The following is a 72,089-nucleotide window of genomic DNA, read 5'->3' on the forward strand; positions in this document are numbered from 1 at the left end:
AATACTAATATTATTCTTATTCCTAAAAAGAAGAATGTTAGTAATATGGGTGACTTAAGGCCAATTTCCTTATGTAATGTTTTGTATAAAATCATATCAAAAGTCTTGGCTAAAAGGTTGAAAATTGTGCTTCCACATATAATCTCTGAGAATCAATCAGCGTTCATTCCTGGCCGGTTAATCTCTGACAACATTATGGTTTCCTATGAAGTAATGCACTACTTCAAAAGAAAGCGTAAGGGGCAAACTGGCTATATGGCTTTGAAACTCGATCTAAGTAAAGCTTACGATCGTATTGAGTGGGGCTTCTTAATGGCTATGATGAGTAAAATGGGGTTTCATAACCGTTTCATTGAGTTGATTTTTCACACGATCTCTACGGTGGAATACAAGATAGTACATGGGGGTCATGAAATTGGTCCTATCGTTCCAAGTAGGGGCATTCGACAAGGGGATTCTCTATCTCCCTATTTGTTCCTTATTTGTGCGGAGGGCTTTTCATCATTGCTAAGAAGGGCCGAAAGGAGTGGTCATATTCGGGGTTGTAAGGTTGCTAATGGTGCGCCAACAATATCTCATATGCTTTTTGCTGACGATAGTTACGTCTATTGTCGAGCAACTGAGAATGAGGCTGATAATGTACTTCGTATATTAGACATGTTTGAGGTAGCTTCGGGACAACAAGTTAATCGTGCAAAATCATCCATCTTCTTTAGTGCCAACACTCCTTCCGATCTTCGAGATAGACTTTGTACTAGACTGGGAATGGTGCCTGCTAGCAATGATAGTTTTTACTTGGGTTTGCCTTGTATACTGGGAAGAAGCAAGAAAGCTATTCAGAATTTCCTTCAAGAAAAAATGGAAAAACGAATCCTGAGTTGGGAAGGTAGATTCTTGTCTAAAGCTGGGCGTGAAATCCTAATCAAAACGGTAGCACAAGCAATTCCGTCTTATGCTATGTCGGTGTTCCTCTTACCAGTTGAAACATGTACCTTGCTTGAGAAGTTAATGTCCAAGTTTTGGTGGGGTAATTCTTCCCAACAGTCGCGTGGTATAACTTGGATGAAGTGGAGCCGTTTGAGTCGTCACAAGAGCATTGGAGGCCTTGGTTTTCGCAACCTTCGGGATTACAATCTGTCACTTCTTGGAAAACAAGCATGGCGGCTGTTACAGGGGGCTGATACTCTGGTCAATCGAGTGTATAAGGCTCGTTACTATCCTCATGACTCAATGTTAAATGCTTCTCTTGGTGCCAACCCGAGTTACATATGGCGTAGCATACATGAGTCTCAGAGTTTAATACTTGATGGTGCAAAAATCAGAGTGGGAGTGGGAGATATTGAGGTGCTGAATCTTCCATGGTTAGGTGATGACATTAACCCTTTTGTTACATCTTCTCACCCAGCTCTTGATCAAAGCAAGGTGCGGCAATTAATGAGTCCAAATGGTCAGTGTTGGGATGTTGAGTTGGTGAGTGATCTGTTTAATCATAGAGATGCTTCTGTTATTATGAATACTCCTATTAATGTTGGAAGGAGTGATAATTATTATTGGAAACATGAGCACTCAGGATTTTACACAGTGAAGAGCGCATACAAAGTTATTCAACTTAATAAAGGAAATTGGGGTCATGAAATGGAGGACTTAGTGTGGAAAAAGCTTTGGAAAATTAAGATTCCACCTAAAGTTCTGCACTTTATGTGGAAGGCTCTCACTCAATGCTTACCTACTCGAATGCAGCTCCAAAAGAAGCATGTGGATGTCCCTGCTTCTTGCATTTTCTGTCACACGAGTGTTGAGTCCATCAGCCATGTTCTACTCGAGTGCCAATTTGCTCAAAGTTGCTGGAATCGGGCTGCTGTGAGCACTGCTGCTACTGCTGTCGGATTCGACTTTTCACTTTGGTTCGAATCCCTGCTGCATAGAGGACGGGCAGGAATGATTGAGGAAGGTTCAATGGTCGCTTGGTCCATTTGGAAAGCTAGAAACGAGTTACTTTGGAAGAACAAGAGCCGTACTGCTGTTGAAGTTGTTTCTCATGCGCGTTCAGTCCTTGACCAATGGAGTTATGCTCAGTCTAATCGGTTTGAACCCTTGTTGGTGCCCGAAAATCAACATCACAAGGAGGAGCATTGGTCTAAACCTGAAGCAAATAAAATCAAGGTGAATGTGGATGGTGCAATTTTTCAAAGTATTGGATCGTATGGAGTTGGAATTGTAGCTCGAAATAGCAATGGTCACTTGATCGAAGCTACTACTACTCTAAGGTTAGGGAATGTTCAATCGACCACTATTGAAGCTTTTGGGATCAAGGAAGCGTTGAGCTGGATCAAGGACAAAGACTGGTCTAATGTGGTTGTTGAAACCGATTCCCTTGTGTCAGTCCAAGCACTTTCTAGCTTAGTTTTTATGCCTTCTGTTTTTTGTTTGTTAATTTCCGATTGTAAACGTTTGTTAAATTGTTTGTGTGATGTGTCTGTTACTTTTGTGTCGCGATCTGCTAACAAAACCGCTCATTGTCTTGCTCGCGGTTCTTGTTATTGGTCTGATTGCATCTTTAATGTCATCAATATCCCTAGTGCTGTACATTCTTCTATAATGGCCGATTTGGCTATTATAAGTTAATGAAGTTCACCTTCTATTCAAAAAAAAAAAAACAATAGTAAAACAACTAAAAAACAGTCGTGAAACAACAGTGAAACAGTACACAATACACAATATAAAACTTATACAGTATTTTTGAAAAAAAAACACAGTATTTTTAAAAAAAATTCCACCCAACAGTAAAAAAAATTACACCCGATTAGCCCCTTAGAAATGTTCTTACAATTATTAACATAATGATTAATCTCCCATATAATATTGATACTTTTTAGAGCATTGATCACCACTTTAAAATCGTTCCCAAGAATAATGAAACAATTATCATTAATTATTGCGTTCAACATAGCAGATTCGTAGGCTACAACCTCCAACGAGGGGGTCCTTAAAACTCAATTTTTTAGTAGCCACCCAAAAAATTTTAGATTGATCATTCATAGCAGTTGCAATCGTCATTGAAGGTAGACCCACCGCCACATCACAATTAACTTTTCGACAGTCTATTAGGAGGGGGATTCCATCCATCAGGTTGAGGATGGATTTGTCGAGGTAGAATAATAGACTCATATTCTACAAAAGTAAACATGATATATCAATGAGAAGTAAAATCAATATTATGGTTATCACGTACCTTTTCATTCCTTGCCTTCCAAATAAAATACACCATAATGGATGCAAAAATAAAAACCTCCCTTACATTGATGCCTCGCTTGTAAAGACTCCACGGGAATTTCAGCCATTCCTAATACTTGCCCCACTTTCCTGAACTAGGATAAGTCCCCAAGGAGAAGATCTCCAAATGTAGGAGGCCAGCAAAGTTACAATACAAAAAAAGATGTTCCATACTTACCTTGACTACCACACATAGGACAAATTAAGTCCTCAAACCCAAGTCTTTTGACAACGATTTTCCTCACAAGAAGTGCATTTGATAAGATACACCACCAATCTTGAATCTTAGAATTCCATAACTTATTCCAAAGCGTTGGGGCCACCTCACAACTCCCTAATCTTTCCAAAGCTTGAGTGAGATAAGTGGATTTTATAAGGAGTTTACCACTTGGATCTTTCACCCACATCCACCCATCACTACCTATGCCTGAAATCCTTCTAAGTTTCGAAATTTGAGCAGTAGTATCATCATCATAGAGTTATTTTAGTTTTTGGATGTCCCACTCACTATTTGTGCCAAGCAAATCACCCATAGTTTCGTACCCCTCCCTTGGCTCACCACACGGAGGAGGACAGAAGTTACCACCATAAGGAATTCAAGGATCCTTCCAAAAGTTTACGGAGTTCCCTGATCCTATGGTTCTACATGCCCCCTTCCAAAGGATGTCTTTTGCTTTAACAACACTCTTCCAAAAACACAAATCTGTGTTTCGATAATTACAATCCCAGAAAGATTATCTTTTTAGATATTTATTCCTCAACACCAACGAATTTCAATAACACTCTTTGGTCTTTCCTATTGTATGATAAAGTCTATTTTCACAAGGTCCATGGTGATACCATCTTGAGAAATTACATGCCCTAAGAATTTGACCTCAGTCATCTAGAAGTCACACTTCTCTTTCTTAGCATATAATTGATGATCCCTGAAGGTCTATAATACTATTGTCAAGTGCGAACATAATCCTAATGTGTCTTAGAATACACTAAGATATCATCAATGAATACCACCACAAGCTTATCCAAGTAAAGTCTAAAGATTCTTTTCATAAGATCCATAAATACAGCTAGTTCATTCGTTAGTTCAAATGGCATCACCAAAAACTCAAAGTGTTCATAGCATGTCTTGAAAGTAGCCTTAGGGATATTTTCTTCCCTAATCCTATGTTGATGGTAGCCTGACCTCAAGTCAATCTTTAAAAGAACTTTCAACCACCAAGTTGATCAAATAATTCATCAATCCTCGACAAAGGATACTTATTTTTAATTGCTATCTAATTCAACTTTCTATAATCGACAGAAAGTGATAAAGTTCCATCAGCTTTCTTAGCAAACAAGACTGAAGCTCCCCATGGAGAAGTACTATGTCTAATGTAACTCTTATCAATTAACTCTCCTATTTGCTTTCTTAATTCGGCCAACTCTGCAAGGGCCATGCGATATGGCGCAATAATAACTGGTTGAGCTTTGGAAATCAAATCAATGCAAAATTCAATCTCCCTATAAGGTGGTAGCCCTAGTAAATGTTGGAATTTATTTTACCAGGATCTTAGATCTACTCACAAGTATGTTTATTAACATCCTAAATAAGAACTTTCTAAAACGATGAAATAAACACATATAAAGTTTAAGAAACCTTACATTGGGTGCAGCGGAATTAAATGACTCCTTCCGTTCAGATCTCTAACCCTTGTATCCTTTCTGTCGCAGAGTATTATCAAGATCTGAACCTGGATCTCTTTCTCTGAATCCTTGATGCTGAAACTCCTTTGCTGATGATCTTTCTTCACGATCTTCCTCACTATGATTGAGGTATTGCTTGCTGTGTGTGGGCACTACTCTAATCACTAGGGTAAGTTCTAAATATGAAGGAATAAGAGAGAGAGAGAGAGTGGCGGCCAAGGAAGAGAGAGAAGGGTCAGGTTTTTCTGATTCAGAAGTGTAATTTTCCTGAAGCCTTCACTATCTATTTATAGCATTCCACTAGGGTTAGGTTTGAATTATTTGGCATTAAAATAATGAAAATATCAGTTTTAATTACCTACAAAAGTGGCCGGCCATGGCTTGGTGGATTTGGGCCTTGCTTTTTGTAATTTTGCAATTTTAACACTTTTGTATCTGATTTTCTCAAAAATGCCAATTTTCTAATTCAACCATTTAAATGCCAATTATAACTATTTAATAACTATAAATAATTATTAAATAATATTGTCATTTATCATATTTATTAATTGAACCATACAAAGTATCATAATTAACAAATATGCCCCTATTAACTCTTTCTTTACAATTTCGCCCTTACTTAGTGAAAATTTCACAAATAGACATAGTCTAATTTGTGAATTATAATTGATTAATCAAAACCAATTACATGAGTCTTACAAACAATATTATCTCAACTAGTGCGGGGACCATGGGTCTATATAACCGAGCTTTCAATAAGTAGATCAAGAATTTAGCACTAAAATTCACTAACTTATTAATTCTTCGTTGAATCCACGCATAGAACTTAGAATTGTACTCTCAGTATATAGAATGCTCTATATGTTCCACCATATAGACGCATCATTAGTTATCCATTGTTATAACCCTAATGTGATCAATGATCCTCTATATGAATGATCTACACTGTAAAGGGATTAGATTACCATAACACCCTACTATGTATTTTATCCTTAAAACACTTGACCCCGTATAAATGATATTTCAGCTTATGTGAAATGAGTACTCCACCATTTATGTTCGTTTGGTCAAGCTCGAAGGAGATCATCCTTTGCTTACTATTCGCCAGATAGAAGCTATAGATTCCATGTTTATGCTAGCGCTCCCACTCAATTGCACTACCGTGTTCTCAAAATGTACGTATCACCCTGACCTAAAAGTAGGCTTAACTAACAAATCAAAGAACACGAATAGCCTTTCAAGATTGAGCCTAATCATAACAGGATTAAGAACATTTGATCTAGGATCAACTAGGCGATATTGACTTGAATAGATTTTACGGTAAGTTTAATTAAATCTAAGTCAAAGTTCAATATCGGTCCCTTCCGATGCATACTCCATGCATCCAACCTGAGCTTTACTTTAACCAATGTTCTGGAAAGAACATAATATTTCTCCAAATACAAGTAAACTCTTGTTGTAGATTATCATATCAGTAAAACTCTGTGTCTGATAAATCTAGGAAACTTTATTCACATAGTCATGTTTACAATGTGATGACAGCACAATAAACATGATCAAGTATGTGAAAAGGGTTTAAGATGAATTTATGAATCAAATAGACAAGCAATTGATAAAGTGAACCAAAACATACACAAATGAATGAAAAATACTTCTATTTCTTTATTGATGTTGAATAAAATAGATTACATTGAAATGGAGTTTTATTTAGGGCATAAAACCTAACAGTAAATACTCTGGAATACATCTGAAAAACCACTTACCACTGATATTTGAGGGAGCTGGTCTAAATTCCTAAGCCCATCCTCAATCACAAACATATTCGTATAGCACTCTAACTTTCTCTTTCTACCTAAGCACGCCCTTAACATAGGATTTTGTCTCACTACACTCATGTTAGCTCGATAAGTACAATAAAATTAAAATAGTCACTCTCTTGTATGAATAATATACAATAGCTTGATATTCAGACAACCAATCCATACCAAGAATCACATCAAACTGCCTTACAGGCAACACTTATAAGTTACTTGACAACTTATGTCCCACAAACACAATACAAATTGACCTACATATGGTAGATATCTCACCATGTCCTTTCATAGGTTCACTCAACTACTGTAAAGCAGGACTAGAAGTTTCCCAACACAAATCTAACATATTAGCAAACATCAATGATATAAATGAATGTGATGCACTAGTATCAAATAATACATGAGCCCAAGAGTGTGAGATAAGAACCATACCATTAAACTCCTTGGTCTGCACTACCCTGTATATCATCAACCTAAATAGCATAGGCTTGAACAGATGATTTTGCTTTTGCTTTTCTCTTTCCTTGACTATGATGACTTGTACTTGCACCAGAACCTCCACTTTGGTTGTACCCTCTCTGACTCTCACTAGGAGCAAGAGTTTAGAAATCTTGCGGTACCCCATGTTAAATCTTGAATCTTGTGACTCGAACTAATGTTGATATTGAGACTGCTGGCCTGATTGAGGTGTGAAACTATAGGAGGAAGACTGAAATTGGTTGTTCTTGAGCTATCCAAAAGTCACACTTCTCTTTCGAAAATTTGATTCATTATCTAATATTATTATATTATTCATCATTTTTTATCATGATGAATTTGATTATTTTTTTTAGTTTAGTAATTTTTTTTTTTGAAAATTTCATTTATATTTTATAACGAAAAAAGTTATTAATGTGTTGAATTATATAAATAAAGTGGATGATACTTATCCTAATGCTTGCTTGGATGGCTTAAAATTAGGATTCTACTAACAATTCTAGTCAGTACTATTGCTGTACTATTGCTCATGCAGAAATGAACTTTGCAAAATTGAAGTTGAATATAATCTTATCTCGATCAATTATGTCACAAAATAAATTAAGTGACTTTGCTATGTTATTTATTGAAAATGGTTTGATGAGATTATACAGTTTGCATTAAAAAAAATGCATGACGTAAGTTACATTACATTTATATGATTAATTTACGTGGAACTTTATTTTAAAGAAAACAAAAAATTAAAAATATGTCTATTAGTTATACAAACAAAAGTTAATTAATTTTACTGTACGTAGTGAAGAGATTAGATCAAGATTAATATTATATTAGCGTATATATGCACGTTAATTAAATACAAAAAAACACGTGGGTTGTCAGGTATATACACATATAAACGAGACATGTTTTAACTTACTATCATCAGCAGTTGGAATAATAATTCACAAGTTATCATGATCATTAATAATTAGTTATGCTCAAATTAAATAATAATAATAATTAAAAAACAGTTTCATAAATATATAATAATAATAATAATTAAGAATAATTAAAGTTTCGTATCATTGAGCCACTGCTTTTGTATATCGATCGATCGACCACTCTCATGATCAAGTTGTGTTCTGAGAGTTGTTGGATTTAATTTTCCACCGCCATTGACAGCCGAAACTAGCTCAGTAGACCCACCAAAATATGGTTAATGGTGGTCCCTTAAGTTATATGTTCTTGGATTGAGTCCATGCATGATTGGAATAACAACTTTATATATATACATACGCAAATCATTGATCAACGATCACATTATTCATTTCCAAAGATTTGTTTATATATAAACCATTATAGAATGTATATATATATTTATATATATATATATTGTTTATGTGGCGTAAAGTTCGGCCACGTATCTTTCCAAAATAAATAAATAAAAGGAAAGCTATATATTCATATGTAATTAGTCTTGATGATTTCCAAAGAAAATGATTTTTTCTATTTTAGGTTAAAATTACACTAAATAAATATTTATATCATTTTAATAAAAATAAATATTTATACTATTTACTAATTACAAAAATAATATTCATAAAATTTCTTTATTACAAAAATACTACGGAGAGACTTTTAGGCTTTTAGTTGTCTAAAGATAATTTACATGTTAAACAAATGAAAAAAAATATATGGATTATCTTTGTCTTGTCTTTTGACATGTTGGAAAGTTTGATTTTCTTGTGATTGTATTCCCATTCGTAGTGTTTTTTGGTTCTCTTGACATGGCTTCCAGTAGTGTTCCAAATGATTCCCTGGAGGATCAATATGCTCAACTAAATTTGGAGGAGGAGGAGGGTGGACTGTTGATTACGGGGGATGATGAGGAGGATCAATTGGATTTTGATGATAGGTGGTGCTTGGTGGGCAAGTTTTTAACGGGTCGAACAATCGATTTTGATGCCATGAGACATATGATGGCTTCACTTTGGCAACCCGGAAAAGGTGTGTATATCAAAGAATTGGATACTAATAGATATATTTTCCAATTTTATCATGAGCTTGATGTTCAGACGGTAGTGGACGGTAGTCCTTGGACATTTAATAGAATTCCTCTTGTGTTCCATCGGTTAAAGAAAGGTGACGATCCAAGGAGTGTGCATCTCCATAAGCTTGATATGTGGGTGCAAATTCATGACTTAAGATCTGGCTTTATGATGGACAAAGTGGTTCGTAGTGCTGGTGCGTATGTTGGGGCTTTCGTTAAGTCGGACCCGAGAAATTTCAATGGTATTTGGAGGGAATTTCTTCGAGTTCGGTCTACTATTGATATTGAAAAACCGCTGAAACGTCGAATGAAGCTTAGTAAGGAAAATGGTGAGTCACTACTACAAAACTAGCTTTTCCCAACAGTTTATAACTGTCTTTTATACTATTTCCCAACGGTTCCTAAAACCGTTGGCTATGTGGGTGTCATAAAAATGCGAAACTTTAAAAGACGGTTTATAACTGTTGGAAAAAATTACTTTAAATGACGGTTTACAACTGTCGAAAAAAATCACTTTAAATGACTGTTTATAAGTGTTGGCAAAAGTATTATATAGATTAAATTGAATTATTTTTAATTTTTTTTTTGAATATCAAATATATATAATAGTATTATTTTTTATAAAAAAAATATTAATTAAAATAAATAAAATTAATTTATTTTTAGATTCATATATAATAATTCATTAAAATTATATTAAATTAAAGATTATTACACTTATAATATGAAAAAAATTTCATATTTCACAAAATACATATGATACAAATCTGAAAAAAAAAAAAAAAAAAGTAAGATAAGAAATTTGTTGTTGTAGAAAGTTAAGCAGGAAAAACGCCTAAGTTGCAAGATTGTGACTTCTGGGCAGCAAAAAATCACACTTGCTGCTGATTCTTCAAACCAAAAAATTTCCATGAAACCATCATAATCAACTTTACTCTAGCCCAATAGTTTAGATGAACTTCTCAGTAATAATCAACAAACCAAAGTATTATAAGATGAGGGAACAAATTCTTTTGTTAAGTAATTTGTTGTCATTGTGCTAAGAACGACACCCCACAAAGATTCACATCCTTATACCCTTTTACCTATACCAAAAATATACCCATATCGTCGAGAAGGAGAGGGAGCTCGGACGACGACTAGCCATAGCCGAAGACGACGACTCAACTACACCCGTCGAGATTCAGGGATTTTGTTATCGGAGACAACTCGTCCGAGAACATGAAAGAGAGAGAAGTCGACCCCGGCGATAACCCGATCCAACCCTCACTGTGCAAAGCCTGGCATCGTCTCCTCCATCGCCCCCTGCGACCAAGAGAGAGAAGTCGACGTCGTCTCCTCAACCGCCCCCTGAAGTCTTCGTCTCCTCCACCGCCCCCTGCGACCAAGAGAGAGAAGCTTTGAGAGCTTTGTGATGAGAGAAGGGGAAGAGATTTGGTAATAGGATGTGGTAATGTTAGGTGCGGCTGAGAGAAAATATATGGTAGGGTTAGATTATGTTAGGGTTTTTTAGTGTTTAAATGGAAAAAAAAAATTATTTAATAAAAATAGAAAATATATAATGCTAAAATTTGATGTATAAAAATTCTTTTTCATTATTTTTTAAATATGAAACTTTTTTTTAGTATTTTATTTTAATAAATATAATTTTTTTTTTAGGGGAGTTCTATTTTTTTAGGGGAGTTCTATTACTTTTAATATTTTTTTAAACAAAATTTCTCACATTATTTAATGTTAATTTCAATATACTTATTTTGATTTTTTTTTTCATATTTTTTTCTAAATCATGTATGGGGAGTTTTATTTGCACCCCATAAAATGATAAATACACCCCAATATTAAAAAATAAATAAACTTAAATAATTTTTAAAAATTACTCTTAATATTTTTTTCAAAACTTGTCCTCACATTATTTTATGTTAATTTCAATACTTATTTTGATTTTATTTTCATAATTTTTTCTAACTCATGTATATATACTTTTTATTTTTTTCTAAAAAAATTTCGTATAATTTTTTATTTTAATTTTTTTGTCATAGAATTTAAAATATAATTTATTTTTGTTTGATAGGTATATTTTTTAAGAATATGAATGGGAAGAAAAAAGTTTAAAAAACTTACTACAATTAAAGATATAAATTTCATAGAAAATAAAAATTATTAAAATGGGGTGTCTTTAGATATTTTTGGGGTGTAAATAAAATTTCCCATCATGTATATGTATTTTATTTTTATTTTTTGTATGAAAATTTTATATAATTTTTTTGTCATAATATTTAAAATATAATTTCTTTTTGTTTGATAGATATATTTTTTAAGAATATAAATTGGATGAAAAAAGTTAAAGAACTTAGTACAATTAAAAATATAAATTTTATATAAAATAAAACTTATTAAAATAGGGTGTCTTTAGAAATTTTTAAGTGTAGTAAAATTTCCCTTTCTTTTATTAAGAAAAAAAAAGTACAATTTTTTTTTTTAAAAATATGAAACATTTTTTAGTGTTTTCTTTTATTAAATACAAATTTTTTTTAGTAATTTTTTTTTTAATCTGAAACTTTTTTTAGTGTTTTCTTTTATTAAATACAAATATTTTTTAGTAAACAATTTTTTTTTTATTTTAAATCTGAAACTATTTTTTATACTTAAAAGAATATTTCTCAACAATTTATAACTGCTGGGAATACTAAGTATACACAACGGTTGTAAACCGTGGGGTATACTTAGTATTCCCAACAGTTATAAACTGTTGGCATTCATTTACTATTGCCCACGGTTCTCCACCGTTGGCATTAGTTTTTCCCAACGGTTTTTTTACTTCGGTTCTAAACTGTTGGGAAAACTCTCCCCTTACCTTTTCCAACGGTTTTCATAACTGACCCCCTTATTAACTGTTGGGAAAAGCCAATTTTGTAGTAGTGAGTGGATTTGGGCGAATTTCAAATATGAACACCTCCCAACCTTTTGTTTTATCTGTGGTATCATTGGTCATTCCGAGTGTGCTTGCCTGAAACGGTTTGACAAGCCGATTGATGAAATTGTCAAGCCATATGGAATCGGGTTGAGGGCTGTTATGAAGAAAAAGAATTATCTTATTGGGGCTCAATGGCTCCGTACTGGAAGAGAGGAAGAGCAAGCCATGGACGGCGGTGGTCCAAGCTTTGCCAAGGCTGACGGTGGTGCACTGAATATGCCTAAAATCGTGGAGGTTGATCGAGCAAATCAAGGTATGATGGACTCAATCGGATCTTTAGGAAAGAATATTCAGAATGTAAATGCTGGGACTGTGTATAAGGAAAGAATAGCTGGAAGTGGGGATATGATTATGGGTGAAACTAATATGGAAAGTCAACTACAACATGATGCCGTGTGTGTGATTGACAGTAAAAAAAGAAGAATGGAAATAACAGAAGGGAAGGCTACGTGTGATGTGGAGGATGCTGAGGTGGCATCGGTTGAGGAGTTTCCAGTGGGGTCAAAAAATGTGTTAAAGGTGGGCCTTGGTTTCCAAGCCCACCAATCATTATGAGTATAATAGCTTGGAATTGCCATGGGCTTGGGAACCCATGGGCTTTTCAATTCACAAAGGATCTTGTGATCCAAAAGAAGCCCAAGTTTGTTTTCTTATGTGAAACATTATCAAGGAAAGTTGTTGTTGAGAAGTTAAGAGTTGCTGTTGGTTTTGATGGTGCTTTTTCGGTTGATGTTCAAGGAAAAAGTGGGGGAGTTGCGTTACTTTGGAGGAATGAGGAAGAGGTTCAGCTATTGGGTTATGGGCATAATTATGTTGATGTTGCGATTACTGATGACTTCAGTAGAAGGTGGAGATTGACGGGGCTCTATGGAGAACCTAATAGAAGTCTTCGTAAGCGCACATGGGATCTTATTCGGATGTTGAAGGCCAAGTCTAACCTGCCGTGGTGTATAGTTGGTGACCTTAATAATGTCACTTCGCAATCAGACAAACGTGGAGGTAATCCTTATCCAAACTGGTTAATTGATGGCTTTTGTGACACTTTAATTGAGTGTGAGTTAGTTGACATGGATTTATTTGGTTATCCCTTTACTTGGGAACGTGGGAGAGGTAGTTCGGAGTGGGTAGAAGTGCGAATTGATAGAGCTCTTGTGAGCCAAACGTGGCTTGACTTATTTCCTTCAGGGAAACTGTGGAATCTTGAGGCTACAACTTCTGACCATTGTCCTCTTAATTTGGTTCTTTCTCATTCAGTTGGGGCTGTCAAAGTTAGAGTTTTTCGATTTGAGAATTCTTGGCTTAAAGAGCCTCTTTGTTTTAAGATTATTGAGGATGTTTGGAGTAGCAATTCGGGTAGTCATGTGTTGGATAAAATAAAATTCTGTAGTGAGGCTTTGCTTATTTGGGGAAAAACTATTCTGGCAATTTTCAGGAAAGGTTGAATAAGTGCAAGGCTGAGATGAAAAAATGGAAGAGGGGCCGTGATCCTTTGGCGGTGCAACAATTCAAAGCGGCTGAGCTTGAGTTCAATAATGTCCTACTTCAAAAGGAGGTTTTTTGGAAGCAAAGAAGTAAACAACTTTGGTTGAGAGAAGGTGATCAGAATTCAAAATACTTCCATGCTATGGCTTCTTCTCGTAGAAGAAATAATCTTATTGATAAGCTTCGGAACGTTGATGGTGGTTGGGTAACTTGGGAGGATGGTCTTCCAAACTTGATGACTACTTATTTTGGGCAGCTTTTTACTCCGGGTTTGGTGGAAGTTCAAGAGGTTGTGGGTACGGTGTCAGGTGTTGTGTCGCAAGCTCAGAACACTATGTTGCTTGAGCCGATTTCTGATGAGGAGATAAGGAGAGCGTTGTTTCAGATGCATCCTGATAAGTCCCCGGGACCGGATGGTATGACACCGGGATTTTTTCAAAAATTGTGGCCGGTTGTAGGAGACGATGTAAGGTTGTTGGTGCGGTCGTTCTTTGACTCAGGGTATTTTCCTCCTTCTTTGAATGAAACTAATATTGTTCTTATTCTTAAAAAGAAGAACGCGGAGTTTATGACTGATCTTAGGCCTATATCACTATGTAATGTCCTGTACAAAGTAATATCCAAGGTTCTAGCTAATCGATTGAAAGTAGTTTTGCCTGATGTTATCTCAGAGACTCAAAGTGCTTTTTTGCCAGGTTGATTGATTCCGGACAATATCATGGTGTCTTTTGAGATAATGCATTACTTAAAAAGGAAAAGATTGGGAAAGGATGGTTTTATGGCGCTCAAACTTGATATGAGTAAGGCGTATTATAGAGTTAAGTGGCCATTTATTGAATCTGTGCTTGTGCGTATGGGTTTTGATAGAAGGGTGGTTGCTTTGATCATGTTCTGTGTTAGCACGGTTCGCTATAAGATTACTCATGGTGGGCATACTTTGGGGCCTATTATTCCGGGGAGAGGATTGAGACAAGGGGATCCTTTATCCCCTTATCTTTTTCTTATTTGTGCGGAAGGCTTTTCTTCTCTGTTGAAGGACTATGAGCGGCGTCATCAAATATCAGGCATTAGAGTGGCGAGGGGGGCTCCAACTGTTTCACATATGCTCTTCGCCGACGATAGTTATGTGTACTGCAAGGCCAATGTGGAAGAGGCTTCTAGTATTCTACAGCTGCTACATTTGTATGAGTTGGCTTCGGGACAACAGGTGAATTTCTCTAAGTCATCAATTTTTTTCAGCAAGAATACTCTCGCTGATACTCGGTCTCAATTATGTAATATGCTACACATGACTGAAGCTTCTGATAATAGCTTTTATCTTGGGTTACCTTGCATAATGGGTCGAAAGAAGAATGCGATTCTCGACTTTCTTAAAGAAAAGATGAAAAAGAAGATATTCAATTGGGAGAGCCGGTTTTTATCAAAGGCGGGAAAAGAAGTTTTGATTCGTTCAGTTGCACAAGCTCTTCCTAGCTATGCTATGAGTGTTTTCTTACTTAACAAGGAAATTTGTGCCGAATTGGAGGGTTTGATGGCCAAATTTTGGTGGAAGTCGCAATCTAATTCCACGTCTAAAGGAGTGAGTTGGATGAGTTGGAAAAGGTTGACTAAACACAAGCATGCTGGTGGTCTTGGCTTCAGGGATCTTAGAGATTATAACTTATCCTTTCTTGCCAAACAAGGATGGCGTTTGCTAACTAATGAGTCATCTTTGGTTAGTAGGATGTATAAAGCTAGATATTATCCTAATGGTAGTTTCTTAACATCTGCATTAGGACAAAATCCAAGCTTTATATGGAGAAGCATTTTCGAAGCACAAGATGTGGTTAAGCAAGGAGCTAGAAGGTCAATCGGGTCTGGGCAAACAGTCAGTATTTTGAATGATCTGTGGTTACCTGACTCTTCTAACCCGTATGTTCAATCTACACACCCTGCTCTGGTTGATCAGCATGTGGATTCTCTTATGTAAAGCCCGCTTAGTTAATTTGGAAATTAGCAGTTGTTTATGTTTAATTATGAAATTATTTATAGCTATTTAAATAATTTATTACTGTTATTTATGGAATTCAGAAATGCATGATTATGTCATCAGTAGCTTTTATATTTTGCATTTCCGGTGTCCGGTATTTTGGAACTCGGCGTTTGGCTCAGTAGAAATCACAACTTAGTATGTTAGTAATTTGGGGACGGGTTTTAGACATTGGGAATGTCGGGAATGGCCGGGAATTTAGAATGTCCCAAAAATACCCCTTTAGTATGATTTATGTGATTTTATGGTGGAGGGGCAAAATGGTCTTTTTGCCCCATTAGTGTTTTGTCTTTTAGTGACTTTTTATTTAAAAATTAATTGTTTATTTTATTTATTTGTTGGCTGAAATGAAATGTGTATTAAGTGATTTTTTACTCCATTTCCCTCATTTTACAAAACAAAACCCAACACTTAGAAAAATTTAGAAAAAATTCTCTCAAGGCTTTCTCTCTTTTCGGCTGGGAACTTGGGGTGCAAAGGCTGGGTTTTTCTTCAAAATTCAAGCTTGATTCAACTTATAATTGTGACTCTTGTTGTGGTATGTGGTCTCTAGCTTTCTCTCTTTAAATTATTGGAAAAAAATTGATGAAAAGGGTGATGCATGCATGATTTTTGGTTGCTGTTGCTGCTGTGTTTTGGTTGTTAAATTATGAGGTTTAAAGCATGTTAATTGATGTTAATTAAGCTATGTTGAAAGCATGTTGGATAGATTGTTTAAAGTTTGAGTTTCTATGAAAAAAATGTGGTTTTTGGAGGAAAATATTGTGAATATGTTTCTGTGTTGTTGCTGTAGTTTCTGTTAGTTTTCAGAGGTGATATTATGATAGTCTAAGTGGATTTAAGCTAGTGGAATGCATGTTTAGGTGGATTTGCTCAAGCTTGAGTTTGGAACTCAAAGCTTGAGCTCCAATGGTGATTTTTGTATATGTGTTTTCTGGGTGGTTTTGAGGCCTTAGATTTGTTCTTTGGGGTGTTTAGAACAGGTCTGGAAAGTTTGGTACCAATTGGGGTTGAATTGGTCGAGTTATGGAATTTTTAGTTGGCTGCCTGCGAGGAACCGGAATTCCGGTTGTGCATCCGGAATTCCGGATGGGGGTCCTGAATTTCCCAGAACCGGAATTCCGGTTGGGCAACCGGTCTACCGGTTGGGGGATTTTTCAGAACCCTAGTTTTCCTCGTTTTTATGTTTTTAGGGGTATTGCCATGCTTTTTATCGATAGGGAAACTTTTAGTTTCAAGTTTTAGTCCCCGGGAAGTGATTTAGCGTGTCACTTATAGCGTTGTGATTTTTATGGTTTAGGAGCCAGTAATCCGCCGCTCAGCTTCAGTTCCAGTCAGGTTGACCGGCACACCTGAAATCGGAATCCAGGTAAGATTAGTATAACAGTATGCATATGTAGATTACATGTTTAGCGTGCATGTAGGAAGCCTGCTAGATTACATTAGTTATGTATTTAGGCTTCGAACCATCCAACCCTGTCACGTCGGTACAGGCTGGAGTATGACCAGCAGCCGGAGTATGACCGGTTCGACCGATCAGGCTGACACTTGGTTGGTGGTTCAGTGCTATTGACCTATCCCGTCGGTACAGGCTGGAGTATGACCAGCAGCCGGAGTATGACCGGTTCGACCGATCAGGAGGATACTTGTCAATAGTACCGTCCCCTGAACGTTCAAAACTCAGTACCATGTTGGACATGGCAGTAGTGGCTCAGTACCATGTTGGACATGGCAGTAGCAGGACTCAGTATCGTGTTGGACACGGCAGTTAGTTATGTATGATATTATTATGCTTTTCTTACTGAGTCTGTCGACTCACAGTTTATGTTCATGTGTAGGTAAAGGCAAGGCTATAGCTGATGGACCGTGAGCGAGCTTATGAGATTGTACATGTCGGGGCGGTTAGGCCTGGAGCGTACGATCCTCGGGACAGCAAGGCTGAGATTTTTGTAACTGTCGTTAGACGACTTTTATTTTGATGTAATAGTTAAACAGTGAAACTTTTTGTAAATATTTTTATAATCGGGATCCCGAGTCTTTTATAATATGTTTTACAAGTTTAATCAAAAAAGCAAAATTTTAATTAATCACGTTTTTCCATAAACCTCGTTGATTAGCAACGAGCTGCACAGTACGTTTAAAAATCACGTAATACGCCTAAGGTAGTTAGGGTGTTACATCTTATGTGTATGGAGGGTCATTCGTGGGATTTAGAGGTGCTTAATGACCTGTTTGTGGCTAGGGATAGGGACTTAATAATCTCTATTCAGTTTAGTGATCAAAGCTTTGTTGATAGGTGGTCTTGGAGTATGGAAACTTCAGGTCTTTTCTCCGTGAAAAGTGCGTATAAACATTTACAAACTGCTCATGGAAACTGGTCTGTTATGGATGATATTGATGGGTGGAAAAGGTTGCGGAAATTGGAGATTCCTCCGAAAGTGTTGTACTTTTTGTGGCGTGCCATTTCGGGTTGTTTGCCAACTAAAGTACAATTGCAGACTAAACATGTTCATGTGGATCTTCTTTGTCCTTTCTGCCTTAACTCAGTTGAGACTATCTCTCATGTGCTTATGGAATGTCGGTTTGCACAATCTTGCTGGAACTTGGCAAGTCCGACTGTGATTTATGGGGTTCCTATTGATTTTGGCAGCTGGTTTATGGGAGTTCTTGAAACTCAATCTATTGAAGTTGGTGTTGATGCTGCTATGGTTAGCTGGTCTATATGGAATGCTCGTAATGATGTCCTTTGGAAGCAAAAGAATTGCACAGCAGCATGTGTTTTATTCTCGGCCCGAAACGTTCTGCAATAGTGGTCTGCTGCTCATGCTCAAAAGTCAGGCCCTTTGTTGGTTTTTGGTTCGTCTTCTAGTGTGGAGCAGTGGCAGCGACCGGTCTCCAACTACATTAAAGTAAATGTGGATGGTGCTATCCTTGAGGCAGAGCATAAATATGGTTTTGGTTGTGTGCCTCGGGACACAAATGGGAGGTTGCTTCAGGGGATTTCTAGCAGCCGATTGGGAGATGTAGGCCCTGAAATTGCTGAGGTGATCGGAGTGAAAGAAGCGTTGAGTTGGATCAAGCGTAATGGGTGGTCTGAGGTGGAGATTGAGTCGGATGCGCTTGTGGTGGTGCAGGCTGTTCTTGGCTCAGTTTCGATGCCATCTCAATTTGGTTACTTGGTTCAAGATTGTCGCTATTTACTTTCTTCTCTTAATAGTGTGTCTTTAAATTTTGTTAAACGGTCTGCAAATAGAGTTGCTCATTGAGTTGCTAGAGCGTCTTGTTTAAGCCCAAATCGTATTTTTAAGGAGCATAATGTTCCGTTTGATCTTTTGACTATTGTTGATGCGGAATGTTACTGAATAAAATAAATCAACTTTTGCTCAAAAAAAAAAATACTACGGAGAGATAAATTCTAAGTATAAAAGAGGAGAGTGAGATACACATGTGGATAGTACATGAAAGTGAAACTCACACGCGAGTAAGGAGAGTAAAGAGATTTACTGACGCGCGCAGAACTACAGCGTCAAAATGTGGCAGGGAATTTGCGGCTGCCACGTGACAGTTTGGATGAAGTGAACTTGGGTGTGTAGGATTGTTTTTTCTCAATGCAACAGTTATGCAAAAATAACTAATTAGCAACACAAAAATAACTTAACAACAATCAAACTTCAAAACAAGTTTATTAAATATTAACATATTGCATTAACACAATTAAAATTTATAAATATATAACACAACAACACTGTACAAGAACTACTAATTGAATATATAAAAAAATATTTGCAAATTCATTGCAATAATATAAAAAATTTTGAAACACATAAACTCAAGGAAAAAAAAAAAATACACCAAAATAATAATTAAAAAAAATTAAAGTGATTAATAAAAAATATGCTCAATTAGAAATCAAGTAGACAACAATATCAAATATTTATATATATAATTTAGACTTAATTAACTCAAAATATATCTATAAAAAAATTACACTTAAAATAATAATCAATTAAAATATAAATAAAAATTAATTTGATATTTGTTTACTATAATTATACCATTCAAAAATTATAAAGCACCCAAAAATCAACAAAAATTAGTATTAAAATATGTACCTATGAAAACTAAACATATATGTATATAAATATATATACATATGTATTTATTTTTTTTTTCTCTTAGTTAAATATTTAATAGCAATAAATAATTAACTAACAGAAAATAAATAACTATATATATAAAACAAACACAAATATATATATGAAAATTGACTTTTAATTTTATTTGGCAACAAAAATATAACTATACAACAACACTAATTAACAAAAATATGCAAATCAATTTGACATTAATAAAATACAGTCGACAACCTTAAAAAAATATAAACACAACACATACACAACCTTAATACATGTTTAAACAGCTAATTAACAACAAAAAAATAACTGTATAACAACACAAAAGCAATCTTAATACGTGTACTCATGAAAAACTAAACATATTATTATTTTTATATTATTTGGACAACTAAATAACAACAATAAAACAGCACAATAACAACCACACTTTTTTTTTTGAACATAATACAACCACACTTTAATGTGCAAATTAAATCGATTTCAACACCACATTGCAATAATAAAAATAAAAGCTACACACCAATAATCTGGAAAAAAAAAAAACACTAAAAGCAATAACAAAATACTTGTATACTAACTCAAAATTATATGTACCTATGAAAATTAAATAAATACTCATTTTTATCTTGGTTGAACAAATAAATAATAAAAAGGAAAGCATATAATAACTCTACTTTAATATGAAAATTAATAGACATCAAAATATAAAAATTTAAAACAACAAAAATAAATTTCTTAAATATATTGCCACAAATCAAATAAATTTAAAATATTATATTTTGAATGCATTATTTAATAATGTGAGATTAGAATCGCTAACTTACATTCGAATCGTTTTTTTAATTGCTAATTAACAACATAAACACAACACACAAACACCATTAATACATGCTTGAACAACTAAATAATAATAAACAAACAAAAGGATAACAACTCCTATCAAAATATAGCGTCAAACTCAAAATAAAAATATAAAATAACGAAAATAAACTTCTTAAATATATTGCCACAAATCAAATAAATTTAAAATGTTATCTTTTGAATACATAAATAAATAATAAAATTAAACATCATACAAACAATCTTAATACATGTTTGAACAACTATATAACAACAAACAAACAACGGATAACAACTCCTCTTTAATTAATATACAAATTCAGACATCAACTTACAAAAAATAATAATAAATTAAAATCAACATATCAATAATCCTAAAAAAATAAAAGAAACATAAAGCTAATTATAAAAAAAATCATTTAAAAAATGGTAAAATATTAAAAAGAATAATATTATTGGTTGGTCAACATTTAAAATATAATATTAAACTAGTCAAATATAAATTTAATATAATATTGTTAAAAGAAATAACATTTGGTTAACACCCACGTCACTTTCAACATTGATATACTTTTTTTTTACTTTTTTTTAATTATAATCTCACAATAAAAATGACTTAAACTAAAAAAAAAACCTTCCCAACGCACCACTTGGCGCGTTCTCCCGACACTAGATGCAAGTGGAATCCATGCGCGTCAGTATTTGTCCCCTCGTAAATTAATTAACAACTGTATAAATGTAAAACCAAAAAAAAATGTGTCATTATAAAAAGTAAAAAACATAGATTTTTAGTCATTTTTTTTGTAAATATCCCTATATAATAATTAACCACTTAAAGATAGATGACCTAGGTATCAAAAGAAAAGAGAAAAAGAAAGATGACCTCCTAGGGCTAGTACAAACTCGTGGGAGACCATTAATTTGTTAAAATTATCAAATATAGTTGGGGTTGATACTCAACTCGTGGGATGCCTCTTGAAGGTGGTCTCAAGTTGTTTTGTCTAAATTTCTGAAATAACTAGGTCTTATATAAGTCACTTTGTTTGTAGTGACTCGTATTCTGACTCTGTATATCTTTGACTAGACAATTAGCTTGTTGACTGGAAATTCTTCTACGTTAACGATTATAGTGTGATTTAGATCACTCTCTCGGCTATAGAATTTTTGAAAATTCAAGGAAAGGAAGAAGTTTTTCTTGTCAGTTTAAGGCTCAAATCACATGGAATAAGTTATTTAATAAAACTCTTATTTTTTTTCTTATATAGTTATCATAAGGGCTACGTTTATCTTAAATGGACTTAAAATAAAAGACAAATAGGCTATAAAATAGAGAAAATTACGCTTGCAAATGAAATTTTGAAAAAACATCACAATTAACACTCTTATTTTTAATTGTGGAATATACCCTTAGTTTTATAATTATTTTTGAACAGGTATATACGTAATGCTTATTATTTTATTTTTTATGTTTTTTTTTCTCTTTTTTTGTATATACGCTAGGTTTTTTTTTCTTCTAAACATGTATTTATTTACTCTCTATTTTTTTTTCTATAGACTCATATATTTTCAAACTACAATTTTTTTTTCTATTTTATAATATCAAATATTCTCTCTCTATTTTTTTAAAAAATAAAAAATCCTTTCTAACGACACTAGTAATCGTTTGGTCTCAATGTTTTCATTTTAATATGTGGAAAACATATGTTTCGTTAATGATACTAAAAAAGATAATCAAAATTAAAAATAACATTTTAGTTTTTTTTTGTTTAATTGACAAAAAAAACAACTAAAATTTAAGTTTAAACAAAAAAAATATACTAACTAATTTCATTGGTTATTAAATAAATATTTATTATTTAATATTTTTAAAAGTTACTAAATTGTATGCTACATAAGTTTACTTTATGAAGCAATATTGATCAATTTCTATATATTTTTCAGCTACACGAATAATTATTTGTGTTTAAAAATTGAAACATTATGATCTATTCTTAAAAGGGATCATTTTGATATGTGGGAAGTATATATATTTTTCAGACCAATATTAAGTAGGTAATGTTTTAGTTGCTAAATTGTATTCTCTCTTTTATAGAATAATTTTGATAGATTTTGAAAAAAAATTATAAGGAAAACTTAGGAAAAATAAAATTTAAGTTATACTGTTATTTGTTTGAGCTCAAAAGTGATATTATTATGATCTATTTTTTCAAGATGATTCTTTTGATATATGAGAACCATAGATTTTTTTACCAAATAAAATTTTTAGAATTAAAAGTAACTTTATATAGTCTCTTTTATATTTTATTAATTGAAAAAAGAAGTAACCAATAACTTAAACAAAATCCAATATGTTAACTAATTTCATATTACTAAAAATTATTTTGTAATTATATATAAAAGCTACTGTATAGTATGTATATATTCTATATAAACTTATTTTATAGAGTTATTTCAATTACATCATACAATAATTATATGTATATTCAAAAAAAATATTTATTTTGCTAATATAAGCTATTTAGTAATTTTTGTATTTTATGTATCTTATTAGATTTTAAATATATTTAAAGGTAACGTAAAAGTTGCTATAAAAATAAACAAACAAAAAAGTAACATAAGTGTATTTTGATCAATGGGTGACTATTCAATGGTTACATTTTTATTGTAACCATATAGTTACATTTTTCTTTAACCTGTAATAGCAGGTTACTAATAGGTAAACTTTCATTTTTTAGATTTAATTAATTATAATTAATTATTTTCTTAAAATAATTAATTAAATAGACATTCCTTTTTTAGAATTATTTAATTATAATTAACTATTTTCTTAAAATAATTAATTAAATATTTAACAAGACCTCTTTTAGCAATTAATATTTATATTTGAATCCTTACTTGACTTATTTTAATAATTAAACCATTTAATTATAATATTTACAATAAATTTTTTTTTTTTTTTTACAAAAATTAAACTTCTTTTGACACAAATTAAAATTCTCTTCTTATAATAAATTTTCAAATAATTAATTATTTTTAAATGATATTTAATTATTTTGTTACAATTATATGAACTAAGTATGAGGCCTCAAGCTAATCAATCGATAACAAGTGCAGCCATTTTTTTTCTAAAAAATCCTTCAACTTATTTCATTTTTTACTTTTTAAATATTTAAATAAAAAAATTAAATAATTAAGTGTAATAATTTAAAATTAAGATTACAAGTATAATAAAATTTAAATTATGAAATTATATGTGTATAATTTTAAATTATAAAAAGTTTTGCTATAAAATTTTAAATAATTTAAGTATAAAAAAATAAATTGCTAAAAGATCCTTATATAGTAATGAATTGTAAAAAATTAATTAATAATTATAATTAATTTAATTTTAAAAAATAATTAATCTTAATTAAAGTTTTATAAGGAAATAAATGATTAGGTTACTTTCAGGTTACAAGTTATTTATTATTTATTTTTATTTAATTTCCAAAATAATCACAATCATTTAATAGTAATTCAATGGCTTAAAAAAATGTAACCATTGAAACCTCTTCCTTTGATCAATATATAACCATTTATAATTATAATTACAATTAACCTGCTAAAATATAGAATAAGTTACAAAAATATATAAATGAAATAATATTATCTTACAAACAATTTAGCATCTTAATATCTTATATTGTTTTTTATAACATCTCATAATTTTAAACACAATTTTTTTTTTTGGTTAACTTTTCATTTTGAAATATATATATATATATATATATATATATATTTTCCATATATTAAAATAGTTACATCTAAAAATAGATTGGAATGGTACTATATAAGCCCACCAAACCAATGGTGTAGTTTGAAAAAAGGGCTATTTTCAAAAATATGGGAAAAATTATTAAGGTTATGATAAATATGGCATAAAAAGTAAATACCACTAAATATGGCATTATCTAACCAATCAAACTAAAAATATGGTTTTTTTCTAAAAAAAACCATACAAAACATTAAAAAGAAATCTGAATTTAAAATTCATAAAAAATAAAAACTTAATTAAATTACTATAAAAAATATTAAAATTCCCTTCATATTTATTTTTTTAAAAAAAATAAAACAAATAAAACTATAGTGATTGCCGAAGTTGTCACTCGTGCTGGAAAAGTCACCGGAGTTTACTGTCGGCACCGGAAAAGTCGTCGGAGTAGCCGCCGGTGCCGAAAAAGTCGCCGGAGTTGCTGCCGGCGCCGAAAAAGTCGTCAGAATTAGCATTGTCGCTGGAAAAATCACCAAGAAACCGGTTTCTTGATGTTAGAAACCGGTTTCTTGGTGATTTTTCGGTAATTTTACCAGTGACAATGCCAAGTCCGACGACTATTCTGGAGTTTGATGTCGGTGCCGAAAAAGTTGCCGGAGTAGTTCCTGGTGTTGGAAAAATCGCCAGAGTTATTGCCGGCGTAAAAAAAGTCGTCAGAACTGGCATTGTCGCCAGCAAAATCATTAGAAAAATCACCAAGAAAGTGGTTTTTTCGTCAAGAAACTGGTTTCTTCACCAAGAAAGTGGTTTCTTCATCAAGGAACTAATTTTGTTACACAACAATAATAAAGATTATGAAAACAAAACAAAAATGATATACACTGAAAATAATTGAAACCAGTTTCATCAATCAACCAAATAGAGAAAAAAAATATAAAAAAATTACCAAGAAACTGGTTTCTTCATCAAGAAACCGAAAAAAACCAGTTTCTTGGTGATTAGCCCGATAATTTTTCCGGTGACAATGACAATTTTGACGAATTTCCTAGAGTTTACTGTTGGTACTGAAAAAGTCACCGGAGTAGCTGTCGGTGTATTAGTCGTCAGAGTTGCTACCAACGCTAGAAAATTCGTCAGGCCATTGTCGTCAGAAAAATTACCGGAAAAATTACTAAAAAACCGGTTTCTTCATCAAGAAACCAGAAACCAGTTTCTTGGTAATTTTTCTGGCGACTATGCCAATTCTAATGACTTTTCTGAAGTTTACTGTCGGTGCTTGGGAAAAGTCGCCGAGTAGTCTAGCGTCAGAAAAGTCGTCAAAATTGGCATTGTCAACGGAAAAATCACCAAGAAACCGGTTTCTTAGACTTCAAGAAACCGGTTTCTTAGACTTTAAGAAACCGGTTTCTTGGTGATTTTTCAGTGATTTTTCCGGCGAAAATGCCAATTCCGACGAATTTTCCGGCGCCGGCAGCAACTCCGACGACTTTTCCGGCACCGACCGCTACTCCGGTGACTTTTCCGGCACCGGCAGCAAACTCCGGTGACTTTTCCGGCATCAATGACAAATAAAACTTCCTAAACAAATAAAAACAGTAAATATGGGATTTAGAAACCTAATTACATATATATGGCATATCAAATACCATACAAAAACCTAAAAATAAAAAAATACCATATAAATTGGCCAAACTTAAATGTGCCATATTTATCATAAGAACTTTTAAAATCCCATACTAAGTGTAATTTCCTCTTGAAAAAATGGTAAAAATAAATATATATATTTTTTAGTAAATCAGCAAGTGTATTATAAACCAATTTTTACAAGCTAATAGCATCCTCAAATTTAGAGGACCTACCTCAACTATAATCTTTACAAAGTATTAAACCAATACTCTTCACTACTAGTTACATTCTTTGGCCAAATACAAATAATTCTATTTTTGATTACACTTTTAATTCTATATACAATGGTATCACTATTTTCCAAAACTTAGTTCCAAAACATGTTGTTTCGGGCACCCCAAATCAGATAAACCATCGCTGCCACAACAGCTACTAATACCTGCTTTTTGAACCTTGGCAACTTTGCTTTTTTAATCCACTTGCTGATAGATACCAACGAAACCGAGGTGGTTCCCCAATACAGCCAACTTTTGATTCGGTCAAGACAGTCCTTAGAGTAGGAACACTCAAAAAATAAGTGTTCAATGGTTTCACTGTTGCTACTGTTACAAAGAAGACAAATATCATTGTCTATCACCCCAAAGTTCTTCAATATTTCCTTATTTGTCTTCATCTTCTTAAGCATGGCAAGCCATAGTATGAAACCATGCTTGGGTAGGTTGAATCTATTTCAAACAAGATGGCTCCACTCCACCTTAGGCAAATGTGTATGCAATTCCTTGTAACCGGTAGTTACCTCATATTTGCATTGTGTTTGTTTTAAATCCCTGAGGTCCTTCATTTGTTCCTTGACCATCACTAGTTTTCTCCAATACCAACTCGCTTGAACCGAAGGTTGATAAGTCCATCAATTCTCCTTCTTTACATATACATTGTGAACCCACTTAACCCACAAATTATCCTCTTTCTTAGCCACTGCCCAAACATATTTAAACAATGCTGCCTTGTTCCAATCTGAAATGCACCTAAAACCCAATCCACCCGAGGCCTTGGATTGACAAATAGATGCCCAAGCTACCGCAGGAACACCTGTTAGAGTATATTGTCCATTCTATAAGAAACTACGACAAATGGATTCTATTTCACTTACAATTTTCTTGGGGAGTATCATGACTTGACACCAATATGAATGTATAACCATTAGCACCGAGTTGATGAGCCCAATCCTCCCAACAAAAGAAAGATTTTTAGTACTCCAAGTTTTGATTCTAGATATCATATTCTCAACTAATACCTTGCAGTCATTTGAGGAGATTCGCTTCGGGCATATAGGCACTCCAAGGTATTTGAAAGGCAGTTGTCTCTGGAATCCAGAAACATCAATGATTCTTTGAATTTCTGTATCCGACATGTTACTACAATAGACTACCAATTTGGAGGGATTAGGAAACAATCCTAAGGTGTGTGAGAAGAGTTTTAATCCTTGCAACATATAATAGATACTCTTGGAATCTCCATTGGAAAATAATAGTACATCATCAGCGAAACTTAGATGATTCAGCTCAAGGTCCCTACATCTCTCATGATACATGAAATCATGCTTCTTACATATCTTCTTCATTATCCGAGACATATACTCCATTCCCAGAACAAAGAGAAGAGGGGACATTGGGTCATCTTGTCTCAGTCCTCTCTTAGCCTCAAAGTACCCATGTAAGGACCCATTGATCATCAATGAGAAGCGAGGAGTTCTAACACAAGTCATGATCAAGCTAATGAACTTGGGAGGGAACTTGAAAGCATGTAGCATCTCTTCTATAAAATCCCATTCAAGGGTGTCATAAGCCTTTTGGAGATCCAACTTTATCATGCAATTTTCCTTCTTTGATTTCCTCCCATAATGCCTGATAAGATCCTGGCAAATCATAATATTATAACCTATGAATCTGCCATGAATAAACCCCCCTTAGTTCTGTGCCACCAGCTCTAGTAATACCATCTTCAGTCTTGAGCAAATGAATTTAGTAGCAGCCTTGTAAATCACATTGCAGCAAGCTATAGGTCTGTAATCGCTCACCGAGTTAGGACACTTGATTTTAGGAACAAGAGTCAACACCGTAGAGTTAAGATCCTTTAATAACTTCCCAGACTGCAAAAAGGAAATAATAGCCTCAGCTATGTCCTTCCAATTACCTCTCAGTTATCCTGGAAAAAGAAGCTCCCATAACTGTCAGGCCCTGGCGCTTTGTTCCCTGCTATTCCAAATATTTCTTTTTTAACATCATCAATAGAGTAATCAGCAATAAGCAACTCAGCTTGAGCTCTAGAGACAACCAGACCTTGGCTAATAACATTAGCAAGAACTGACTTTCTTTGAGCTAACTTACTTCCCAGCAACTTTTGATAAAATCCCAAGAAGGCATCAATAAGTTGTTCTGCTATATCCACTCTTATACCCTCCATATTTGTTATAGAGAGTACTCTATTTTGCATCCTCCTCGCTTTGAGATAAGAGTAAAAGAAACCTGAGTTGGTGTCCCCCTCTTTCAGCCATGTCAAGTTGCTTTTCTGCTGCAAAAAAGTATGCTGATTGTCTAGAGCTTCAACATAAATACCCCTTGCTAACTTTTCTTGTTGCTGCAGATCACAATTCATGGGGTCACGCTGCAATCTATCTTAACAGAAAGTCAGCTGATCCTTTGCTTGCAAGGCAGTAGCATTAACATCAGCAAAAGAGTTTTTATTTAAAGCTCTAAATGCATGTTTCAAGTTCTTGAGTTTAGTGACTATTCGAAAAAATTGTGTACCAGGCACCTGTTGAGACCAAATTCCAGCCACAATCTCAGTGTATTTGGGATGCTTGGACCACATCCTAAAATAACGAAAAGGTCTCTTGAAACCAGTAGGCATATTGTAGATAGCTAGGATAGCTGGAGAGTGATAAAAAATGCCTTCCTTCTGAAAGAAAACTTCAGCTGTTGGGAAACAATCCAACCACACCTGATTTGCCATTACTCTATCGATCTTAGAGTAAATTCTATCCTCGTCTTGTTGTTTATTGCTCCATGTGAAAAAATTCTGTAAATTTTACATCTTCTAATTGACAAACTTCTACACAATCATTAAAATTAGTTGCCACTTTGTATCTAACTCGAGCCCCAATTCTCCCATCCTTGTTAAGAATTTCATTAAAGTCCCCAAGTACTAACCAAGCTTCTTTTACAGCTAACTTTTTTAAGTCAAGCCAAAGCTCTCTTCTTCCTTCATCTGTATTGAAACCATAGATAAAAGTAACAAAAAACTTTGCTTTCCTATCTATAGTTTCAACAAAAAGATGAATCAATTGGCTTGAAACTTGCAAAATATTAACTGTAAAACTCCCCAGATTCCAACTAACAATTATTCTCTTCCTTTGTGCCAAGCACTATTGGAAGTAAAACACCATCCAGATTATATACGTAAGTATAAGGCTCCAAGGTTCTGAGCCTTAACTCTTGTATCGAGGAGACCAACCAACCCAATTCTTTGTGTTTCAATCAATTGCTTGACTGAATTTTGTTTTTGTTGGTTGTTGATCCCTCGGACATTCCAACTCATTATTTTATCCATCTCCAAGATAGGGTACTCCCCCCCTCCTTTGTTATCTTCCTCACTTCCTTGCTCATTCACCTTGTCACACACCCTACTCTACATTTCTTGCAAAATCTGGAATGAGTTACTGGTGCCTGCTGCTGCCTCTTTCTCTGTTTCTTTCGGTTTCCAGCCCCTTGTGACAAGCTGAAATCCTTCAGCATCCACTTTAACCTCTTCTTTGTCTTGTTTCTTTGGTGCCTTAACTATCCATTCTTGTTTCCTCTTTACTTTCTTCCTACAGTTCACCGCAAGATGTCCCATACCAGAACAATGACTACAAACAAGAGGCTTCCACTCATATGTGACTGCCACAGTTGTATTACATCCTTTTTCATCTTCAAACTCAATGAGTTCAGGATACTCTTGCTGTAGTGAAACCTCAATAAGAACTCGAGGAAAACTCAGCTTATCTCTTCTCTTGGTAGCCTCATCTACCTTGATCGGTTTCCCAATTTGCCCAATAATCTTGAACAAAGATCTTTCCCCCCGGTACTTTAGTTCCAAATCATCCAAATGCACCCAAATAGGCACCATTCGAATGTCCTCTCTCTTGAAATTTACCTCCGGATCCCATGGCTTCATGACAACCAGCCTCTTGTTGAAAACAATGTACCCCCTTTGAGAATATCATCTCTATCCTCCATTGTATTAAACTTGATCAAGAAAATCCCATACAAAAGCATCCCAACTCTTTCCACTTTATCCCTCCACATCCTCCTAGCAAAGCCTTCCAAGACTTGCAAAGGAGGATTAGCCCCAAGAACATAACATACAATTGAGGGCTTCCAAAATTCAACTTCCTCATTAATATCATCATCTGTAATTTTTACTTTAGTTTTTAAATTCTCATTAGCAAAGGATTTTTCAAGGTTTTTCTTAATACTACCATATCGCAGATCAGTAGGGATAGTATTGTTACCTTGAACAGAGTTGCAACCCGCACAATTAGATCCCAGCAGCAATCTAAAATCCTTTCTGATGTCCTCCTGTTGCTTGATCAAAGGCTCCTGGAAAAGATCCTAAATTTCTAGAAGCTGAACAACTTGCTCTGCTCCAAAATCCCCTATTTCCTCAATTTCCTCATCATCCGAGAATACCACCGGCTCTACTCCGAGAATAGCATCCAATGTCTTGATCTTCTTGACATTGGCACTTGAGTCTGGTCCCTTCTTCTTCTTAATCGCTGTAGCATGCTTCCCCTGCCCCTTAGATCTCGTCTTGGCCATAGCCCCAGCTCGAGAGCTGAACGAAGATGAAGAGAGAGAAAAAGCTTTTTGATAAAAATAAATATTAAAAAGGAAAAGAAAGAATAAATTTATGTTAAAATAACAAAAGAGAAAGAAAATAAAAAAGAAACAAAAAAAAAAAATATCAACAAAAGTGACTGACAATGACACAATATAAAAAATATGAGTAATTAGTATATTATTTATATTTCTGTTGTAACCAATAAAAATTACTTTTGTTATTTTTATAAATAATTATATAATCACGTATATATATGAAAAATTCCCTATAAAATATTCTCATGGCCGTATTCACTATAGAGAGTTCATAATTAAAATTTTACCATTTTATTTTAATCAAGTTTGAATGAATTCAATATATCTTTTTCAAATTTTACCATTAATTAAATCTAAACTATTTAAAAATTAATTTTTTAATTTAATAATTATAAATAATTATCAAACAAAAATACAATTTAAATATTATTATTAATTAAACACATAAAGTATTTTAATTAATAAATAAATGCTTATATCTCTTTTCTGCTCAGAAATTGCCCAAAGTTAGTAAAAATTTTCAAATTTGACAGTTAATTTTTAAATTCTAATTGACTAATTTAATCAATCAAGTGAGTCTACAAGATGATATTATCTCAAATAATATGGGGACCATTAATTATTAAATCAAGCTCCTAATAAGCAGATCTGAAATTTACCAAATAAATTTCCTAACTTATTAATTCCTTCTGACTCCACTATAGTTTTAAAATTGCACTCTCGATTACATAAAATGCTCTATATATCCAAGATACATACGCTATGAATTATCCATTATTTCAATCTAAATAATCAATGATCCTCTATAGACGGTTTACATCGAGTATGGATAAATTTACCGTTTTACCCTTAAATGTATTTTATCCTTAAACACGTAGCTTCTTGTAAATAATATTTCAGTAAACTAAACATATTATCAAAATAAGAGCTCTTCTATTTATCTCATTTAGCGAAGCTCTAAGAAAATCATCGTTGCACTTCTAAATAGTTATAGAAGCTATAAATTCCATGTCTATGATTAATGCTCCCTCAATTGCATTACTAAGTTCCCAAGATGTAAGTATGGATTAGTTCGACGAGCAAGCGGGCAACGAACAAGTTAAAGAATTCAAATACTACAATTATCTTAAAGCTTAATCATCTTAGAATTGAGATCAATTGATCTAAGATCAAACAAGTGACATTAACTTAGAAAAGATATAACATTAAGTTTATAATATTTTTTTACTGACAATATCGGTCTAGTTCGATTTATAGCCAATACATCTGATACAAGTTTACTTTGCTAATGTCCTGAAAAAGACATTCTACTTATCATCGTTGATTATAGTGTAAATCTAGTGCACTGATAAATCGCGAGATTAAATAGTTTGAAGTATATGATCATGCTTATTTTTTTACTGTGTAGACAACATTATAATCATTAATATCCATATATTCAGGATTTAGCAAAATTTATATATTAAACATATTATTATGAAAGTAATATGTGAACCAAACAACATAAAATCATTCTGGAACTTTTATTAATTAGTAAATAAGATTATATTGAAATTGAGTTTTATTTAATATATGAAACCCAACATAAACTTTACTGAGAAATGCTCTCATACCCGAGCCTATAATTTCCAGAGCTTGAGTACATACTAAGCATATAGGCTCCCATATATTAGCTACAACACTTGGACATTCAAAAAATTTGTAGTCTATTATTTATTTATTTTATTTTATTTGAAACAAAATGAAATAATTATATATTTGTATGTAGTTGTGTAATAACTAAAAAAATTAAAATAAAAAATATAAACATTTAATATAATGTAATGGTACAATAGTAATTTTATAATTACAACTCTTTTACATCCCACTCCTAATTCTTTCTCCTTCCTAACTTACCAAACAATATAGAATAGTACCACTCTCATTTCCATTCATTGACTTTCTTTATCCTTCCTAACTTAGCCATCATTCCTCTTCTCCCTCCCTACCAAACTATAAGTGCATATTTTATAGGGAAATTTACATGGTATACTAACTTTCTTTTTTTTTTACAAAAATACTGCCAGTTTACTGTGTTTTTTTATAAGTTTCATACTGTAGTATATTGTGTTAAGTTTTCACTGTTATTCTACTAGTGTTTTTTAGTTGTTCTACTGTTGTTTTAAGTTGTTCTACTGGTGTTCTATAAAAACACAATATTTTTGAAAAAAAATTCCGTGTGACAGTATTTTTGAAAAATTAATCCAAATTCTAGTATTTTTGTAAGTTTCCTATTTTATATTTTGAATCTAACCAATTAACATTCTATTTCAAAACTAATACAATCTAATTCGCAAAAATATATATTGAATTAGTTAATTTAAATTGGTTATTTTTTATCTAAATCTTAGACTCTTATTTAATACTTTCTTACTTGTTATAATTTATAATTTTAACTTTTACATAATAATAATAATAATAATAATTAATATTGAATTATATAACAAACAATTCAAAAGGCATGGTTTGATCACAAAATACATATAAGTGGTCGGATGATCAAATTGAGAAAAAGGCTTGGAATTTTAGTTACACTGTTATATGATCGTTGGTTTTGAATTTTTAATTTATACAACTAACTACTTTTATTAGTTTTCGAAGTTTAAAATTGTTATATGTACCATTTGGAATTGAGACAAAAGAGAATTTTAGCTTTTGCAAATACTAAAATTGTCTTGTTCTTGATCTTATTATTAGTAAGTAAGACAACCACCAGTAGTAGGCCAAGGCCCACGAGGCCGACAAGGAATCGTCAACAACACGCTGAAAAAAGCCAAATGGGCCGTGCAAAGAAAGGCTCAGTAATGGGCTCCACTTCCTTGTCTCACTTTCCAACCCAATAAAAGTAACCAAAATAAATTCCATTGCAAATTCAAAGTTCATGTTACCAAATATGATTCTCTTCAGCACTTCCATGCACGTTATGGGTTTTTTTTTTTTTTTCAGACTGATTGGGGGTATGAAAAAAAAAGGTTAAAAATAAAAAATCAAATGTAATCACTTCCCAATATTATGCATGATTAGAAAAAGTGATTATACCTTGTTGGGGGACCTTTAATTTCACTTTCAGTGCGCTGCCAGTGCTCGTTGGAGAGCTCAAATCATTTGTCATTTGTATTTTATGAGTATATATGAAAGAAATAAGTGATTTTCAGGAGAAACCTGAAATTTTCTTATATATTATTTTTTATTTTTTAAAAAAAAAATTATAATTTTAGTTGCTCCACTTGATTTTTATGTAAGTTGTTATGTAAATTTTGCTTGTGATTAAAGTTGTTCCATTAGTTGTTATGTGTGTTGCTATGTGAATTTCCGTAAAAATACAAAAAAATTAATAAAACTAAAAAAACCTTTACAAAAAATACTATTTTTTTTTTTATATATTTTCACATTCAAAGATTTTTTTTCTTAATATTTATACGGTGTTCTATAAATATAACACGAAATAACAAGAAAATTACATAAAAGTAACATTAAAACAACAACAAACAAATAACAAAAAATTAATAAAAGTACAACATAAAAATATATCAAAAGTTCATATTTTTTGTAAATAACATTATAAAAATTATAAAAATATTTAAAACTCCGTATAACTGTATTTTTGTAATTTTTGTTATTTTTGTGCATTTGTGAAATAATTCCAATAATTATTCTATTCAAATAATATTCCAAATATATTAAAATTGTAACTCAAAAATGAAAGGCAAATATGTGTTTTTCTAACCAAACATGACCCTCTATAGAGCATTCCTTATGGTACTTCACTATTGTATAATCTAATCGAAAAAGTATGGCAGAGATGCCAAATTTTACTGAGTTGGAATTCCACTGACCCTCCTTTTTAGATAGTGTAAGTGTACTACTTACCATTCTATTTATTATCTAGTTGTTGGGTAGATTTATTTACCTTTGTTAATATCACAACGGTTGATAATATTGTCTAAAGACAAAAACATAATGGGGTGCTTTTTAAAAACATGATTATTCATTTGAATATGTAACTAAAATCCATCCCATCTCACGTCAAAAAAAAAAAAAAATCCATCCCATCTCTATCTGTTTTTTTTTTTTTTTTTTTTTTTTTTTTTAAGTAGGTGTGATTATTACTATTATGATAGTTTTTGAAAATTATATAACACGCTTTTATTATTGTCAAATACACAATAAATTAACAATCAATGCCTTTTTTATTTTGTCAGTTTTTTCCCTTTCTGTCTCTTCTTATGGGTCCTAATTCCTAAAGAAAACATTTGAAGAACCAAAGCTAAACACATATTTGAGGCTATAGTATTAAAACAAATGCAAATAAAGCAAAAAGGACAATTAGCTGAAGAAATCGTACCCCGTGTGTAATAAATGTTTACTTCAGGCCCACCTTTGCAAGAAAAAAAACAAATTAAATACAAAATATTGAGACGTTTATGTTGATGACGTTTATCTTTCTTTACCTTTTTAGACCATTTTGAAGAATAAATGTAAAAGTAGGATTATATTTAAAAAAAAAAAATTATATAATTAATATTTTTATTAAAAATATATTGAAAAAAAACTTATGTAGTAAAATAAGAAAAGAATGTTTAGTCTAAAAATTTAAATATAATTATAAAATAATAAGACACATAAAAATATATTATTTCTACCGCGGTACAAACTACAAAATATAAAGTATAAACTATATTATAACAATCACTATTTATTGGCTACTAGTGGTATCTAATACCTCTAGACATGTTACTTTGTGATTAGCTAGCGATACTCTTTAAAAATTATTATATTAAATTATATGAGACCCGATACTTAATTGGACTAATATGAATATTAATACATAAGAGAACGCTAGACACTACTGGTGCATTTTAGCATTTTTCTTTAATAGTATATTTTAAAAGATTTATGTAGTAAATCTTTAAAGGGTTGGTTGAATCTTTATCTATTTTGGTATATCAAAAAATAAACTTTTAATTTTTTTTTAAAATTGTAAATGAACTAAAAAATTTTCAGCGAAACAAATAAAGAGTCTATCGAAACACTGGGCTCTACCATAGACTTACCTATATTTTAATGATATTCTCTTATATAGTAGATAATTGTAAAAAAGTACTATTGATATTTATCACTCTCCTCAGTATCATATTGTTATTAGTATTATTAAATATTAAATCTCTTATAACTTGAAAAAATAACTTTAGAGAATATTATTAACCATTATGAGACGCTACTTATAGAAGTGATTGGCACCTAAGAGCATCTCCAAGTGAGAGCTATAAATATGGTGAATTCTTATTTTTTTTAGAACATTTTGCTAAAATTTAATTTTAATGGTGATGTAAAATGTGTGTCAAATTTGACTCAAGCTAAAAATTGTGTCAAATTTAGTACAAAAGATAGTATGGGCTAAATTTTAGCCCAAGATAAATACTACATTTTTTAATGACCTCTTTGTTATTTATTAATATTATTCATTAACTTTGAATAAAATATATTTCTAAGATATTAAGATAATATAAATAAAATTAATTATTTTATATATTTTGAATGAGCATTAATGGTAATATCAACTTTTATAGTTAATTTGTGCATTGGAGCACAAATACAAAAAATTGGCCAAATATAAATTTTTGGTATATTTTAAATCAAATTTAATCCAAAATATACACTATCTATTTAAGAGCATCTCTAATGGTAAAATATTAAGGGATGTTTACTTAGGTGGATAGATGAAGTGGCAAAATGTTGAGATGTTATATCATTGGAGAAAAAAAAAATACTATTCTAAGAATATGTGTGAATGTTATACACTAGTATTGATACCACAATTATTTTTTTAATAGAAAATTAAAACTAAAAAATTATTGTTACTAAAAAATTAAATAATAATGTGTAAGATTATAATTATAGTATTTTTGAAGATTGTTATACCATTAGAGTGATTTTAGAAATAAGAGTGCTAAAAATAATGTAAAAAAAAAAATATAAAAAATATTATATTTTTGAATGATGTAGAAATTTTGAGTATCCTTAAAAAGATGTTACGGTTAAAATACTTTAAAGGCTCATTTAGAATGCCGTATTAGGTGGTATTGTATTGTATTATATTGAATTGTACTTTATGTAAAATTATATGGTATTAAGTTTTATGGACAACTAAATATATAATATTTTAGTATAAATTAAAGTTTAACCAAGACCTAAATGTGCATAATAATGTATACAGTATTACACACTAGTCACTATTAGATTAGAAGGATGTGCCGCCAGAGTTTTTGACCCACCAATGATAATTTTCCCAAACAAAATGAATTAATTCAAAAAGAAAAGGAGGTGGTCCTTTACTATTCCCCAACAGAAGCATTTAAATATTTATATATATTTATATATTTATATATATATATATTAAAAAGAAAACTGAAAAACTCAGTCACTCACTCACTCTTCACTGATATTGATATTCAAAATCAAGTGAGAAAGACGAGTGAAAACGACAGCGTTTTGAATTGGGTTGGGTCAGTAACAGTCTAAGTCTCTCCATTATTATGGGCTGCGCCAACTCGAAGCTCAACGATCTTCCGGCGGTGGCCTTGTGCCGGGACCGATGTAAATACCTAGACGAAGCTCTCCGCCATAGCCAAGACTTCGCTGAAGCTCACGCCGCTTACCTCGACTCCCTCAAGGCATTGGGTCCCGCTTTTGATCGTTTCTTCAGTACAAAAGTACCAGTCAACAATGAAACTTTAAAAAAGTCTTCTTCTTTATCTCCGGCGGCCGTTGCTTCTTCTTCCCCGCTGCATAAATCAAACTCAGCAGACTCGCACCTTCGATTCCCTTCCGATTCTTCTGAGGACGAGGATAGTGATAATCATAATAAACTCGGGCATAATTGCCTCAACGAAGAGGAATCCCAAGGCTTAATCTCTCACAACTTTAATTACTTGAATTCGAAGCCGCCTCCATCTCCTCCACCGGCTTCGCTCGGCTCGGCTTGGGATTTCTTGAACTTGTTCGAAAATTTCGACAAGTACGAGCGGTTGTACACTTCGCATCCGGAGAAAGAGAAAGAGAATGGTGAAACGACGACGTATGAGGTTCGAGTTTTAGAAACGAAGAAGGATAGCTCTGAGAAAGCAAACGGCTCGGTTACTTCGAAAACTCCAAGCAGTACAGTAGTAGTACTTGGTGTCCCAGAAGCCATGAATGAGATTAAGCTTCAGTTTGTTCAAGCTTCGGAGTCTGGCAGTGAGGTTTCCAAGCTACTCTGCCATCGCTTAAGGGTGCCTCTTAATCAAGGTAAATTCTCTCAATTATTTAATACAACTTTTTTTCTTTGAATAATTCTTAAAATGCCATTTTCTTATTAAAGTTAATAATTCCACCTTCTATTTTGTTTAATTGTATAATGTACTCTATTAAACTTGAAATAATTTTTTATCAAAACAAAACTTAATAATAGTCAAATTTAGAGGGATTATGACTAATTAGTTACTTTTTTTTTTGTATGTACTACCAATTATCTTTAAATTAGTTAAATTAAAAAGATTGTCCAAAATAAATTTAAAGTCCTATTTTTTATATTTTAAAAAATATATAATCTATTTTGTTATTTTACAAAACAGAAAATAAATTAACTTTTGTAAAATTAATAGTGTAAAATATTATTTATCGACTATATATATTATATATTAAAGCTGGTCAATTTGGTCAATCAGATTCATTTCGATTGGTGTTTGAGGAAGATATGGGGATAATCAGTTCACCAAATTTATCTTCGACTCTAAAGAAGCTCTTACTATGGGAGAAGAAACTTTATTTTGAAGTTAAGGTAAATGATTTTTCTTTTTTAAAGTTATTATTTATTTAATTTAGTTTTTAATTATGTGGATGACAAAATGTTGTGTAGGCTGAGGAAAAACTACGAACAATATATCAGAAAAAGTACCAGCAGCTGAAAATTTTGGATAGAGAAGGTGGTAAATCGGTGAAAGCTAATTCCACTAAAGCCTTACTAAGAGATCTATCCACTAAATTGAAGATTGCGTTTCAAATAGTTGATAGGATATCCATTGCAATAAATAAGTTGAGAGAGGAAGAATTGTGGCCTCAAATCAAGGAATTGAACAACAGGTACACCCACCCACACACATATATCTTAATTAGTCCTTAATCCAATCATTAATCTAAATTATCTTAATTACCTCATTCTCTGTATGTTTTTTTTGAAGGATATACAAATCTTGATCTTTGCATAAATTTGAATTTTAATTTTATGTACATAATAACATAACTAAGCTCAAATTTAAATTTAGGACGTATTTAGAAAGTTATTGTATAATTGGAAGTAATTATACAAATTAATATGTTTTTTTATTATATAATTACACTGTAATTATATACAAATTAGAAATAATTGAAGGGTTGTATTTTATACTCTCTAATTCTGATGGCATCAGTATAATTACATTTACTAAAAATTTTCTATTTTAAATATTAATTATTAAAAAATATTATTTTCTCATATGGTCATTTCCTGTTGACTTTTCTTTGACAGTTTCTGGTCAAAGATACAATGATACTATGTTTTCTTTATAGTTGAGCGCACATAATAAAATGAGAAATAAGAATCTGTCTTATTTATAAAAGAATCCTCTGTTTGTCACACATCAAATGCAGTTTGGCAGCATATAATCACACAAACATGTATTTATATACTTAGAGAATCAAATTTGATTTTATATTTTAATATTTTTTAGATTACTACCAATGTGGAAAGCTATGATAGAATGTCACAAGCGGCAATACCAAGCAATTTCAGAGGTGAAAAGCTTAGATGGCAATGCTATCACATCTAATGAAAGACTCAACAATGCTGATCTTGAAGCATCCATACAACTCAAGATAGTGCTTCAAACGTGGAACTTGAGCTTCTCCAATTGGATTTTCTCCCAAAAGGACTTGATTAGTACCATAAATGGTTGGCTTATGAGATGCCTTCTATATGAGCCTGAAGAAACATCCGATGGCCTAATACCCTTCTCCCCTGGCCGGCTTGGCGCGCCCAACATTTTCGTGATCTGTAACCATTGGTCCCAAGCCTTGGATAGGATCTCGGAGAAGGAAGTGATTGGAGCCCTTCAAGGCTGTCTTGCTTGTATTGATACCCAATTGAAAGAGCACAATGTTGAGTTGCTTAAAATGGTCATTTCGGATAAGGAAATTGAAAGAAAAGTTAAGATTTTTGAGAGGGAAGAGCAAAAGATGGTTAAGTTGATTCAGGGTCGAGAAAAGAATCTGGTAACAAGCTTTGTTCTTAACCATAGTGACATTATCAAGTGTAATGATTTACAGTTGGGTTTGAAGCAGATCTTCATGGCTATGGAGAAGTTCATGGCTAACTCCATACAGGTGTATGAGGAGCTTCGTTTACGCATTGAGCAACTCAGTGAATACAATGCTGCGGCGGAAAACTTAAGTGGTCCATAAGTAATATTTCGCATATGGATATATATGTACGTACAATGTGGTATTTTTTTTTTTTATATATAATATTGGTTAAAATTGTTTTGTACCCTTTTAAGTAGTTTATTAGTAATGAGTTATTCTTTAAAATTTGATTTGAAATGCAATTTTCGTTTTTAAGATAAAAACTTACTGCCCCTGGTACTCAAATAATCATACATGTGGTTTGTTCTCACAAGTTTGAGCCTTTTCTGGACACACTTGGTGTGTGTAAGAATAAAATACGAATTTGAATGTCAATTGGTGTTATATGTTTTGTTTGAATTTGAAGTTATTACCACTTTTGTTCACTTCAAATTTCGCCAACGACAACATATATACGGTAATTAGAGGATAGAGATAGACTCACATTAAAAATATAGAATGCAAGAAGTTTATAGTGAATGATAATAACTTCACTTAGGCCACTCATATTAGTAGGGTTATTCATATAACTTCACTTTGGATTTCTACTGTGTTCAAGAAAAACGTGATGACTCTAGGGTGTGGCGTGGTACTCTGGCCACCCTTGAGCTGTGTATCTCTGGTGCGGGGTATCTCATTAGCAATGGAAAGATTGATATTTGGACCAAGCCTTGGGTGACGGGTTTCAGCCCTTTGGAGGTTCGTAATAGTTTTTCTTACAATGTAACTCATGCTTTTACTTCGGTTTCAGATCTTTTCATTCCAGGCACTTAAAGGTGGAACGAAAGATTGATTAATTGCTGTTTCTCAACGGAAATAGCTGTTGCTATTCTCCGTATTCGTCCTTTGGAAAGGAGTCTGCTTTGGAGGGGAAGCCGGAATGGAAGTTTCTCGGTTAAAAGTGCCTATTGGATGGCCCAACAATCTCGGTTTCATGATGAGAAATTGGTGTGGAAGAAACTCTGGAAGGCTAAGATGCACCCTCGACACTCAACTCTGGTCTGGAGAATTTTGGCAGGCTGTCTCCCTCTCAAAAGTCGACTACGATTCCTTTAGAGGGAGGAGAGATTATGTGGGTTGTGTGGGGCTGAAGAAGAGACTAATTTGCATTTGTTTCGAGATTGCCCTTTCGCGAGATGTTTGTGGTTTTCTAACCCTTGGGGACTTACAAGTAGTAGCCTATCAAGCTTGTCCTTTGAGGATCTTTTTGTGTGGTTGTGTAACTTTGGCAATGAATCACTTCTATTGTATGTGATCTGCATTATTGAACAGATATGAAAATGCAGGAATGATCTATTGTTCCTGGGGGTGACTCCGAATATACATAGCTCGATCAGAATCATTGCGAGAAGAGCCAATGAATTTAGTTCGGCTCTGCTTGACAGGAACTTGACAGTGGAGAAAGTTCCTTGTGCTTCCTTGCCACCTGACCCCGGTTGGGAGCTCAGGGTGCGAGTTGATGCCTCATGTAAGGACAACTTTGTTGGTTTGGGACTGGTTCAAGGCGAAGTTGAAGAAGATGTTGTTGTGGTGATGATGCATTTCACCAATGTAGACAATACTCTGGAAGCAGAGTTAATGGCCATCCTTAATGCTCTGCAGCTAGCAAATGAGAACAATGTCAACTCGGTCCTGATTGAATTTGATTCCTCGATTGTTGTCAAGGTTTTGTCCTTGGGCGATCTCCCTTTTGCTTGGGGTACTTACCCTGTGTTCTTTGAATGTCTTGCTCTGATGCCTTTGTTTTCCAGATGTGTTGTGTCTTTTATCCCTCAAGCGGAGAATTTTGTTGCAGATGGGTTAGCTTATTATGCTATAATTTTGCATGTTTGTACGAGGAGTGTTTTAAGGGAGGTAGCCCCTTTTGTGGCTACCCTTTGACTTGTTTTCGGTTGGTTTCAATAAATCTTTCTAAATTACCAAAAAAAAAACTCAAATTTATTCTGACCAAATTATTTGAAATCGAACCAAATGAATTTGATGTCAATAGTTTAGTCAATCCGGACTGTTTATAATTCTCTAGTTTGTTCGTGATTTTAAAATTCTCATCTATGGTTCAAACCAAATTAAACCGCCTAATTCTTAATATATATTTAATTTTTTTTATTAAATATTGATATTTAGGAATAATTTTAGGCATAATATTGATAATTACTTTAACATTGTATTAAGAATATTTATTTTCATTGTTATTTATGTATTATAAGCTTTAAAGTAAAAATAATTCAGTCAAAAAATATTAAAACATTTACAAATTACAAACCACGGTTTCAAACCAAACCAATCCTTTCTTAAGTTGATTGGTTTGGTTCGATTTTGAATTTTAAAAAACCAATATTGCTGGTTTGGTTCGAAAAAAATAGAAATCTAGACCAAACAAAATCATGAAAATCTATACTTATTAAATGAGTTATAATGTTGTTTTCTTCAAAATATAGTAGAGAAAAGTGAAAAATGACAAAAATTAGCTCTATCAGATGGGGCTTCATTGAAAGTGTTTTGCTGCATAATGGTTTCGACTCTCGAGCAAGGAATTTGATTATGAACTGTATTACTAGTGTATCTTACTCTGTACTCTTGAATGGAAGTCCGCACAAAAAGTTCTTCCCTCAAAGAGAGCTTCGTCAAGGCGATCATTTATCACCTTTCTTATTCCTCCTATGCCAAGAAGTCTTATCCAAGCTTATTCTTCGAGCAGAACATGAAGGGAGGATTCATGGCATCAAAATATCAAGAGAAGCGCCCCCTATATCTCACTTGATGTTTGCAGATGACACCATCCTCTTTACAAGAGCCAATGTAGGGGAAGCAAAAGAGATCATAAAGTGCTTTTTAATGCGAAAAGAGAAATGAAACATTTATTTCTGAAAAGGAAAGGAATGAATTGAATCAATTACAGAGTGGTATGTACAAAGGTATATATACAAGAGAAGAGTCGGTGGGACTTAATTAGTTAGTGAACTAACTAACTCAGGTAAACATGGATGTTAGGGGTGTGCAGAAAGTCATCCAATCCAATTCCAACCGACCGATCCAATCCCAATCGATCCAATAGAATCGGATATCCAATCATAATTGGATCGGATCGGATGCAAATTTTAAAAATCCAATTAGATCGGATCAGATGTTGGATGAGACATCCGATCCAATGGATAACTGATCCAATCCAATCCAATATCATCCAATGTCCATCCAATCATATTTAATAGTTATAATTTTATATATTTAATTATTTTATTTAATATTTTATATATTATTTTATTATCTATGTTAGATTATTAGGTTCTAAATTATGTTTTTTCATATATATATATATATATTTTAATAAAATTAGCCTAAATAGTGGTTAAAATGGATTAGATTCATCCATGGGATCCATTGGATGGATCCAATCCAATCTAATAAAAAACTAGTTAAAGCATCCAATGGATGGAACCGATCCAATCCAATACATCTATTGGATCGGATCGGATCGGATGACTCAATTCAATTGGATTGGATCGGATGAAAAAAATCCAATATCCAATAAATAATTGGATTGGATTGGATGGGTCCAAATCCATTGGATGTGATCCAATGAACACCCCTAATGGATGTTGTAACAACCAACTAACTAAACGGTTAACTGATAAAATAGTTAAGCCAACTAACAAACTAAACACTGCTATTACAGAATAAAGAGAAAGGGACTAAAGAAGCACAGTAGGTGTATGAGACGGATAAATGAGATTCGTGTTACCCCTCCCCCCCCCTCAAGGTGGACTGTATATGTCATGTACAGCCATCTTGCTGATGTGGGAATTGAGGGAAGGAGCAGACAGTGGTTTAGTGAATGCGCCTGCCAATTGAAGAGTGCTTGAGACTAGAATGAGTTGAACTTTGGTGTTGTTGATCTTGTCACAGATAAAATGGCAGTCAAGCTCTATATGTTTAGTCCGTTCGTGGAAGGTAGGATTGTTGGCGATGTGTATAGCTGATTGGTTATCACAATATATGAATGTTGGCGAGTGTTGGGGAACTTGTAAATCTGAAAGGAGATATTGGAGCCAAGTGATCTCACTTGTAGTGGCTGCAAGAGCTCTATACTCAGCTTCGGCTGAGCTTTTAGATATGGTAGGTTGTTTCTTGGTTTTCCAGGAAATGAGACAGTCCCATATGAATATGTAGAAACCTGTAGTGGACTTTCTTGTCACGGGGCAGGAAGCCCAGTCAGAATCAGAAACTCCTCGGAGGTTGAGTGATGAATTTGTCGAGTAGAGAAGAGCTTGGCTTGGACTTCCTTTGAGGTAACGGATTAGATGGTGAAGGGCCTGCATATGTGGGGTACGGGGAGCGGACATAAATTGACTTAAGTTGTTGACGGCGTATGTAATGTCTGGTCTTGACAAGGTGAGATAGAGAAGTTTTTCAATTAATTGCCTGTACTCTGATGGATTTGTGAGAGGTTCTCCTTGTGTGTCGTCGAGTTTTGTCTTTGGATCCATAGGTGTTTTGGTTGGTTTGCAGCCAATGAAGCCGGTATCCTCGAGGAGTTGCAAAGTATATTTTCTTTGAGACATGAAGAGACCTTCCTTGGATCTTGCTATCTCAAAGCCAAGGAAATATCTTAAGTCACCTAAGGCCTTAAGTTTGAATTGTTGGTGTAAGGAATTCTGAACTTGATGTAAGGCTTGTAGGTTTGGACCCGTTAGTATTATGTCGTCGACATAGACCAAGAGGGCTATGAAAGTGTCATTGGTTCCTCTTGTGAATAGGGTGTAATCGGCTTGTGATTGCTTAAATCCTTCTTGGAGAAGTGCATCCGTGAGCTTTTTGTACCATTGTCTCGAGGATTGCTTAAGTCCATAGATAGACTTTTGCAATTTGCAGACAAGAGGAGGACCTTTGTGATCAGAATTAGACACTTGTAAACCAGGTGGCAAGGCCATATAAACTTCTTCATTGAGATCCCCATTAAGGAAAGCGTTGTTGATGTCAATTTGCAAGGTGTGCCATTGTTTTATAGTAGAGATGGCAAGAAGCAACTTGAAAGTAACCATCTTGGCCACGGGAGAGAAGGTATCAAGAAAATCGAGTCCTTCTTGTTGAGAGTATCCTTGTGCAACTAGTCTTGCTTTTAGTCTTTCTACCGAACCATCGCTGTTGAATTTTATTTTGTAGACCCATCTGCATCCTATTGCTCTTTTATTCGGAGGTAGAGGAACAACTATCGACATTTTGTTGTTCTTTAGTGCAGTGAGCTCATTATCCATTGCATCTAACCATTGTTGAAACTGAGTAGCTTGTTGATAAGATTGTGGTTCTTTGAGAGAAGTGACTGCAAGAATGAAGGCTTTGTAAGATTCGGTTAACCTTGCATAAGACATATATTTATTAAGAGTATGGGGAGAAGAGATTTTGTCGTGTATGTAAGAATAACACTCAAAGTCACGTAGATAAGTAGGAGGTTTTGATGTTCTGCTGGATCTCCTGGGGCCTGCATTTTCATTTTCTGCAGCAGGCTGAGATCTGGTTTCTGTGCTGTGAGAGGCAGTGGCAGGTTCTTCAATGACCTATTCAATTTCTTGGATAGGAGGGCTGTGACTTTGATCACCTGTTGTACTAGGAGGATAGTCACTTATGGGAGAATTAGTAACGGTGGAAGAGGGGAGAACTAACTCAGAAAAAGGATTAACATTAGTAATACTTTCATTAATTTTGTGAAAAGGAAAAATATTTTCATGAAAAACAACATTTCTTGATATGAAAATTTGTTTAGTGTTGATATCATAAAGTTTATACCCTTTAACACCTTGAGGATAGCCTATGAAAACACAAGGTCTAGCCCGAGGATCAAACTGTTGGAATTATTTTACCAGGATCTTAGATCTACTCACAAGTATATGTTTATTAACACCCTAAATATGAACTTTCTAAAACGATGAAATAAACACGTATAAAGTTTAAGAAACCTTACATTGGGTGCAGCGGAATTAAATGACTCCTTCCGTTCAGATCTCTAACCCTTCTATCCTTTCTGTAGCAGAGTATTATCAAGATCTGAACCTGGATCTCTTTCTCTGAATCTTTGATGCTGAAACTCCTTTGCTGATGATCTTTCTTCACGATCTTCCTCACTATGATTGAGGTATTGCTTGCTGTGTGTGGGCACTACTCTAATCACTAAGGGTTTCGAAATTATCAAGGAAGAAGAGAGAGAGAGGGTGGCGACCAAGGTAGAGAGAGAAAGGCTCAGGTTTTCTGATTCAGAAGTGTAATTTTCTGAAGCCTTCACTACCTATTTATAGCATTCCACTAGGGTTAGGTTTGAATTATTTGGCATTAAAATAATGAAAATATCAGTTTAAAATGTCTACAAAAGTGGCCGGCCATGGCTTATTGGGTTTGGGCCTTGCTTTTTGCAATTTTGCAATTTTAACACTTTTGTATCTGATTTTCTCAAAAATGCCAATTTTCTAATTCAACCATTTAAATGCCAATTCTAACTATTTAATAACTATAAATAATTATTAAATAATATTGTCATTTATCATATTTATTAATTGAACCATACAAAGTATCATAATTAACAAATATGCCCCTAACAACTCTTTCTTTACAATTTCGCCCTTACTTAGTGAAAATTTCACAAATAGACATAGTCTAATTTGAGAATTATAATTGATTAGTCAAAACCAATTACATGAGTCTTACAAACAATATTATCTCAACTAGTGCAGGAACCATGGGTCTATATAACCGAGCTTCCAATAAGTAGATCAAGAATTTAGCACTAAAATTCACTAACTTATTAATTCTTCGTTGAATCCACGCATAGAACTTAGAATTGCACTCTCAGTATATAGAATGCTCTATATGTTCCACCATATAGACGCATCATTAGTTATCCATTGTTATAATCCTAATGTGATCAATGATCCTCTATATGAATGATCTACACTGTAAAGGGATTAGATTACCGTAACACCCTACTATGTATTTTATCCTTAAAACACTTGACCCCGTATAAATGATATTTCAGCTTATGTGAAATGAGTACTCCACCATTTATGTTCGTTTGGTCAAGCTCGAAGGAGATCATCCTTTGCTTACTATTCGCCAGATAGAAGCTATAGATTCCATGTTTATGCTAGCGCTCCCACTCAATTGCACTACCTGTTGGGTTTTATGCCCTAAATAAAATTCTTTACAATCTGATTAGTTATCAATATAAGAAATTTGATGTGATTGATGTTTGCATGAATTTTACATGCTAATGGTTTAATATGTTTGATATGTTTATTACATTCATACACACAAAATCAGTTAAATCCAGATCATATGTTTATTCACAATTACAGTGTCGTCAACACAGTGGAATGTGATTGTGATCATATGAATCAAAATTTTTGGTCCCTGTTTCATCAGTGTTATTGGATTTACACTAATGTGATAATCAACGATGATGTGTACTTACACTTGGAGTAAGTGTTGTGTTCTTTCCAGGACATTAGTAAAGTATACTAGTTTCGAATGTATGGAGTATACATTGGACTGGACCGATATTGCAACTAAGTTAAGATATTACAAACTTACCGTTATACATATCTTTCCAAGTCAATATCAGTAGTTGATCTTAAGATTAAAAGAATCTAAATCCTGATATGCTTGGGCTCAACTCAGGAGTGCTATTCATGTTCTTAGATTTATTAGTTAAGCCTACTTTCGGGTCAGGGTGATACGTATATTTTGGGAACATGATAGTATGATTGAGTGGGAGTGCTGAACATAAATATGGAATCTATAGCTTCTACTTGTGTATAGAAGTCAAGTGATGATTCCCTTCGAGCTTAGCAAATAGAAGTAAATGGATGAGCTCTTGTTTAACTGACTAATTATTAGATCACTAAACACCATTTACAGGTAGCTAAGTGTTTTAAGGGGCAAAATACATTGAGGGGTGAGAACGGTAAAGAAATCCCATCTCGATGTAAATCATCTATATAGAGGATCTTTAAATCACAATAAGATTATAACAATGGTTAAATGAGATAGTATATTGGTATCGTGAAACATACAATATGCTCTATATAAGTCTGAGAGTGCAATTCTAAGTTCTAAGAGTGGATTCAATGAAGAATTAATAAGTAGGAATTTACTTGGTAAATTTGGTTCACTTATTGGAAGCTCAGCATATAGATCCATGGTCCCCATTCTAGTTGAGAACATTCTGCTTGTAAGACTCATTAATTGATTCGTGATTGATCAATTATAATTCTAAAGTTAGACTATGTCTAATTTTATGAATTTTCACTAAGCAGGGGTGAAATTGTAAAGAAAAGAGTTTTCTAGGTTTATTTATTTATTAATGGACTTTATATGTCTAATTAATAATTAAACTAAATGACAATATTATTTAATAATCTATTTTAGTTATTAAATAATTAGTTTTGGCATTTAAAAGGTTAGAATTGGAAAATTTGCGTTTTTGAGAAAATAGAGATAAAATTTGATAAAACTGCAAAATTAAGTGAGGCCCAATAACACCATATGGCCGGCCACTTAAATAGCTTTTTCAAATTAATATTTTCATTATTTTAATGCCAAATAAATCCTAACCTAAACCTAGTAGTTGCCTATAAATAGAAAGTGATGGCTCAGTCACATAACTTGCTTTCATTAGCTTTCTGACAGAAATTTCTCTCTTCAGAAAAACTGAGCCTTTCTCACTTTCTACCTTGGCCGAAATACCTCTCTCTCTTTTCCCTTCATCTTTTTCGTGACCCTAGTGAAAGAGTAAGTGCCCACACACAGCAAGCAGTAACTCAATCATAGATTGGAAGACTGTGAAGGATCAAACTTGAAGAAGAAGGACATTCAGGCTCAGATCTTGATTATACTCTGCTACAGAAAGGAATCAAGGGTTAGAGATCTGAGTGGAAGGAGACATTAATTCCGCTGCATCAATGTAAGGTTTTCTTAACTTTATATGTGTTTAATTTATCGTTTTAGAAAGTTCATATTTAGGGTGTTTAAACAACATACTTGTGAGTAGATCTAAGATCCTGGTAAAATAATTCCCAACCACTGGCCTCAGAGCCATGGTAATTGATTTACTTACATGAAATTTGGACTTTAAAACGATTGTTTGTATGTTCTTTGAATGGTATCATGTTGTATTGAGTGTTATTTGATGATTGATTGCTGTTTGTGAAATTTTCGTGAAAAATAATTGTGATTTCGTTTCTGGAATTATTTTTATTGGATAGTATGGAAAAAATTAAGCAAGTTAGCCTTTTACAGAACTCAATTTGGATTTTATTTGAATTAGTTATGATTTTTTGAAGATTTGAAAAAATCGGGGCTGTGCTGATATTTTCCTGTGATCGCAAATCTGTCCGTACAGTTTCGAATTTTTTCGTTTTTCTTCTATTTTTCATGCTTTTTCATGTAATTAACTTCCAATTTTTTGTATGGTTTTGTATATATACTATTACTATTCCTAATTCAATTCTAATTATCATTTTGAATTAATTTAATATATTTTTTAATTTAATTCAAGATATTAGTGTAATTTGAATTTGAATAGAATTAGTATCTATCTTCTTGCTTAAAAATCTATCTTATTTTTAAATTTGATTATATCTTATTTTTTTTAAATTTAAGGTCAGATTTTATAAGATATTTATAAAATCTTTTAAAGATATTTTAAAATATCTTATCTTTTAAGATATTTTTTAATAATATCTTATCTTTTAAGATTTTTTTTTTTTAAAATCAAATCTTTTTAGATATTTTGACCTTATTTAAATTTAAATAAGATATTTATAATCATGTAATTTTAAATAGATATAAGATATTTTACTAACTTTTAAATTTTGTTATTTTATTTATTCAAATTAAATTTAAAATCTGAAAAGATATTTCTTTTATCTTTTCTAATTTTTTATTTAATTTTTATTTTTAAAATAGCATTTAATATTTAAAAGTAGTTAGTAAATTTTTGAAATGATATTTAGGTTGGTTGAAACCTAATTTTTCAAAATTGTAGGTTTAATTTTGAATATTTTTTTAAAATAGTTTCGAAATTTAAAATATATTTTTTTTATTTTTATTTTTCGAAAATAATTAATTTTTTTTTTCGAAATCTAAATTATTTTTTTTAATTAAATATTTTTTTTATTTAATTATTAATTTCGAAAATTATTTATTTAAAATTAAATAAATCCTACTTCCAACTATCCAGCTAACCTTGTTGCAGGACTATGTGTTTTTAGCTTGTATGTAAGTTTTAAAAACCTATTATTACTTGATTGCAAATAGCCATGGTTACTTTTTGCCAAATCTAATGATCTGATGGCTTCCTTGGTCAAGTTAATAATTTGTAACAGGTATATTTTACAATCTTCTTTCATCTGTGTATGACCTAGCAACATGATAGGATCCATCCAAAGTGTGCCTGTATGAGCCTATATGTTTATTTTGTTTTAATATAGATACATATAGGTTGTTGCTAAATAAAATGTCACACCATGATAGATTTTATTTAGGTCCATTTAGTTATTGGACCTATTCAATTAATAACAGTTATTTATTTTAAGGTTAAATTCCTCTCTTTTGGGCCTTGTGTGAGAGTTGGGAGCCATAGAAGTGGGTACGACATACTGAACCCAGCACCCCCTCACATGAACTACCCCAATTGTGAAGGCCCATTTGCCTGATTTGAATAACTGTACTAGGTTAATTATATTAGTTTGACCTAATAAAATTGAATTAGCAACATAATTAACTTTTAAAATATATGAAAATTTATTTTCATTTTAATATTTTAAAGTTAATTTTAAGAAAAACACTTTTAGTTTAGATATTATTTCTAGACAAACTATTTGTATTTTTCTTGTATTTAATTAAATATAGAATTTTAACTAACTAAGATTCTTTCTGGAGCTTATTTAATTAAATATTCCTATTTAAGTTATAAATTAGTTGTATCAACTGATTTTTCTTATCTAACTTAAATTTGAATATTTGATTTAAATTTTAAATCAAGTTGAGGAATCCTAGGCATTAGTTATTAAAGATTCTTAAGATATTTTTTAAGTTAATATCTTTTCAAATATTAACTTTAAAAAGATATCTTCAAATTAAGTGGTTACAACTTAATTTGTGATATTTAATTAAATCTAGATTTGAAATTATTTAAGTTTTAGATTTTTTCTATATAACTTAAATTAGATATTTTTTAAATTTTGAAAAGATACTTAGTCAAATAAGATATTTTCTAGATAGTAATTTCTAGACTACTTATTATTTCTAATATTTAAATAGGAAAATCATACTTTGTGAAATTAATTATTTAAATAATTAATTTTGGTACAATTTTATTAAGTATATTTTTCCTAGTATTAAATAGAAATTAATAATTAAGCCTTCTCTACACTTAATTATTATTTCTTGAATTTAATACATTTAATTAAGTTGAAAAATCTAAATATCTAAGTTGATTTTCATCATGATACTTAAATATTTATTGATTTTTCATGACACTTAATTAAATAGAAAATTATTTTTAGGTTGAAATTTAATTTTTCAACTTAAATTTAAATAATTTTCAATATATATATTTTTCTTTATTAATCAATTTCGAAATTTGCATTTTATTTATGCAATAATTTTCGAATTTTTTTTATTTTGAAAAATAGATTGAGTTGTAAATTAATTATTTATTTTAATTCTTGGGCCAACTACAATCAATGATTTTTTCATTTAATTGATTAATTTAAAATAAATGAATTTAAAATATATATATATTATTAGAAATTGAATTAACTAGTCAAAAGAAAATCTAGATAGGTGATATTTTTGCTTGAAGTATTTCTTTTCTATTTTTTATTATTTTTCGAAAATTGTATATTTTATATATACTTAATTTTTCGAAACCCAATAAATATATTCTCAAAAGAAATTTTTAAGTTGCTAATTATTTATTTAATTCAACTTAAATTAATTTCCTTAATATTTATATTTAAGATTATTACTAAGATGGAAATAATTAATTTTATTTCAATCACCATCTAAGTATAATTTTATAAATATTATATTAAATTCTTATTTTTGAATTTTAATTCTTAATTTAGAATTTAATGAGATTTATTTATTAGAATAATAAAGAAAATACATTTTAAATAATGAGCTTTATTATTATTAAGATATTCGATCTCCATTGTGGGTTTTACACTGCGTTTGTTTTAGTGAGTAATCCTCCCTAATGGAGGAACGTTCATTAGCAATTTCGCACCGTTTAATCTCGCATGATAAGTGGTTTGTAAGTGTTTTATATGGTATAGATCAACCTAATGGTGGCGACCATATTTGACTTGCAAATTGCGAAACAATGGTAGAAGCTCATGAGATAGAATAGCCTTGACTCTCGCCTAAACGGGACAACGCTGGATTCTGATCTTGATCAAATAAAAGGTTGCTAGAATGTTTAACATTTTAGATGAGCTGACAACTCTATTCAATGGATGGTAGCTTTGACTCTCGCCTAAACGGGACACTGATATCAGTTTATTGAAAACCTTGGAAATTATTTAGGATTGAATTTTTAAGTATTTTCTCATATCATTCCTACTTGCTATGTGCTTATAATTTCTGAATTGATTTTGTGTGTTAAACCATTATTAATTTCTATCTATTGATTTCTATTATTTTGTAGTATCCTGTTTTGTCAAAATGAATCCCATGTTATCACTGTTGACTGAAAATAAGCTGAATGGATCTAACTTTAATAAATGGAATGAGAACATTAATATTGCTCTCATAGGAGAAAGTGCCTTGTTTGTTTTAACTGAGCCGTCACGAAGTGCACAGGGATAATGCATCCAAAGCTGTGAAAGAAAAGTATGAGCGTTGGCAGAAAGCAAATGACAAATCTCTATACTTTATGCTTTCTAGCATGGTTGACACCCTCGAAACTCGGTTTTCTAAAGGCGAGAAAATTTCTTGAAGTTATGACGAAGTTAAATGAGCTATTCGGTAAGGCATCACTTCAGTCACGCTTTGACGCGACTAAGAAGTACATTAATGCACGGATGGAACCTCATCAAAACGTGCGTGACCATGTTCTCCTCATGTCCAGTTATTTCCAAGAAGCCCAGGATCATGGTGCTGAAATGGACAGTGCTACTCAAGTAAGTCTTATCTTGAATAGCCTGACTCTAGAATTTCTACCATACACATCAAATTATGTCATGAATAAGAAGGAAATTGACTTTCATGAATTAGTCAATGACCTTCAAACTTATGAAAATTTGATCGGAGGACCCAAGAAGAAAGGGAGTAAACCTCACAATCCTGGGAATGGTAATGGGACGATAAAACCTGAAGCAAATGTTGCCTCTGCTTCAAAGCCCAAATCGAAGAAGAAGTGGAAGAACACCAAGAAGCGAACAAAAGCCATGAAAAAGGCTGCTCCTTCTGGTGATGCTACACTTAAAGGAAAGTGTTTCTACTGCAATGAAAAAGGTCATTGGAAACCCCAGTGTCCTAAACTTCTTGCAAAGAAACAAGGTATTTCCATTAATGAACTTTAAGAGTTTTAGTGAATTATTATCCAATTGGATTTATGATTCTGGACTAAACTTTGTTTATTTGTTTTCTTCTTCTTATAGGCCAAGCTACTTGAACTCAATTGAGTTGGATCAGAAAGCTGGACCAACGGTGAAATCGTCCAGATGAAGATGAAGCTCTTCAATTTTTGAATTAATTGTTTTGGTTTAAAACAATTTGGATTTCAAATTTTAGTTAGGGATATTTATCCCTGTTTTTCTCATATTGTTGCAATACATTTTTTTTATTAATAAAGTTTTATTTTTTTTTCGAAATTCACTATTGCACTTTATGGGATTGAGCTTCATTTAATTTATCTTCATCAATTATTACCACATTATATTTATATGTTTGTATGTGTAAGTGTTTTTATTATTGATGCAAATTCTATAATATTTACAACTCTTCATAGAGTTATATTATATAAACACTAGAAATTATTTCTATGTTTATCAATAATTGTTAATTCTCATACAATTATTAAGAATTTGTTTAATAAAAGGATCTTATGATCTGATAGGGGTGGAGAAAAGTTAAGAAAACTATGCAGTTCAACGATCTTTTATATCTAATGAACTCTGGATAGTATTCAACTCCACATAAACTCTATCACACTAAGAGAATCATGATCTTTATAACCTTTAGGGGTGGATCATAATCTCTATATACTTAGGGGTGGAGGTTATCCACAGGTACCCTATATGTATATTCTTAGGGGTGGAGTCTATTCCACAATTCCCTATGAAACACATATCTTGTTTAAACATGGAAGTAATATAATGAGTCAGCTATTGTCAATATAAATTCTTGATCTTGATTGTATGTTCCATTTCGATTTTTATTTGTAAGTAAAAGTTTGATACCTTTGAAAGTTCTTTGTTAAAGTTTCACACTACCTTAATTGAGTGGGAGAATTTTAAAGTTCTATACCCATCTTCATTAGGTTGATAATTGTGATAGGTACTTAAGAACACTACTGAAAAGCAAATCTAACCATTCACATGGATAGGTATAGCTTATCAGAATTATGAGTATAAGATAAAGAACTCTAGTTCAGTCCATTCGAATGACTTGAACCAAGAATTCTTAATCCTCATAAAATTTGATGGTATCTTAATTTTGATTACTTTATCTCTGGCATGTATTTTTCACTTCAAATACTAGTCTGCTATGTTGATGACTTAGTCTTAACTTAAAGTTTCAGACTAACACAAAAGTCACAACTAGATAACTCTCTAAACAATCAGAGGTTAAAAGTATTATTTAACCAGACATCTGCTATTGAGTGGGAGCTATCTGAGATGTAATCAAATAGGGAACATTAGAAGATATTCAAGAAGGATTTATGAAAGTGATCTATATGTCAGATATTAAGGAACTGTGTATCAGTTGTCTTTGTATCTCACCATCTAATTTCGATTTATATGAGATGGTGCTTACTTTGGGGTGGAGGAATTATTGTATAATAATTCAAGCTCTACCAGAGAAGAACTATAACTTGGTCTATTCGAAAATACCAGAAAGTTATATCACTGAAGAAAAGTCTACACTGTATTATCTCAATTACATATTTTAAAATATGAGAGATATGTCTTCTGTTAATTCAGATGTACTTTTAAAACAGTAAAGATTTCAGTCTCCCTTGATAAGTAAAGCATATAGTAAAGGATGTTTCATAAGTGTATTTATGAACTAGTTTCCAGAAGTTTGGGTGGATTCAAATATACTACACTTGATCTGAAGATCAAGACATCAGATTGACCTATTTGCACGGTTTGTTTTATATTAGTGCAAGTGGGAGTTTGTTGGGTTTTATGCCCTAAATAAAACTCTTTACAATCTGATTAGTTATCAATATAAGAAATTTGAAGTGATTGATGTTTGCATGAATTTTACATGCTAATGGTTTAATATGTTTGATATGTTTATTACATTCATACACACAAAATCAGTTAAATCCAGATCATATGTTTATTCACAATTACAGTATCGTCAACACAGTGGAATGTGATTGTGATCATATGAATCAAAAGTTTTGGTCTCTGTTTCATCAGTGTTATTGGATTTACACTAATGTGATAATCAACGATGATGTGTACTTACACTTGGAGTAAGTGTTATGTTCTTTCCAGGACATTAGTAAAGTATACTAGTTTCGAATGTATGGAGTATACATTGGACTGGACCGATATTGCAACTAAGTTAAGATATTACAAACTTACCGTTATACATATCTTTCCAAGTCAATATCAGTAGTTGATCTTAAGATTAAAAGAATCTAAATCCTGATATGCTTGGGCTCAACTCAGGAGTGCTATTCGTGTTCTTAGATTTATTAGTTAAGCCTACTTTCGGGTCAGGGTGATACGTATATTTTGGGAACATGATAGTATGATTGAGTGGGAGTGCTGAACATAAATATGGAATCTATAGCTTCTACTGGTGTATAGAAGTCAAGTGATGATTCCCTTCGAGCTTAGCAAATAGAAGTAAATGGATGAGCTCTTGTTTAACTGACTAATTATTAGATCACTAAACACCATTTACAGGTAGCTAAGTGTTTTAAGGGGAAAAATACATTGAGGGGTGAGAACGGTAAAGAAATCCCATCTCGATGTAAATCATCTATATAGAGGATCTTTAAATCACAATAAGATTATAACAATGGTTAAATGAGATAGTATATTGGTATCGTGAAACATACAATATGCTCTATATAAGTCTGAGAGTGCAATTCTAAGTTCTAAGAGTGGATTCAACGAAGAATTAATAAGTAGGAATTTACTTGGTAAATTTGGTTCACTTATAGGAAGCTCAGCATATAGATCCATGGTCCCCATTCTAGTTGAGAACATTCTGCTTGTAAGACTCATTAATTGATTCGTGATTGATCAATTATAATTCTAAAGTTAGACTATGTCTAATTTTATGAATTTTCACTAAGCAGGGGTGAAATTGTAAAGAAAAGAGTTTTCTAGGTTTATTTATTTATTAATGGACTTTATATGTCTAATTAATAATTAAATTAAATGACAATATTATTTAATAATCTATTTTAGTTATTAAATAATTAGTTTTGGCATTTAAAAGGTTAGAATTGGAAAATTTGCGTTTTTGAGAAAATAGAGATAAAATTTGATAAAATTACAAAATTAAGTGAGGCCCAATAACACCATATGGCCGGCCACTTAAATAGCTTTTTCAAATTAATATTTTCATTATTTTAATGCCAAATAAATCCTAACCTAAACCTAGTAGTTGCCTATAAATAGAAAGTGATGGCTCAGTCACATAACATGCTTTCATTAGCTTTCTGACAGAAATTTCTCTCTTCAGAAAAACTGAGCCTTCCTCACTTTCTACCTTGGCCGAAATACCTCTCTCTCTTTTCCCTTCATCTTTTTCGTGACCCTAGTGAAAGAGTAAGTGCCCACACACAGCAAGCAGTAACTCAATCATAGATTGGAAGACTGTGAAGGATCAAACTTGAAGAAGAAGGACATTCGGGCTCAGATCTTGATTATACTCTGCTACAGAAAGGAATCAAGGGTTAGAGATCTGAGTGGAAGGAGACATTAATTCTGCTGCATCAATGTAAGGTTTTCTTAACTTTATATGTGTTTAATTTATCGTTTTAGAAAGTTCATATTTAGGGTGTTTAAACAACATACTTGTGAGTAGATCTAAGATCCTGGTAAAATAATTCCCAACACTACCGTGTTCCCAAAATGTACGTATCACCCTGACCTAAAAGTAGGCTTAACTAACAAATCAAAGAACACGAATAGCCTTTCAAGATTGAGCCTAATCATAACAGGATTAAGAACATTTGATCTAGGATCAACTTGGCGATATTGACTTGAATAGATTTTACGGTAACTTTAATTAAATCTAAGTCAAAGTTCAATATCGGTCCCTTTCGATGCATACTCCATGCATCCAACCTGAGCTTTACTTTAACCAATGTTCTGGAAAGAACATAACATTTCTCCAAACGCAAGTAAACTCTTGTTGTAGATTATCATATCAGAAAAACCCTGTGTCTGATAAATCTAGAAAACTTTATTCACATAGTCATGTTTACTTTCCAATGTGATGACAACACAATAAACAGGATCAAGTATGCGAAAAGGGTTTAAGATGAATTTATAAATCAAATAGACAAGCAATTGATAAAGTGAACCAAAACATACACAAATGAATGAAAAATACTTTTGTTTCTTTATTGATGTTGAATAAAATAGATTACATTGAAATGGAGTTTTATTTAGGGCATAAAAACTAACAAACTCCCACTTGCACTAATATAAAACTAATTAGTACATATCAATTAATCCTAAATTCCGACGGTGCTTTTCAAAGGCTGTCACGGCTAGGACTTTGGTAAATGGATGAGCTAGGTTATCCTCTATGTCAACTTTCTCAACTAGTACATCCCCTCTTGCCACGTATTCTCTGATAATGTGATACTTTCTTTCAATGTGTTTGCTTCTCTTGTGGCTTTGAGGTTCTTTACTGTTTGCTATTGCTCCATTGTTATCACAAAGTAAGACCAGAGGCTTTTCCATTCCAGGAACGACACCTATACTGGTGAAGAACTTTCTTAGCCAGACAAGTTCTTTAGCAGCTTCGGCTGCAGCTATGTATTCATCTTCCATAGTTGAGTCCGATATCGTGGTTTGTTTTGCACTTCTCCAAACCACTGATCCACCCCCAAGAGTAAACACCATCCCAGATGTAGATTTCCTGTCTTCAAGACTTGCCTGGAAATCTGAATCAGTGTAGCCTATGGGATTTAAAGCACCACCCTTGTAGACTAACACAAGATTCCTTGTACTCTTCAAGTATTTCAGAATATACTTAATTGCATTCCAATGTTCATGTCCTGGATTAGACTGATACCTGCTCACGATTCCAACTGCATAACAGATGTCAGGTCTAGTGCATAACATTGCATACATTAGACTTCCAACTGCAGAAGCATAGGGAATTTTCGCCATGTCCTCTATCTCTTGAGGATCATTCGGAGACTATTCCTTAGATAGACGAATACCATATCTAGAAGGCATGTTTGCCCCATTGGTGTTGTTCATGGAGAATCTCTCTAATACTTTGTCTATGTAGGTTATTTGAGAGAGAGCAAGAGATCTATTCTTCCGGTTTCTGATAATATGAATACCAAGAACATAGGCTGCTTCACCCAAATGTTTCATATTAAGCCATTCCTTGATGTGAGTCATTTTCTTGACATTGTTTCCAATAATCAAAATGTCATCAACATAAAGGACCAGGAATACTACTATTTGGTCTTCCTTGAGTTGGTAAACACAAGGTTCATCTTCATTCTGAAGAAAGCCGTAGGTCTTGATGATTTCATCAAACCTTTTGTTCCATGAGCGAGAAGCTTGCTTAAGTCCATAGATAGACCTGTTTAATTTGCAAACTTTCTTTTCCTGCCCAGGAAGAACATAACCTTCTGGTTGCTCCATATAGATGGTTTCTTCAAGTACCCCATTAAAGAAGGCAGTCTTGACATCCATTTGCCAGATTTCATAATCAAAAGCAGCAGCTATGGAGAGAAGAATTCGGATGGATTTGAGCATGGCAACAGGACTAAAAGTTTCCTCATAGTCCACGCCTTCTCTTTGGGTATAACCCTTGGCTACAAGTCTAGCTTTAAAAGTTTCGACTTTGCCTCCAGCTCCTCTTTTCTTCTTGTAAACCCACTTGCATCCTATCGGATGATAGTCGTCAGGTGCGTCTACATATTCCCAGACTTTGTTCTTTTTCATGGAATCCATTTCTGAATCCATGCCAGCCGACCATCGTTTCCGTTGCGGACTAGCCATTGCCTGTTTATAGGTTAATGGATCGTCATCAATACCGTCACCTACGACCATATTGATTTCACCATCCAAGCCATAACAAGCTGGTTTTGTTGAAACCCTCCCACTACGACGAGGTGCGGTGATCTTCTGAACAGAAACTTTAGTAGTAAATTTCTCAGTTGGTTCAACTGAGGGAGTGGGATTGTCTTCTTCACGAGTGGAAGAGGACGGACCATTGGAAGGACTTATATCTGATAGCAATTCCTCTAGAACAACTTTACTTTTCGGTTTGTAGTCTTTAATATAGTTCTCTTCAAGGAAAGTAGCATTTGTAGAAACAAACACTTTGTTATCCTTGTGACTATAAAATAGTCCACCCCTAGTCTCTTTAGAATTTCTGACAAACATGCATACTTCGGTACGTGATTCAAGTTTGCCTTCTTTCTTTCTTAAGACATGAGCAGGGCACCCCCAAATTCTGTAATGACGTAAACTAGGTGTACGACCATTCCAAAGTTCGACGGGTGTCTTAGGGACTGCTTTAGATGGAACAACATTTAAAATGTCATTTGCCATCTGTATAACATATCCCCAGGAGGACGTTGACAGAGTTGAATAACTCAGCATAGACCTAACCATTTCCAAAAGAGTGCGATTTCTTCTTTCTGTAACTCCATTTTGTTGTGGAGTGCTTGGGGCAGTGTATTGAGATTCAATTCCACGTTCAATTAAATGATCTTTGAACTGCATATCCATATATTCTCCACCCCTATCAGTTCGCAAGATCTTTAATGATTTACCTAATTGGTTTTGGGCCAAAGCATGAAACTCCTGAAACTTTTCAAACGTTTCAGATTTCTTTTGCATTAGGTAAAGAAAACTATATCTAGAGAAATCGTCAATGAAAGTGACAAAATACTCATAACCACCTCGGGCTTTGACATTCAAAGGTCCGCAGACATCGGAATGTACTAACCCTAGAGGGATTTTGGCACGCTCTCCCTTTGCAGAGAAAGAACGTTTAGTCATTTTTCCTTCTAGGCAGGACTCACATACTGGCAGTTCACCTAAGACGACATTTTTCAATGGACCGCCTTTGGTTAGCCTATTGAGTCTATCAAAGCCTATATGACCTAAACGTAAATGCCATAGATATGTTTGTTCATCATTATCAATCTCTTTTCTTTTGAGGTTTCTATGTCTAGCTTCATTGAAAAGTTCACTATTAAGTGAGATTTGTGTATTCGGTCTTAAAACATAAAGCCATTGTTCCATTGTAGCAACACATATTTGAAATCCATTACGAGAAATTGAACAATTTGTACTCGAAAAATTCAATATATAAGATTGTGTTTGCAAACATGAGACACTAATCAAGTTTCTACTAAAGTTTAGAATAAATAAAACATTTTCTAAAATTAAAAATCTTTGTTGACACTTGATGCGGGCTTTTTCTCTAGCTTTGACCGATACTAATTCGCCATTGCCAACTTTAAGCTTTAACTCTCCTGGAAGCAGATTTTCCCAAGTTTCAAGCAACTGCAGTGAAGAACATACATGGTTAGTAGACCCAGAATCAACAATCCAGACGGATTTTTCGTTCTCTAAAACACATGTTTCAAAGACAAAAGCATTACCTTCGTTTGAATTGTTTAGAAGCATGGGACATCGTTCTTCTTGATGTCCCTTTTCATTACAATTCAAACATAGAAGATGATGTCTGATAATTGTACTTGAAAAAGCAGCTTTGCTAGATCCTTCATACCTAGTCCTTTTCCTTCGATTATGACTTGCAAACCCAGGGGGACCCATTGCAATCAAATTCCGTTCATGGGCTCTAATTCTGCTTCGAGCTTGTCCATGTCGGAGGAGTTAGAATTGTTGATCATGTAAGAGATAACAAATTCATTATACTCCGGAGGAAGACTATTAAGGATGAGTTGGACCCATTGTTCTCTTGATAAATCAATTCCTAGTAGATTTGCCTTTTGGAACTTCAGATTCATCATCAATAGGTGGGAATTTATGCAACTACCAGGATGCATTTTCACACTATAGGGTTCTTTTGCTAAGATATTAACTAGGAGAGGATCGGGGTGAGGGTTATTCATAATGACACTACAACACATCAATAAAACAGAAGTAAGGTTTTGGTTCATAAATTCATACACAGTTCAGAAAATAACAAATAATCACATATGTTATAGAAATACTAAATCTAACATAGTTTATTTTCCAATGTTTTTCAACAAACTGATACAGTGTCCCGTTTAGGCGAGAGTCAAAGCACCATTCATTGAATAGAGTTGTCAGCTCATCTAAAATGATAACCATTCTAGCAACCTTTTATTCGATCAAGATTGGAATTCAGCGTTGTCCCGTTTAGGCGAGAGTCAAGGCAATTCTATCTTATGAGCTTCCACCATTGTTTCATAATTTGCAAGTCAAGTATGGTCGCCACCATTAGGGTGATCCATACCATACAAAACACTTACAAACTACTTATCTTTCGAGATTAAACGGTGCAAAATTGCTAATGAACGTTCCTCCATTGGGGAGGATTACTCACTAAAACAAACGCGGTGTAAAGTCAACAATGGAGATCGAATGTCTCTTGATTAAAAGCACATTATTAAAATAATATGTATTTTGTATAATCATTTTATTCGATATTATAATAATAAAAAATTACAAATTAAAGTTAGTTTAAATAAAAAAAACTTCAATTAATTTTCAATTATTATTTAATTCGAAAAATAAATTCGAATAAATATCGAACAAGTTCCATAATATAATAATGAAAAGTTACAAATCAAAATTGGTTTAAATAAAAAATCAACTTTAATTAATTTTCAATTATTAATTAAATTCGAAATATAAATTCGAATGATAAATGGAACAAATTTGAAAATATCTTGTTTAAGTTGTTTCAGAAGAATCAACTTAAATATCTTTCAAATCAGATTTAATTAAATTAAAATTAAGTTATAACCACTTAATTTGAAAATATTCCATTTTAAGTTAATATTCGAAAAGATATTAACTTAAAAAATATCTAAAGAATATTCCATTTTAAGTTAATATTCGAAAAGATATTAACTTAAAAAAAATATCTTAAGAATCTTAATAACCAATGCCTAAAATTCCTCAACTTAATTTTGAAATTTTAAATCCAAAAGATATACAGATTTAAGTTGGTTAGTTGTAGATAACTAAATATCAACTTAAATAGGAATATTTAATGAAAAATTTAAATTAAGCTTCAGAAAGAATCTAGATAGTTATAATTCTATATTTAATTAAATACAAGAAAATACATATAGTTTAGCTTAGAATATAAAATTCTTTAAACTATAGTTTTCTTAAATTAATTTCAAAATAAATGAAATTAATTATGTTGCTAATCAATTTTATTAGGTTAAACTAGTGTAATTAACCTAGTACAGTTGTTCAAATCAGGCAAATGGGCCTTCACAATTGGGGTGGTTCATGTGAGGGGGTGCTGGGTTCAGTATGTCGTACCCACTACTATGGCTCCCAACTCTCACACAAGGCCCAAAAGAGAGGAATTTAACCTTAAAATGAACAACTGTTATTAATTGAATAAGCCCAAAAAACTAAATGGGCCTAAATAAAATCTATCAAAAACTATGATATTTTATTTAGCAACATTAACCTATATGCATCTATAATGAGATTAAACACATAGACTCACACAGGTACACTTTGGATGGGTCCTATCATGTTGCTAGGTCATACACAGATGAAAGAAGATTGTAAATATACATGTTACAAATTATTAACTTGACCAAGGGAGCCATGAGTTAAAATCAGATCATTGGATCTGTCAACAAGTTAACCATGGCTATTTGCAATCAAGCAATAATAGGTTTTGAAAACTTACACACAAGCTAAAACACATACTCCTGCAACAAGGTTAGCTGGATAGTTGGATGTAGGATTTATTTAATTTTAAATTAAATAATTAATTTCGAAATAAATAATTAATTAAATAAATAAAAAAAATATTTTCGAAAATTTTATAAAATTTGAAAGAAAAAAAAAATTCGAAATTAAAAAAAAAATTAAATTTAAAATTAAACCTACAATTTTGAAAAATTAGGTTTCAACCAACCTAAATATCATTTCAAAATTTGCTAACTACTTTTAAAAATTAAATGTTATTTTATAAATAAAAATTAAATAAAAAATTAAAAAAGATAAATGAATATCTTTTTCGATTTTAAATGTAATTTAAATAAATAAAATAACAAAATTTAAAAGTTAGCAAAATATTTTACATCTTTTTTTAAAAAAATACATGATTATAGTTATCTTATTTTAAATTTAAATAAGGTCAAATTATTTAAAAAAAGATTTAATTTAAAATATTTAAAATCTGACCTTAAATTTAAAAACAAGATAAGATATAATCAAATTTAAAAATAAGATAGATTATTAAGCAAAAAAAGATAGATACTAACTATTTTTAAATTCAAATTACCCTAATATTATGAATTAAATTTAAAAAATATTAAATTAATTCATTATGATAATTAGAGTTGAATTAGGAATAGTAATAGTATAAATACAGAACTACACAAAAAATCAGAAGTTAATTCCATGAAAAAGCATGAAAAAACTAAGAAAAACGAAAAAATTACAAACTGTACGGATGGGATGCAGTGCATACCCGTCCGTGCGCGTATGCTAGGTGCTGGGCTGAGTTTGCTCGGCGGAATCATGTCGTGCATGATTTCCGCGCGCGCAGGTGGGTTTCAGCACAACTCCGATTTTTTCGAATCTTCAAAAAATCATAACTAATTCAAATTAAATCGAAATTGAGTTCTGTAAAAAAGTAACTTGCTTAATTTTTTCCATACTATCCAATAAAAATAATTCCAGAAACAGTTATTCAATTATTGTTTATGAAAATTCACAAACACCAATCAATCATCAAATAATACTCAATACAACATGATACCATCCAAAAACAAAACAAACAATCGTTTTAAAGTCCAAATTTCTTGCAAGTAAATCAATTACCATGGCTCTGAGGCCAGTTGTTGGAATTATTTTACCAGGATCTTAGATCTACTCAAAAGTATGTTTATTAACACCCTAAATATGAACTTTCTAAAACGATGAAATAAACACGTATAAAGTTTAAGAAACCTTACATTGGGTGCAGCAGAATTAAATGACTCCTTCCGTTCAGATCTCTAACCCTTGTATCATTTCTGTAGCAGAGTATTATCAAGATCTGAACCTGGATCTCTTTCTCTGAATCTTTGATGCTGAAACTCCTTTGCTGATGATCTTTCTTCACGATCTTCCTCACTATGATTGAGGTATTGCTTGCTGTGTGTGGGCACTACTCTAATCACTAAGGGTTTCGAAATTATCAAGGAAGAAGAGAGAGAGAGGGTGGCGGCGGCCAAGGTAGAGAGAGAAAGGCTCAGGTTTTCTGATTCAGAAGTGTAATTTTCCTGAAGCCTTCACTACCTATTTATAGCATTCCACTAGGGTTAGGTTTGAATTATTTGGCATTAAAATAATGAAAATATCAGTTTAAAATGTCTACAAAAGTGGCCGGCCATGGCTTATTGGGTTTGGGCCTTGCTTTTTACAATTTTGCAATTTTAACACTTTTGTATCTGATTTTCTCAAAAATGCCAATTTTCTAATTCAACCATTTAAATGCCAATTCCAACTATTTAATAACTATAAATAATTATTAAATAATATTGTCATTTATCATATTTATTAATTGAACCATACAAAGTATCATAATTAACAAATATGCCCCTAACAACTCTTTCTTTACAATTTCGCCCTTACTTAGTGAAAATTTCACAAATAGACATAGTCTAATTTGAGAATTATAATTGATTAGTCAAAACCAATTACACGAGTCTTACAAACAATATTATCTCAACTAGTGCGGGGACCATGGGTCTATATAACCGAGCTTCCAATAAGTAGATCAAGAATTTAGCACTAAAATTCACTAACTTATTAATTCTTCGTTGAATCCACGCATAGAACTTAGAATTGCACTCTCAGTATATAGAATGCTCTATATGTTCCACCATATAGACGCATCATTAGTTATTCATTGTTATAATCCTAATTTGATCAATGATCCTCTATATGAATGATCTACACTGTAAAGGGATTAGATTACCGTAACACCCTACTATGTATTTTATCCTTAAAACACTTGACCCCGTATAAATGATATTTCAGCTTATGTGAAATGAGTACTCCACCATTTATGTTCGTTTGGTCAAGCTCGAAGGAGATCATCCTTTGCTTACTATTCGCCAGATAGAAGCTATAGATTCCATGTTTATGCTAGCGCTCCCACTCAATTGCACTACCGTGTTCCCAAAATGTACGTATCACCCTGACCTAAAAGTAGGCTTAACTAACAAATCAAAGAACACGAATAGCCTTTCAAGATTGAGCCTAATCATAACAGGATTAAGAACATTTGATCTAGGATCAACTTGGCGATATTGACTTGAATAGATTTTACGGTAAGTTTAATTAAATCTAAGTCAAAGTTCAATATCGGTCCCTTCCGATGCATACTCCACGCATCCAACCTGAGCTTTACTTTAACCAATGTTCTGGAAAGAACATAGCATTTCTCCAAACGCAAGTAAACTCTTGTTGTAGATTATCATATCAGAAAAACCCTGTGTCTGATAAATCTAGGAAACTTTATTCACATAGTCATGTTTACTTTCCAATGTGATGACAACACAATAAACAGGATCAAGTATGTGAAAAGGGTTTAAGATGAATTTATAAATCAAATAGACAAGCAATTGATAAAGTGAACCAAAACATACACAAATGAATGAAAAATACTTATGTTTCTTTATTGATGTTGAATAAAATAGATTTCATTGAAATGGAGTTTTATTTAGGGCATAAAAGCTAACACAAACTTGGTTCTGTGCACGGGTAGAGTGGAAGAAAAAACCAGGCAGCCTAAAACTCGCGTATGAGTGTAATCTGGTTCCTTTTTGTAGAGCAGTTCAGAGGGAGTTTTATTCTTTAAGTTTGGTGTAGGAGTACGATTTATTAGGCAGGCAGCAGTCATGATACACTCGGTCCAAAATTTGATTGGCAAGTGAGCTTGAAAACATAAGGCACAGGCCACATTAAGCAGATGTTGATGTTTTCTTTCGGCTACTGCATTTTGTTCAGGGGTATCAACACAAGTAAAATCATGTAAGATGCCATGTTTGGTAAATAAATCTCTAAAAACAAGTTTGGGAGCATTGTCGGATCTAAAACACTTAATCATACAACCAAATTGAGTTTGAACATATGTGATGAATTGAGGTATGACAATTAATGCATCCGATTTTTGTTTTAGAAGATATGTCCAAGTAAACCTTAAATGGTCATCAACAAGAGTGAGAAAATATCTATAACCAGAGTGAGAGACAACATGGTAAGGTCCCCATATATCACAATGTATCAAATCAAAAGTATTACAAGCAAAATTATTGTTATTAGGAAAATGTAATTTCCTTTGCTTAGCTAAAGGACATATTTAGCAAGGAGAATTTTTATGAAGAGCAGTAGCATTACAATTCAACTTGCTATTTAAAAGATTCAAATGTTTATTAGAAAGGTGTCCCAATCTAGAATGCCATGTTTCAGCAGTGACATTGAGGATGGCAGAATCCTTGAAGGAGGGATCAAGAGTGTAGAGACCATTCTTGGTTTCACCTATGCCAATCTCCTTCTTGCTGGTCTTGTCCTGAATAGAAAGATTGTCATCCATGAACTTTATGTCAAGTAATTTATTGCTTGTTAAACAACTCACAGATATTATGTTGAATTTAAAGCTAGGAACATAAAGAACATCTTCTAATATGATGTCTTTAGAAATAGCAACAGTACCTATTTTATTTGCAAGAAGGTAATTATTGTTAGGGAGCATAAGCCTAACAGGGTAAGAGTCACAAACACTTTGAAACATTTTGATGTCATGACAAATATGCCGAGTGGCACCCGAATCCAAAATCCAAGTACTGCTAATAGGAATATTAGGCATACAAGAAAGAATTATACTAGATTTACCTGCCACATTACCATTCTCATTATTTGTCATACCAGTTTGTTGACCTGCAAGTAAGTTGAGTAGTTGTTGTGTAACACCCTAACTAGCATAGGCGTATTACGTGATTTTTAAACGTACTGTGTAGCTCGTTGCTAATCAACGAGGTTTATGGAAATCATGATTAATTAAAATTTTTGCTTTTTAATTAACTTATATAATATTTTATACAAAATACTTGGGATCCCGATTACAAAATACTTTACAAAAGTTTACTGGCTAATACAAAATACTTGTCCCCTAGCGACTAATTACAAAAGCGTTGTTGTCCCGAGGATCGTACGCTCCAGGCCTAACCGCCCCGACATGTACAATCTTCATTGGCTCGTCCTCACGGTTCCTCAGCTTTGCCCTTGCCCTTACCTACACATAAATATAGCACTGTGAGTCGACAGACTCAGTAAGAAAAGCATAAATCATAATACATGCATAAATCCCGGGTTATGATCAGACGCCCATACCCCTGACCATAACCCTAATTGCCGTGTCCCACACGATACTGAGTCCCGAACGTTTGTACAACGGTACTATTGACAAAGTAACAACCTATACTCGGTACACTGGTCATACTCCAGCTCCTAGTCATACTCTAGCCTAACCGATGTGTTACAGTATCAGCCTATACTCGGTTCACTGGTCATACTCCAGCTGCTAGTCATACTCTAGCCTAACCGATGTGATACGGTCAAATAGCACAGTACCAGCAACCCTAGAATCAGCCTATACTCGGTACACTGGTCATACTCCAGTTGCTGGTCATACTCTAGCCTAACCGATGTGATTTGGTCGGATGGTACGAAGCCAACATACATATCTAATGTAATCTAACAGGCTTCCTAACATGCACGCTAAACATGTAATACATATGCATACTGTTATACTAATCTTACCTCAATTCCGAATTCAGGTGTCTGGCCAACCCGAGTGGAACGAATCCACGACGAAGCATGTGCTCCTAAACCATAACAATCACAACACTATTAAGTGATACGCTAAATCACTTCCCGGGGACTTAAACTAGAAACTAAAAGTTTCCCTATCGATAAAAAACATGACAATACCCCAAATAACATAAAAATGAGAAAAACAAGGGTTCCTGAAAATCCCCCAACCGGTAGACCGGTTCTGCAACCGGAATTCCGGTTCTGGGAAATCCTGAACCCCATCCAGAATTTCGGTTGTACATCCGGAATTCCAGTTCCTCGCAGGATTCAAACAAAAATTCATAACTTCCTCAAATCAAACCTAATTTAAACCAAACCTTCCAGACCTGTTCTAAATACCCCTAAGAACAAATCCAAAGCAAAAGAACCAAGCTTCAATCACAGAAACTCATTTCACCATTGGAGGTTCAAGATTGAGTTCAAAAACTCAAAACTTGACTAACCCTCAAAACAGCCACTAAATCATGCATATCTCAACCTATTTCAACATAATATAACACCAGAAAACACATTTACACAACAACAACAACCACAACAACAAAATTCTTCATTTTTCTTTGAAAACTATAGTTTTGAGTAAAAATTTCCAAGCTTGAATCAAAGCAACAAACTGTTGGAAATTATTTTACCAGGATCTAGATTTACTAACAAGTATGTTGGATTAACAACCTAATATGAATTCTAAAACAATGAAAATAAACACATATAAAGTTAGAAAACCTTACAGTGGGTGCAGCGGAATAATATGACTCCTTCCGTTCAGATCTCTAGCCCTTGATTCCTTTCTGTAGCAGAGCATCACCAAGATCTGAACCTGGATCTTCTTTTCTCCTTCTTTGATGCAGAAATTCCATAGTCTTACATACTATGATTGAGATACCACTTGATGTGTGTGGGCACTACTCATCTCACAAGGATTTCGAAATTTTCTCTCTTTTTCTCTCTTAATTTCGTGGCTTACCATCCATACAAGAGAAGAGAACAAGGTTGCTTTATATAGGGAAAAGGGAGAGCACAACTTTCCAAATAAACAGTTTCCTCTTTTACTGTGTAATTGATTAACTGCCTTATTTAGTGTGATCCACCACTTTCCTATTATTGCTAGGCTTTGATTAGCAATTATATGGCAATTAAAAATTGAAAATAATAATTGGGAAACTCAAACCATGTTGCCGGCCATAGGGTGAAATGGGCCTCACTTGGATTTTGCAGTTTCCTCAATTTTATTTCTATTTCTCCAAAAATGCCATTTTTCCAATTCTAATCATTTAAATGCCAAAACTAATTATTTAATAACTAAAATAGATTATTAAATAATATTGTCATTTAAAATAATTATTAATTAGACATACAAAGTCTCTCAATTAATAATTAAACCTAGAAACCCTTTTCTTTACAATTTCATCCTTAAACTGTGAGAATTCATAAAGTAGACATAGTCCAACTTTTAAAATTATAATTGATTAATTAAAATAAATTAACTGAGTCTTACAAGCAGTATGGTCTCAACTAGTATGGGGACCATGAGTCTATATAACCGAGCTTTCAATAAGTCGAACCAAATTTACCAAGTAAATTACCTAACTCATTAATTCCTCATTGAATCCACACTTAGAACTTGGAATTGCACTCTCAGTCATATAGAACGCTCTATATGTTCCATGATATAGACACGTCATTAGTTATCCATTGTTATAACCCTAATGTGATCAATGATCCTCTATATAGATGATCTACATTGAAAAGGTACTACTGTTACCGCTACACCTTCAATGTATTTTATCCTTAAAACACTTAACCCTGTATAAATGATATTTCACCTAAGTGAAATGAGATCTCCACCATTTATCTTCGTTTGGTTAAGCTCGAAGGAAATCATCCTTTACTTCTATTTGCCAGATAGAAGCTATAGATTCCATATTTATGTTAGCGCTCCCACTCAATTGCACTACCGTGTTCCCAAAATGTTCGTATCACCCTGACACAAAAGTAGGCTTAACTAACAAATCAAAGAACACGAATAACACTCTTGAGATTGAGCCTAACCATATCAGGATTGAGATCATTTGATCTAGGATCAACAGGTGATATTGAATTGAATAGATATTACGGTAAATTTTAATATATCTAATCAAAGTTCAAATATCGGTCCCTTCCGATGTATACTCCATACATTCGATACTGGTAAACTTTGCCAATGTCCTGGAAAGGACATAACACTTTTCCAAGGTGTAAGAATACCTATCGCTGATTATACCATGTCAGTCTAAATCCAGTGTTCTGACAAATCAGTGAATAAACTTTTGAACATATGATTAAGATTATATTCCACTGTGCTGACAACACTATAATGTTTAACCAACTCATATGTTCTGGACTTAAAAAGAATTCATACATTATATACATATAATCATGAAATAAATCATGTGAACCATGCAACATAAAATTTTATTTCTGATCTTTATTAATAAGTAAATCTGATTATATGAAATGAGTTTTATTTAGGGCATAAAACCCAAAAAACTCCCACTTGCACTAATATAAAACAAAAAGTGCATTTCAAATAATCATTAACACCTTGATGTACAAATCAAGTGTAGTAGTAGTAAACTCCTCGTAATGGGATCTGACAGGTTGAATTAAACACAACCTCTTCTCCACCATTACTCTTCCTTAATCACAAAATCCTTGATAATGTGAAATTCCTCTCTATATGTCTACTTTCTTGGGATACTGGATTCTATACTTTTGGGCAACTACTCTTTGGTTATTCAGGAAGTAACCCTAGTAGTTAAGGCAAGTTGGAACAGTGCCACGAATGTATAGAACTTTCCTTAGACTGAATAAGTACCTTTCCTGCAACTTTAACATTCAGTCTCTTTCTGGTAGACCAAGAGATTTCAGATAGGTTTTTACACTTCTCCAAAATCGCTACTCCACCCCAAGAGTAATCACCATCTCATCAACAAACTTTCTAGCACACAGGCAAGTCTCGAAATCTGATGTGGTGTAGTCTAAGAGTTTCAAAACCACCCTTATTGACTAACATATAGTTCCTCCTCTTAATCTTAAAATTTACTTGATTGTCTTCCAATGTT

The 72,089-nt window shown here is 32.7% G+C and overlaps 2 protein-coding genes across 2 annotated transcripts in view; both read left to right on the forward strand.

Moving 5' to 3' along the window:
* The window catches only part of LOC115711062 (uncharacterized), a 3,769-nt gene extending 1,144 nt beyond the window's left edge, over positions 1–2,625 (forward strand). Inside the window, exon 2 of the mRNA XM_061106234.1 lies at positions 1–2,625. This exon is cut by the window's left edge and continues 552 nt beyond it. Within this exon, the coding sequence (XP_060962217.1) occupies positions 1–2,625 (2,625 nt within the window).
* A 34,839-nt stretch (positions 2,626–37,464) lies between these two features.
* On the forward strand, positions 37,465–40,677 carry LOC115713956 (protein ALTERED PHOSPHATE STARVATION RESPONSE 1). The gene is made up of 4 exons (XM_030642451.2): positions 37,465–38,356; positions 38,776–38,888; positions 38,967–39,190; positions 39,817–40,677. Exons 1-4 carry the CDS (start codon positions 37,606–37,608, stop codon positions 40,544–40,546), a joined length of 1,818 nt encoding a protein of 605 aa, XP_030498311.2. The 5' UTR covers positions 37,465–37,605; the 3' UTR covers positions 40,547–40,677.
* Positions 40,678–72,089: the final 31,412 nt, after the last annotated feature.

The sequence above is a fragment of the Cannabis sativa genome, chromosome X (genome assembly GCF_029168945.1).
Source record: "Cannabis sativa cultivar Pink pepper isolate KNU-18-1 chromosome X, ASM2916894v1, whole genome shotgun sequence".
Taxonomy (NCBI): domain Eukaryota; kingdom Viridiplantae; phylum Streptophyta; class Magnoliopsida; order Rosales; family Cannabaceae; genus Cannabis; species Cannabis sativa.

Coding starts and splice junctions, on each gene's coding strand:
- LOC115713956 (XM_030642451.2), top strand. CDS start 37,606: ATGGGCTGCGCCAACTCGAAGCTCAACGATCTTCCGGCGGTGGCCTTG. Junction 38,357..38,775: donor AAGGGTGCCTCTTAATCAAG/GTAAATTCTCTC, acceptor TTGGTCAATCAG/ATTCATTTCGATTGGTGTTT. Junction 38,889..38,966: donor AACTTTATTTTGAAGTTAAG/GTAAATGATTTT, acceptor AATGTTGTGTAG/GCTGAGGAAAAACTACGAAC.